This window comes from Rhinatrema bivittatum, chromosome 1 (genome assembly GCF_901001135.1).
Source record: "Rhinatrema bivittatum chromosome 1, aRhiBiv1.1, whole genome shotgun sequence".
In the NCBI taxonomy this organism is placed as follows: domain Eukaryota; kingdom Metazoa; phylum Chordata; class Amphibia; order Gymnophiona; family Rhinatrematidae; genus Rhinatrema; species Rhinatrema bivittatum.
Genome location: NC_042615.1, coordinates 664,060,694 through 664,132,782, shown reverse-complemented (window position 1 = coordinate 664,132,782; position 72,089 = coordinate 664,060,694).

Below are 72,089 nucleotides of genomic sequence, written 5' to 3'. Positions count from 1 at the left end.
TTATTTTTCCCTATATGCATCACCTTGCACTTATCCACATTAAATGTCATCTGCCATTTTGATGCCCAATTTTCCAGTCTCACAAGGTCTTCCTGCAATTTATCACAATCTGCTTGTGATTTAACTACTCTGAACAATTTTGTATCATCTGCAAATTTGATTATCTCACTCGTCGTATTTCTTTCCAGATCATTTATAAATATATTGAAAAGTAAGGGTCCCAATACATATCCCTGAGGCATTCCACTGCCCACTCCCTTCCACTGAGAAAATTGTCCATTTAATCCTACTCTCTGTTTCCTGTCTTTTAGCCAGTTTGTAATCCACGAAAGGACATTGCCACCTATCCCATGACTTTTTACTTTTCCTAGAAGCCTCTCATGAGGAACTTTGTCAAACACCTTCTGAAAATCCAAATACACTACATCTACTGGTTCACCTTTATCCACATGTTTATTAACTCCTTCAAAAAAGTGAAGCAGATTTGTGAGGCAAGACTTGCCCTGGGTAAAGCCATGCTGACTTTGTTCCATTAAAAGATGTCTTTCTATATGTTCTGTGATTTTGATATTTAGAACACTTTCCACTATTTTTCCTGGCACTGAAGTCAGGCTAACCAGTCTGTAGTTTCCCGGATCGCCTCTGGAGCCCTTTTTAAATATTGGGGTTACATTTGTTATCTTCCAGTCTTCAGGTACAATGGATACTCAGTCTTCCCACTAATGCAATCAAACCCTTACAGATGGTTCAGAACGCCGCCGCAAGAATCCTTACAAACTCCAACAAAAAGAACATATCACCCCCGTACTCCGCAACTTACACTGGCTACCTATCAAATACAGGATCCTTTTCAAAGTTCTCACTATCATTCACAAAGTGATTCACAACATCTCTCCCATCATGTTAAACACAGAACTTCGACCACATACCTCTTCTAGACCCATCAGAAGCGCATACAAAGGCACACTGTATGCCCCACCTGCAAAAATATCACTAAGGAAGCGAGCACTATCTACTGCAGGACCCCACCAATGGAACGCACTTCCACTAGACCTACGACTTGAACTAAGCCTTCCGGAATTTAAAAAAAAACTAAAAACCTGGCTCTTCTGCCAAGATTTCCCAGACATGTAATTCTCCCACGTCAGAAGACAACGCTGATTTCTTTTCTCCTATGTTATTTCTCTTCCACGTCCAATCGGACCTCTCTCCCCCTTCTTGCTCCACTTTTAGCATCCCACCCGTTTAAATTTTGAATTGCCATCCAGTCACTAGAACTTTAATGCATCCTTCCAGCATATATTGCATATTTATTATCCTGTTATATGCTTTCCCTCTACTATTTTGTTCAATTGTTATTTATGTAAAAGCCGTTTCATGTAAAACCATTAACGACTTACTGTTTAAATGTTCTATGTAAAGCCTTGGGCGATTATATATAGCCGTGGGCGTTTTTCTGTTTCATGTAAACCAGAGTGATCTGTATTTCATATAGGAACCTCAGTATATAAAAATTAAAAATAAATAAATAAATGATTTTAATGACAGGTTACAAATTTTTACTAATAGGTCTGAAATTTCATTTTTTAGTTCCTTCAGAACTCTGGGGTGTATACCATCCGGTCCAGGTGATTTACTACACTTCAGTTTGTCAATCAGGTCTACCACATCTTCTAGGTTCACCGTGATTTGATTCAGTCCATCTGAATCATTACCCATGAAAACCTTCTCCGGTACGGGTACCTCCCCAACATCCTCTTCAGTAAACACCGAAGCAAAGAAATCATTTAATCTTTCCGTGATGGCTTTATCTTCTCTAAGTGCCCCTTTAACCCCTCGATCATCTAACGGTCCAACTGACTCCCTCACAGGCTTTCTGCTTCGGATATTTTTTTAAAAGTTTTTACTGTGAGTTTTTGCCTCTACGGATGTTTACATTATGATACCTTGTCTACTGAGGTGTGCAAGACACATATTTAAATTGAGAACTGAAATATTAGAGTCATGGCTATTTTAAATTTGAAGTTGTTGGGAACCCCGGTCATGGCTGCCTGTGGCCGGGTTCTCCCTCACCTCCTGGCACTCTCCAGTCCTTGCTGCAATCTTCCTCACTATGCTCCAGCCCACAACGGGGCCTTTCCACACATCCTCCTCCCCATGAGGGAGACGGTGCCGACTTCCTCATCCAGCTCTGGCCCTTTAGGCGCGTGCATGTGCACACCAGCCTGGAATTTAAGGAGCCACAGGCGGGAAGCCTTGGCCCAGCCCCCCGAAGATGACGTCAGACTCCCGGGCTATTTAAGCCCAGCTCAGACCAACATTCACTGCCTTGACAACAGGTCGACTCTTTGAGTGCTAGTTACTGACCCTGCGTGTTCCAGTTCCCATTCCCGTTCCAGTTTTCAGCTCCGGTTCCTGCCTCATGTTCCTGCTTCCATGATCCTGTTCCAGCTCCGTTCCTGCTCCCGTGATCCCACTCCAGCTTCTGCTCCTGCTTCAGCTTGACTCCCTGGTTTCTGACCGGCTTGGCTCTTGTATTCCCTGTATGTTGCCCTTCCTGACCCTTGACTCATTCTACAACTTCATCAGTCTTCTGCCTGCCCTGACTCAGGCCTAGCTCCTCATCTTGCACTGCTGCCGCCTTCCACGACTTCTGGATCATCTCCGTCTTCCCAACTCTTCTACTTGCCTCAACTCGACTGTTCATCAGACTCTTCTTCACCAGGAGACCTTTGCCTAAGTCCTGCCGGCCCCGGTACCCAAGGGCTCAATCTGTGGGGAATGAGGATTGGTATAGGTGAAGGTCCTGTCCGGTCTCCTGGTCCAGTTCTGCCTCTCGGCTATGAGTTCCACTGTAGGCCTTCCTCCAGCGGCTCCTCAACCACTCTAGCCTGCCCAAGGGTCCACATTCTCAACAGCTTGCCTAGGCCATGGACCCGGCAGACATTTCTGGCCCCCAGACCTATCCCAGGCATGGCTCAACACCTGCAGGCAGCAGCACTGCCTAGACCTCTTAGCGGCTACCGTTGAGAGGTAGGCCAACCGCTTGGACTCAGCACCCATTGCTGCAGCTCCACCTCTGCCTCCCACCCCTGACTCCAGGTCCTGCTGCAGCTTTATACTTGCCTGCACCACCCTCATTATGCAGGGGACCCTAAGCAGCGCCATGGTTTCCTTAACCACTGTTTATGCAGTTCGCCCTACAGCCTGCACAATTCCCGTCGGACCAGATTAAGACAACCTTGGACGGTCGAGCCCTGGCCTGGGCTTCATCACTATGGGAGCGAGGTGACCCTTGCTTGGGGAAAGGCAGCAGTTTGTTCACACCTTCAAGCAGTTTTCCATGAGCCAGCCCGGCAATTCACTGCAGCTATGGAACTCCTTCACCCTTCATCAGGGTGCTCGACCTCTGGTCGGGTTCCGCACCCTGGCGTCAGAGCTGGGTTAGCGAGAGGACAGCTTAAGAAGCATCTACCTGAAGTGTTGGTCCCCTTGAATAAAGGATGAACTCACTGCCCGGGACCTCCGGTATGATCTTGAAGCATTAATTGATCTCACTGGATGGATTGACCGCCGGCTTCAGCAACAGGCCCGAGAAGTCAGGGCCTGCTTGGATACTGGTCCCATTGGCTCCGTCTTTCTCTCATCCATTTGCTCCTCCTCCTGAACATCAGGGCAACCGAGGGGAGAAACCCATGCAACTCGGTCGCAGCCCACTCACTCCAGAGGAGAGAAAGTGCTGCCATTCGCTAGGTCTTTGCCTTTATTGCAGAGGCAAGGGTCACTTGCTGGCCCAATGCAGGGAGCGGCCAGAAAACTCCCAAGCCTAGACGTCACTGAGGAGCTGACCCTAGGCTGTGTGAACCCTGCTCCTCAATGCACCATCCCCGTCTCTCTGGAATATCCTGGTGGGATATTTTCAACTTTGGCCTTCATAGACTCTGGGGTGGGAGGAAATTTCATCCTTGCTGACCTAGTACAAAAGTTGCAGCTTCCAGTACTGCCATGCACACCACCCTTGCAGATATCTTCCATCCATGGTACCCCCGCTCCCAGGCTGTGTTTCTGCCACAACTGTCCCGGTGATCCTCTGCATCAGGGTTCTTCACGAAGAGGAGATCTCCTTTTTTGTCCTGGGAAAGGCTATCCATCCTATTGTTTTGGGACTACCATGGCTCCAGAAACACTCGCCACTCATTAACTGAGACACCCTTCAAATCGCTGCTTGAAGACCAACTTGTTTCTCCACGTGTCTGCCGGCATTGCCTCGACCCTGCATTCCTTTGCCCGCCACGCCACTGTCACTGCCACCTCAGTATGAGGATGACCTGCTACCGGGCACCATGCCCCCCCGAGGCCGGGTTTACCCTCTGTCTCTACCAGAGACACAAGCAATGTCCAGCTATATCCAGGAGAACTTTGACTCGGGGTTTATCCGACCCTCAACCTCACCAGTGGTGGCAGGCTTATTTTTTGTCGCTAAGGATGACTCCTTTAGACCTTGTATAGATTACTGAGGGCTCAGTGCCATCACCCACCGGGATAGATATCCTCTTCCACTCATCCCGGAACTCCTAAATCGTCTTCAAAAAGCTAAGGTCTTTACTAAGCTCGACCTTCAAGGGGCCTACAATTTAGTGCGAATCAGACCAGGTGATGAGTGTAAAACTGCATTCAATACTTGTGATGGGCATTACAGGTATCTAGTCATGCCCTTCGGATTGTGTAATGCTCCAGCGGTTTTTCAAAACCTTATGAATGAGATCCTCCGAGACATGCTCCACTCATCGGTAATTGTCTACCTGGACGATGTGTTCATGTACTCCAAAGATCTCATTACCCATCGACGGCAAGTAAAACAATCTCTCTGGGACAACTGCTTGCTCGCTAAGCTAGAAAAATGCCTATTCGAACAAAAGTCTCTGCCATTTCTGGGATACATATTATCCTCTACTGGATTTCACATGGACCCTGAGAAAGTGTCAGCCATCAAAGACTGGCCCCACCCAGTGGAACCAAAGCCCTTCAGCGCTTCCTCAGAGTTTGCAAACTTCTACTGGCACTTCATACCCCACTACTCGCAGAAGGTAGCTCCACTCACGACCCTCACTAAGAAGGGAGCTAATGCCAAGGATTGGCCATCAGTGGTGCTCTGGGCCTTTGAAGAATTAAAACAAGCTTTCCTCTTGGATTTGTGCTTGCACAACCCAGATCACCCAACGTCCTTTCGTCGAGGAAGTGGACGCTTTCTCACCTGGCTGTGGGGGCTGTCCTCAGCCAATGTTTCTAGCAAAGGCACATTACTCCCCTGTTCCTAGTTCTCTCAGATGTTCTCTGCCGCCGAGAGAAATTATGGCATAAGTGGCAAGGAACTCCTAGCCATAAAATTGGCTTTTGAAGAGTGGTGTCAGTGGCTAGAGGGAGCCCAGCATCCTATTGTGGTATATACAGACCACAAAAATCTGGAATATACGTGTCAGCCCAACGCTTGAATCCCAGACAAGCTCACTGGTCCTTGTTTTTTTAGTCGCTTCCATTTCTCCTTGCGTACCGACCAGCATCAAAAAATCTTCATGCTGACACACTCTCCCATACCTCTGGGACTGAGGACTCACCCACTCCACGACAGTACATCTTAGATCCAGTCAAGGTTCTAGTTGTCGCCTCTGAGGTCGTCCCTGCAGACAAGACGGTTATGCCCATACGCTTGCAGAAGAAAGTTCTCTCTTGGGCACACGACTCCCTAATGGCAGAGCATCTGGGTAGGGCCAGAACCTTAGAACTACTAACTCGTTACCACTGGTGGCCGCATGTCAATCAAAACGTCCGAGCATATGTAAGCTCCTGCTCCACTTGTGCTAGGCAAAATCCCTTACCAGGTCTCCCCTGGGGACTTTTGCAACCTCTTCCCATACAGCAGAGCCTGGACCCATATCTCTACAGATTTATAGTAGATCTACCTCTATCTGAGGTAAAGCAAGTCATCTGGGTCACTGTAGATAGATTTTCTAAGATGGCTCACTTTGTGCCTCTCTCAAAGCTTCCTACTGCATGGAGCTTGCCCCAACTCTTTACACAGCATATCTTCCGCCTGCATGGAATACCACAGCACATCGCTCGGATCATGGCTTCACAATTTACAGCTAAATACTGGAGGAGCGCTTTGCGAAAGGTTTGGGATCACTTTGGACTTTACATCAGCTTTCCATCCTCAAGACAACGGGCAAGCAGAACGAACCAACCGTTCTTTGAAAGCCTTTCTTCGCTCCTTTGTAGGAGACAACAGACAATTGGGTGGCCCTACTACCCTGGGCAGAGTTCTCTGTACAATCACCACATTCACTCTGCAACTGGAGCCTTGCCCTTCCAGCTTGTCTTTGGCAAACAGCTTAAGCCACCCTTACCACTTCCACTAACAGTTCCTGACCTGCAGCTCAGCTCACAGCCCAACAGCTTCATTCTCTCTGGGAATCCACTCAAGCTAATTTGCGCTGTGCGGCTGCCATCACAAACAAAGACACAGATAAACACCATCATAGAGCTCTTGTCTTCAACCCTGGAGATCAAGTCTGGGTAAGCACCCGGCATATTCGTCAATGGATTCCCTCCATGCGATTAGGACCCAAATATATTGGCCCCTTTCTAGTCACAGAACGAGTGGGTACAGTCCTCCTACCGCCCTTCGTCTGCCTCCTAGCCTATGGATACACAATGTATTCCATGTTTTCTCTACTAAAACCATTAGTACTTTCAGCCTTTCATCACCGCATACCACCTGAACCTTCGAATACCGTAGCAGAGGAAGAGACCATACTACCAAGTACAAGATATTCTGGATGTATGCTTCTATCATCGCCGATGGGAGTACTTAATATCGTGGGAAGGATGTGGTCCAGAGGAGAACACGTGGGAACCCCACACTCCAACATCCTGGATAAGTCTCTCCTCCTCATTCCATCAAGATCATCCCAGTAAGCCAAGACCCCCGGGGAGGGGGCATGAGAGGAGGGGTACTGTTGGGAATGGTATATACAAAAATTAAAATAAAATAAACCCTGGCCGTGGCGCTGCTGCCGGATCCTCCCTCACCTCCTGGCACTCTCCAGTCCTTACCGCAGCCTTCCTCACTCTGCTCCGGCCCACGATGGGGCCTACCCATGGCGTCCTCCCCATGAGGGAGACGCTGCAATTTCCTTGCCAGCTGCACCCCTTAGCACGTGAATGCGCACCAGTCCGGAATCTATAGGGGCCGTGGCGGGAAACCTTGGTCTGGACCCCGAAGATGACGTCAGACTCCCAGGCTATTTAAGCCCAGCTCAGACCAACATTCATTGCCTTGGCAACAGGTCGACTCTTTGAGTGCTAGTTTGCTGTCCCTGCGTGTGTCCAGTTCCTGTTCCAGTTCCTGCCTCTGTGTTCCTGCTCCCGTGATTCCACTCCAGCTCCTGATCTGCTTCGGCTTGACTCCTTGGTTTCTGACTTCGGCTTGGCCTCTTGGTATTCCTGTCTGCTGCCCGTCCTGACCCTTGGCTCGTTCTACAAGCTTCACCAGTCTTCTGCCTGCCTGACCTCAGGCTTGCTCCTCGTCTTGCACCGCTGCTGCCTGCCACGAGTCTGGATCGTCTCGTCTTCCCAGCTCTTCTACTTGCCCTCAACTCGGACTGTTCATCGGATTCTTCTTCACCAGGAAAACCTTTGCCTACGTCCCTCCGGCTTCCGGACCACCAAGTGCTTAACCTGTGGGGGAACGAGGGTTGGTATAGGTGAAGGTCCTGTCCAGTCTCCTGGTCCGTTCCGCCTCTTGGCTACGAGTTCCACTGTAGGCCTTCCTCCAGCGTCTCTCCAACCACTCTAGCCAGCCCAAGGGTCCACATCACAACAGAAATACAAATAATTTCATTTGAAACATGTTAGGAATTAATTGTTCATTTGAAACATGCTAGGATTGTATTAAGAATATTCAGTATGAATTTTTAATAGATTTGTGTAATCACATAATTATGTATATTATGTAATATTGTTAAATTTTGTTTTTTCTATATAAAATATATATTGTATACAAAATTAAAAAGAGGTTTTTTATAAAGTTTTCCATTAGTGTTTTTGTTAATATGTATATGATATAATTTATGGAACACTTTAGTGTGCTTTTGCCTTAATTTTTGTTTTTTTCACACTCTCTTTCTCTCTCTATATATATAAATATATATGTATCTCTGGGGGTTAGAATATAGAGTTGTCCTCTTCGCTGCAGTACAGTATAATAGCACACCACTGTACTTGTATCTCTTTTCACACTCACAGTTCTGAGTTTTAAAAGTTTGAGCATTAATCCTTTCCAGCATTTAATTTGTTCCCTTCAGGATAAGGTAATAACCTCACATTGAATGTGAAGGGTTGCACTCTATTTTCCTTATTAGCACAACTTTGTGCAGTGGGATTGTGTTACTGCTTAAACCTTATAAGTAACATAGAAAAGCAGTTAAGCAATTGGACATTAAGTCCCATATTAGCTAGCCAGAGATACACCTTATCAAAAAAATCACTGAAGCTGTCTGTTCCCTCTTTGATAGAGGATCTAGTCATCCTATAGCAGGTGTCATTAATGAATCTTTTCCCTCTCAGGAAATGAACTTCCTCTCCCGTACTTTCATTTCTCCTGTTTCTCCTTATTATGGAGAGACAGAGGTATAGCACAGCTTTATAACTGGATGTGTGACCTTAAACTCCCTTCACAATCTCGCTTCTCAGGTTCAAGCAGTACATACATTTTCTATCAATGGCTGATAAAAACACACGTGATTCAGCCCCAGATATTAATCTTGCAGGATTAACTTACTCTAGTCTGGTTCTTACCTGGAATATACTGAATTGCCATGACTAAAACACTTTGTATACACTCACACACACAATATTCATACAATCTCTGGTGTGTGCCTTCCTCTCTGTGTTTTCTACTACTTTTTAAAGTTGTTAAGCAGGCTCTGGTAGAGCTGGGACATACAAACCCTTCTGCTCTATCTTTCTCAAACTGCCACTCTGAAGATTCTTACTATTATAACTGTCCCTGTCAGCTTAGCATGAAGCACTTGGGTAACCATGGATACAGTACATAACAGTTTCCAGCAGCTCTTAGGTTCCAGCATGGGATATGACAGCCCAAATCAACTGCCACTCCACAAGCAGCAGTCCCCCTCTTCAGGAGCCCAGGTTTATATATATTAAAAATATATATTTACCTCTCCCTTCTTTAATTTTAACCACTGAATTACACACATATGGGTTGTTTACAGTCCCTTATTCTTCTTTTGTCTCCTGACTCCCTCTCCATACATCTCTTGACTACCTATTCCCAATTCTGAATGAAAGCATCCTCATTTTTCTCACACCAGGAAAACCCACTCAAACTCTGGATTATAAAAAATCAATTAGATCACAATTTCATTACACTCTAATTTCATAACCTTCCCTCATTTTTCTCAAATCTCAGAACTCTTACCCCTATCATACAAAGAAAATGACTGTTGAAGTCTACAAATGCTCTCTTCACTGCACATGCCTGCTCTAATGGCAACTGATTCTTTTTTAATGCTGCTACATAATACATTTATTACATTTCAAACTCTTTACTCCTATTGTAACTCGAGTGGTAGTGGCTTGGGGACAGCCAGAGGAAAGCAGACAGACTCTGGCTGTCCTTAAGTAAAGCTTATTTTCAGTAAAAAGCAAGGACAGTGAAGTGCACAGCAAACAAAATAACTTAGACAGCTCACCTTGGCTTTAGGTATCTCACAAATAACATAGGATAGTACAAAGTAAAACAATCACTGGTAGGCAGCTCATCTGACTTCATCCAGAGCATTCATCCAGCCACTCCAACATCCAGCTTTCATCCAAGCCACTCCAGCAATCGTCCAGTCACTCCAGCATCCAGCATTCATCCAGCCACTCCAGCAATCGTCCAGCCACTCCAGCATCCAGCTTTCATCTAGCCACTCCAGCATCCAGCATTCATCCAGCCACTCCAGCAATTGTCCAGCCACTCCAGCATCCAGCATTCATCCAGCCACTCCTGCAATCGTCCAGCCACACCAGCATCCAGCTCTCATCTAGACACTCCAGCATCCAGCTTTCATCCAGCCACTCCAGCATCCAGCATTCATCCAGCCACTCCAGCAATCGTCCAGCCACACCAGCTTCCAGCTCTCATCTAGACACTCCAGCATCCAGCTTTCATCCAGCCACTCCAGCATCCAGCATTCATCCAGCTACTCCAGCAATCGTCCAGCCACGCCAGCTTCCAGCTCTCATCTAGACACTCCAGCATCCAGCTTTCATCCAGCCACTCCATCATCCAGCATTCATCCAGCCACTCCAGCCATCGTCCTGCCACTCCAGCATCCAGCATTCATCCAGCCCACCTCAACATCCAGCAGTCATCCAACGATCAATCTCTGCCAGCAATCACTCCAGCACCCAACATCTCCTGCACCCTGCATTCTCACATCTCCCATTTCTTCTAGCAGCTATATTTCCCTCCACAATCCTAACCGTCATCAACTTTCTTCCAAAAAGACAACATGCTACAAACCATCCCCATACCGATTATCCCTCGCTCTACCCCCAACAGAGCTAATCCACCCTTGCTCAATTCTACGCTCAAAGAGATCCCTGATTCCCAATCATGATCTCCCCACTAACACCAATTCCTAGGTTTATCTTTAATCACCTTAACCCTCTCTCAACTTGCAGTCACTTCTCAAAAAAATCCCACATGGCTCAACGACCACCTCCTGGACACCCAAACCAGTCATCTGTGCCATTACCGAAACATGGCTGAAGAACACAGATACTGCCATAATTAACCAACTACCAATACAACAATATGACATCTTCTCTATCCCCAGACCTAAAAAAAGAGGAGGTGGATTAATGTTAATCGCAAAAAAGAACTGAGGACTATCCCAGCAAGCCTTCAAATCGATGACCAAACTAGAAATCGAAACTATTCAAATCCTCCCAGCTTCAAATCTGCCTAATTTACACCACGCCCCCCCCCCCCGGGGCTCCTAGAAACAGACCCATCTCCCCTCATTGAAATCATAGCCAAACTCATCAACACTAACTCACCTGCTATCATTTAGGAGACTTTAACATCCATATTGACTCCCCATCTCCATCATCCAATTGCGAAGCCCCTTCTCTCCTCCCTCCAGGCTATGGGATTCAAACAAATTATAAACAATCCCGCACACACGGCCTGCCACACGCTTGACCTGATATTCACGAATGAAACCAATCTCGCCCATCTCCCCACCTTCTTGCACCCCCCATCCCCTGGTCAGATCACTCGCTGATTGTGACAGAATTATATATAAATCAAAAACAGACTCCGATTGTTACTAAATCTTCTATCCAGTTCCAGAAATCTTGTTCCATGGACACTCTCAACAACAGCCTTGCCAAAGACCTAACTAAACTGGACCTCTCTGATGCTGATACCGTTATATTACTCCTGGCAAACTATCACACATCCAGTAGCAAACTTAATCTGCCCCCTTATCTTCAAAGGTTATCAACCCTGCCCGCACGAACAAAAACCCTGGTTCTCAACTGAATTAAGAAAACTCAAACACAGACCTACAACACAAAGAACAACGCTGGCGGAAAGATCCCTCCACTACCTCAATGGCTTCTTACAAAACAGCAATGAACTTTTATAGGACATCCATTACCCGCACCAAACGAGATTTCTACACAAAAAAATTACACGGCTTCCTATACAAACCCAAAAACTCTGTCTCATATGTTGCAGCCCTTACCACCCCTGTTACCCCTACCCTTCCCAGAAGAGAAGCCCCAAAACAAATCTACAGAGTTGGCAATTTCTTTGACAACAAAATAAAAAATCTACTTGCCCCTGCTGGCAACATCCAACACTTCATCAACTCCCTTGCATCCACCAATCCAAAATCCTTCACCAACTATCCGCAAACAGACGCTAGAATCTTCTTGAACCTACATCATCCTGGAAATTGAATCGATAATCAAGAAAATGAAACCTTCTCACACCCATTGGACCAAATACCGACCAACTCCTTCTCACCAATCCGAACACCATTGCTAAACCTCTGGCGGACATCATAAAGGCTCCTTCAATCAAGATCTGTCCCTGACTCTTTAAAATTGCTTCCTGAAACCTTTACTAAAAAACCAACTTGGACCCCAGCTAACCCTGTAAATTTCTCCCCATTGCAAACCTACCTTTTATAGCCAAACTAACTTGGAAAAGCTGGTCAATATCTGACTCACAGACTACCTTGACTCCCACAATATTCTCTCTACCCTTCTCAATTCGGATTCAGGAACGCCTAAAACACAGAATCCTCCTTCTTTCTTTAACGGACAACATCCTGATGGGCCTTGACAAGGGACAATCCTACCTTCTAGCTCTACTCGATATTTCCATGGCGTTCGACACGGTAAACCATTCTATCCTCATCAACCATCTAATGGAAATAGGCATCTCTGGCTCAGCACTGCTCTGGTTCAAATCCTTTCTGAACAACAGGCACTACAAAGTTAAAATAAATGACAAAGAATCCCACCCCATACCTTCAAAACAAGGAGTACCACAGGGTTCTTCACTTTTCCCCACCCTGTTCAATATTATCTACTCCCTTTATACCAGCTACTCAATAGCCTCAACCTCACCCATTTTATATATGCGGACGATGTGCAAATCATAATCCCCATCTCGGACCCCATCTCCTCTACTCTAGATTTTTGGAAACAGCTGCTTACACGCCATCAACCTTCTTCTCTCGAGTCTCAACTGGTCCTTAATACATCGAAAACAGAACCTCATGGTTATCTCCCCTAGCGATAACAACCCTTCACCAACAATACAATATTCCACTAGCAAGCCAGGTTAGAGACCTTGGGGCCACCCTTGACTCTAGAATGAATTTCAAAAAGTTCATTAACACTACAACTAAAGAATGCTTCTACAATCTACAGGTCCTGAAGCAGCTAAGACCGCTCTTACACTTCCAGGATTTCCGTTCAGTGCTTCAGGCCATACTGTTTTCAAAGATCGACTATGCTCTACTACTCGGTCTCCCCGCCCTCTTCTACTAAACCTTTACAGATGCTGCAAAATGCAGCGGCCAGGATCCTTACAAACACACGTCATAAGGACCAAAACACACCCAATCTTAAAAATCATTCACTGGCTACCCATCCAATTTAGACTACTCTTCAAGGCTCTCACCATCATCCACAAATCCATCTACCAGCAATTCACACTCCAATTCGCCATCCCTCTTGAACTACATACTTCGCAAGGCCGATTAAATCCGCCTACAAAGGTTCTCTCAAGGCCCCCCCTAACAAATCCTCAGTCCACAACTCCATTCATAAACGAGCACTTTTGACAGCTGGAATTCGCTTCCCCCAGACATACGCCAGGAACAATGCCATCTCTCCTTCAGAAAGAAACTGAAAACCTGGATGTTCACACAAGCTTACCGTTGAAGGAACCTTTATCAACCAACATTGACTCTCACCCTCCGACCTCTTCCCTAACTCATCCCCCCCCTCCCCGTCCCAGTCCCCGCCCCTGCCACCACCCCCACCCTGCTTACCTCTCCATGTTCTCTCCCATGTTCTCCATATATCCCCCCTTCCACAGGATATATTATGTTAATAATCGCCTCGGATAAATCTTACAGCCGAGATCAACAGTCTGTTTATGTCTCACTACTCCATTGTTTTTCGTTGACTATTTTATCACTCTCAAGTTGTTATCATTTTAAAATCTTTCCTGTCTTCCAGCTCCCAAGTTTTTTGCTCCCTGTTGTAATGTAACTTTACCTTCTATATATTTGTTAATTGGTTTCCCCCTGTTCTATTGTAAACCGGTATGATAAGACCTCGTCTGGAGTATCGGTATAGTAAAAGAATTTAAATAAAATAAATAAATTGACTTCAGGCAAGTCCCAACTTAAAGCTAGCAGGTCTTAACAATTGTCACTATCAAACCTTAAACATAACTGGTGTTCTCTTATGGTGGGACTCTCTTTCTTCCCTGGGACCCACTTAACTCTTCTAGGCCCTGAGGTCTTATACTCTGGAGAAGGGCTTCTCCCTTTACCCAGGATTCCCTGTGGATCTCAATTGAAAGGAGGACTGGGTGAGACTGGTGTATCCGGCCCCTAAAGCTGGGCTGAGGGAGTTTTCTGTATCCTCTCTCACAACTCCATATACCCTTTAATAAAAAAAAAATCACATTAGTCCCAACAGTGTTATCTAATGATACCTAACTGCAAACATTAGTCCAAAATTAAACAGCTTACCACTTCAAATTGACAAACATCTCTAAGCGTATTTATGACACCACCACAAACTACCATCTTTGTGCAATTCCACAGATATCATCATTTAAATCTCTCTACATTTATTGACAAGTGATCAACCTTCACCAATCATCTTGAAAGTTTTACTAGATTGACATCACAACAATATAATCACCTACTTATCTGTTAATCACTCTCACATATCACGATACTCCACTCTCAAGTTCTCTTAATAATACACATAGGAAAAATATACTTTCTTTCTATAAATTTAAAATTACAAGAAAGCTGTCCAATCTAACCCTGGTACCTTAGGTTCTATAGTGTCCCACTGAAAGATGAAACTCTGTTCATGTTAAAGCAATCTACGGGAGAAACTGCCACCTCACAATGATGACACCTGCAATAGCACCAAAAATTTTAAATCTTCCACATCATGTTGTGCATTCTGCCAATGTACAACTAAAGGAGCCATCTCTTTTCTCTGCCATATGTAGCTCCTATGTTCTAGCATAAGGTAATGAATCCCACGTTTAGTTTGCCCAATATAAATCCATTGACATAGACACACACAATTGCATATATTACACCCTTAAAAGTGAATTTTAAAAACCTAGTGCATGGCAAAACTGGGAGATATGTGTACAAGTTGGGTCGGTGCACGCTGATTAGATTTTAAAAGCCGCTGGTATACATGCATACTTGCCGCCATGCACAGAAATTAAAAGTTCAAAGAAGTAGTGGTGCATAGGCATTCCTGGATTTTAACTTGAAATTAGCATGTAAATACTTATGCACATAGGGGCATTTTCTCCCTTCAGTCACATCTGCAATTTCATGAAAAGGTAAAAGAGATTAGGATGGCCATACATTATCAGGACACAGTTTACAATTATCTCGTACATGGTAATAACATATTGTATATTAAAAATGACAGTTAATGTATGTGAAAGTATTTGAGTTAGCATAAGTGTTTCTTAGGGGAGAAGTTCCTCTAGAGAGAAATGCTTTAGAGAGAAGGTGCCATCTTGGCACCATTTTGAAATAATAAATTACAAATTATATTCAAACATATTTCTCTAATTTAAACCTTACAGAAATTCCTACATTTATTAATAGACTATATTGTGCTGTTTAATTAGTCTGTACTCCTGTTCCTCCTCCTTAATGTCAGTATGCTGTGGGCCCTTATTGTCATGGGTCTTGAAGCAAGCAGCAGAGTTAAAAAAATATGGGTTTGTATAGCAGAACACTCCCCTGATTTACCTAAAGTGGCTTTTGAGTAGGCTTAAAATCCTCTCTGTGACAGCCCTTATCTGCAACACTCTTGGGGCATGCTACAGGTATCATCAGCTAGGTTTTAAGGGGATAGTCCCTATCACCTATGGGGGAGAAGGCAGAGAAGAAGAGTGTTAGAGTGGCAAAGGTGGAGTGCAGCATTGCTGGGACTTGGTGAGGCTGGGGTATACCTCCTTCTGCAGAGCTGCAAGGTCTGTTAGAAGCAGAATGAAAAAAACAAACCAATGGTTAGCAAATGACTAGTAGTTATGTGATTTGCATACATACCTTGAAGTGATCCCCCAATGATATGGCCAGACTTGAAGTGGTCATGAATGCCTGATTGTAACACTAGGTTCCTGACCCCCATGAGCCTATCATGTGTTGGAGCCTTAAAATGTGGACTGAGCTGCGGCTGGATCTAAATGATGTGTTTTAGAACTGACAAAAAAGGGTTTTCAACCCTGCAGAGACTACAAGTCACTACAGCCAAGGTGAAGGGAAATAAAGATATGTCAAAAACCCCTGTGTGCTCTCCTGTGAATGACAAATGTTCTATATCCAGCATTCACAGTGCTAACAAGTTGGGAAAAAGCATTAGTGTTTAGCCTGCCCAGAGAACAACATTGCATAGCCAGCAGAAGAGGAAGTCAAGGTAATGCTGGGAGAATATTTAAAGTAGAAAAGGCACAATTTGGCTGGCTCTATCTGTGTGTACAGGGCAGAGACAGCCAGGAATTGGAGCCAGGAACCAGGAAAAGAGGAGTGCATCTGGCAGCCCTGCAATCATTTCTTCTCTTGAAGAACTAATTATTGAGAGGGAGAGACTGAAGTCTGTGCTTTGAGGAAACAGAGAGACAGGCATCTGTTCTTGTTTCATAGCCAAGCTATATGTAAAATCTCATCAAGGGACAGAGGAGCCAAGAGCTGAGAGACTGAAAAACTTCCCTTCTAGAGATATCCAGGCCCATTAGCACATACCAGAATGACTCTCCTGAGTAAAGTAATCTAAACATTGTGCAGGAGAGTATCATAGCACTGGAGGAGGAAGGTTTATTTCCCTGCCTTTTGTCACAAATTCAGTATCTCATCTTAACTGCTTCAGCCTTTCAGCTGAAGTCAAGCATAAACCCTTGCTGACAGTGTTGCGCCCATTGGTCGCAGACGGCTGTGCCCTCTATTGCTCACCTTTTTCCTGCCTGATGGTTCCTTTTGGGAAGATGGCTGCCTTCGCTTCCCCACGACAACCCCTCCGGCGTCCCCAGTCTAGCATGGGCGATTGCATTCGCCATCTTTCTCCCGGAGTCACCTAGAGCATGTGCGCATGTGCAGCTCCATCCTTTACGTGCGTCATGGCGAGAACCTTGGGGGCGACCCCATTGTATGACGTCATAAGCTCTGATATTGAAACTCTGTTCACGATTCCTAATACGAGTTAGCAAGGAATCCTCCATGCTGATCTCTCTACGTTACCAGACACTTCCACTCTGTGTACTCTCGCTCCAGGACGACTTAGGTACCTGCTCCTCAGGGGCCTTGCCTCGCTCCTCTATACCCTCTGGGGTTATCTGCTACCAACAAGGACGCCTAAGGTACCCACTCCTCAGGGGCCTTGCCTCGTTCCTGTCTACCCCCCTGGGGTTGACTACCACCTACAAGGACGTCTAAGGTACCCGCTCCTCGGGGGCCTTATTTTGTCCCGGACCTCTGCTCCTCGGGGGTCCTCTCCTACTACAACTGCCAGCAGAGTGAGTACTGCCACTCCAGTTCTGTCTCTGCATTGTCTCCTCTCTTTACATAGATCCATGGCCTACCCTGCATCGCGGACCACTACCAGATGTACTTTTACTGGCCTTTCCATCTAGGCCTGGGTTCTCGGCTTACCCCGCTTTGCAGGGTAAGCGGACCCCTACCAGTCCCGGGACCTGGTGAGACTTTGTAACTGCCTTTTCCACTATGCAGCCTTCAGATGGAACATTGCCATCAGACACCTACTCTTCTGGCTGGGATCATTGCCCGTTCTTCAGGTTACCATCTACGTTGCAGTATAATAAAGACTAACTTTCTCTGTGTCCATCTCTGCTCAGAGCTAGCCTATCGCTGCAAGTCCCCGCAGGGCTCCGCCCTGTGGGAGGTGCCATCTCTTGCAACGATCAAGAGCCCACGCCTCAATGTCCAAAACACAACAGACAGGTACTGGAAAAAAGAAACTGGTGGACCATGGTCTTTCTGTAAGAAACTGAAATCAGACTCACTTTCTGTTTAGTACTAAGTAAACAATTTTGACAATCTCCCAAAGAAAGAGAGACCTTTCACACACTGCAGTGCACATCTATTTGGTTTGCATCTAACCAGCTCCACCATCAAGAGGCACTTCTTCATTTTCTTGATTGCTTTACTTCCATACATTTTTGTATTTGGGACAGAATAAACCCTTTACAAATTGGTGACACTGGGGTGTAAAGACAATTTTTGAAAGCTATGTACTTCTCTGCTTTTCCCCCTAACCTTTCTTTATTGGCTTTCCTTATTATTTTTTTTTTACTATCCATATAAGTATGATGGTTTCCCTAACTAACAGGCCATAAACAGTGTTATTTTTGCCTTGCTTGATATAAAATAAGAAAACTGCATGTTTATATTATACTTCACTACTGTATTTTTCTCATTTAGTGTTCTGGTTGGATTTACTATCTACTTACATAATACTATTAAAAGGGTTAATTGCTGTTTTAATCTTGGTGATGATTTTATCTGGTTGGTGTTGCCACAAGTAAGACGTTATTTAGGAAGGGCACAGAATTGTGGAATAGAGGTGACTGGGATCCTGTCTCATCCCCCATTCAGGCTACAAAGTCAACTCCAAAGATAAATCATATTAGTGAATATATTTTCTCATATGTTACTCTAGCATAGGGGTAATTCATAGTCAGACCAAAGGGGAGGGGGCACACCCACTTAACCTTTAAAGTTTACAGGATACCTCAGTAAAATAATTTGATGTATTTCAACATTATGAAGGAAAACAAAATCAGGCATGTTATTGATGACATTTTAATTGATTTTTTTTATGTACTTACATTCTGCAAAATCCCATAAAACATTCATTATGGATTACAAAAGACATCCATAAAGATAAGCCAAACACATTTAAAGCATCTCTGATGAAAATATTACTAGGCCGGCTGCAGGGAAGCTAGAGAGAAAACAATCATGCCACAGGAGGAAAAGAGAAACTCCCAGAGCAAAGCAAATTGAGTATGAAAAGACTTCAACTTCTATCATGCCTAGCGATTGGGAAGCTGAAGGGAGTTCTGTGGGTGAGACCTCAGGAAGATGAGTGGGCCTAAGCACAGATGAGGAAATAAAAGGGAGGGAGGAAGTATGGTTTTCTCATAGAGAGGCCGATATTCAATATTCAGTAGGTTGTTTAGAATACATATTACCCAGTTACATTAGCCAGACAACTTGTCCAGTATAAAGTTATTCAACTACCTATAACATAATTTAGGCTATTACCTACATAATGCTAATAATACTGGAAGTGTACTGTTTAGTGCGTTACATAGGTAATAGCTTAAATTACAACAGAAGCAGCCAGGATCACTGAAAACAGCAATCCTGGCACAGATGTGCCATTTTTGGAGGTATTGGATGGGTGGGAGGGTATCATCCAGGGGTGGGGGAGGGAGATGACTGAGGGGAGCAGAAGAGGGACATTTAAATTATTTTATCAGGGGGGGGGGGGAGAGGGAGGCTCGGGTTGGCAGCAATCATCTTAGTAAAGCTGTAAAGTTTCCAGAATGTTAAAGCTTTCACTAAGTTGTGGGACAGCCAAGTGGGTAGGGGGTTAGACAAATGTTGTGGTGGGGGACTGGGCAACAGGCTGGGAGACCCGTGACTTGCTTTTTTTTTTTTTTTTTTCAGATGTGCTACTTACCCAGATATCTCTGAAGATATCTGAATAAGTAACGAGCTATCTGGCCACACAGGGCCAGATAACCTTAGGCCTGCTCTGAAGTAGGTCTAAAGTTATCCAGCTAACCTAGATGGATAAGCCTGATATTCAGCTAAGTTAGCTAGATGACGCAACCCCTCCCTGGAACACCCCCGAAATGCCCCTTTTTTATACGGATAAATTATAATTGAACAACTACTTATCCAGCTATAATTTAGCCAGATAAGTGGCTGAATGTGCCATATTTGTCATTTAGATGTAAAAACGTATGAATTATTCATCTAAATAGCTTTAGAATATGGACCTCAGAGTGACCACAGAGGAAGAGCTGAAGTGCGTCACACAACCTGCTGCATCTTGAGAGTTTTCCAGAATCAAAGAATATGCAGAGGGAAGCCTGTGAAGGAGAGGATAGAGATTGGTCTATTGAGGTTAAATAGTTGAGTCATGATCTTCACATGACAAGCGAGTAGTCAGAAGACCACTGAATTACAAACTGGCTGTAGTCACTGAGTGAACCCATAGTGTGGGGAAGGCACAATGCCAATTCCTAAAGTTTGCTGTGCGAAAGTGATTGGCAAAAACATGAAAGTAATTAATGTTGCCACATGGAAGATATGGAAGCTTTGCCCAGGTTGAGCAGGGATAACTGATGCATTATTTCTTAGAATTGAATTGCTATATGAATTATATAGGGAGCTAAGAGCTAAGCCCAGGATTATGTAGAAGTACTCTTGAAGATCAAGGGCTCATATTGGAATAGTGAGGCAAAGCCATTGAGCTGCAAGGACTTTAATCTGGGAATTTCATTGTGGATGAAATGGAGTAAACCCAAAGGTACTGAAACTGTTTTTTTCTTAAGCGATATAACATTTTTTATATTAGGACTAGCCGTTAAGCCCGTAACAAAGGTAGGCATTAATTTCTGCCGGCACTGGGAAAGTGTACAGAAAAGCAGTAAAAACTGCTTTTCTGTACATCCTCTGACTTAATATCATGGCGATATTAAGTCAGAGGTCCCAAAAGTAAAAAATAATTAAAAATAAAAATTTTTTTTAAAAATCAGCCCATGGCTCGCGGGTTGAAAACGGGATGCTCAATTTTGCCGGCGTCAGGTTTCCGAACCCGTGGCAGTCAGCGGGCTCAAGAACCGATGCCGGCAAAATTGAGCGTCGGTTGTCAAACTCGCTGACAGCCGCCACTCCTGTCAAAAAGGAGGCACTATGTCCCTAGCGCCTCTTTTTACCGTGGTCCCTAATTTGCATAGGCCACCCTCCTGAATCGCACACCCAGGAGAGTGGCCTGTGCGCGCGTCGGGAGAGTGGGTGCTCGCCGGCTCTCCTGCGCGTTTTTCTGTATCGGCCTGTGTGTTTGTAAGTGCATATATATGTTCACATTTTGTATTACTATTACCTAGAAAAAAGTTCTGTTAGGAACAGAAACATGTATAAATATATATCTTTATTAAAAGTTTTCTTTTTCTATAAAAGAGAACTGCCTGGTGTTATTTCTCTGGTATTTACAAACCTGTTTTATCATTACATCTCTACAATAATCATTTTTCTTGAATTGTAGTGTTCTTTCTATTTGTTTCTTTATCTACAGCATTTTTATTGTTGAGAAATATGGACATCACAATATAATCATATAACAATTTTTCAGCATGTCAATATGTTTACGTAAACTTTTCCGAAGTCCACATTAATATACATAATAAATCACAACTTAAATGATAGAAAGTTAGACATCAATCAAACACATTATAACCCATGACCTCAACCTTCACAATGAACTAACTTCTGTAGGTCTTTTGGTAATGTTTTAATAAAAGGTTTCCAAATTTTCCAGAAATTAGTATAAGTTTTGGACAGCCATCATGGCCCCAGTGATTCAGTTCTATATTTTATAACTTGGGTTTTCCACATTTAAAAATCTGGCAGTTCAATATTGAACAATTTTCCCAAAATGTACTTTTTGGCTATCAAAAAAGAAATAATAATGAAAATGTTGTGAAATTTATAGACAAATATACAGGGTCATTTTTCAAATTGCGATAGGGCCTTATCGCGAGTGTTAGGGCCCTAACGTCCAGGATAACGCCATAACGCTCATGATAAATAATGCATTGCAAGATGCATATGCAAATTTTAACACTTTTCCTGAATGGAAGCTGTTTGGCTGGAGTTAGGGCAGAGTAAATTAAAATGATGGGTGCTTAGCGTTGCATGCAATAGCATAATGTACGTTATCGTGGGTTTTAACACCAGAAATAACTGCACCTTTTTTCATGGCGTTATGATGTGTGATATGCCCAAAACGGAATTTGTGCTAAAAATCACAAATTCTGTTTCGAGCAGGAGAGGCAGGAAAGGGGAGATGGAAAGGGGCAGAGAAAGAGAGAACCTCTGGGGAGGCAGCTGATTAGTCAACTCAGTCAACTTTCAATATCACTGTAGACGGGACAACCAGTAACTTGGGGTGAGATTTTGGTGGTGGTCTAGGTTTTGGTGGGCAGTTTTACATGCACAATCAGAGGTACGAACAACACAGTACACATCAGTGAACATTTGGAGTGATGAAAAGTATACAAAGATGAGATTTGTACACAGCTAGGTAGAGAGTGCATCAAACTAGGTTGAGAGTACATCCTGATGAGTGGCAGCCTTGTTTCAGTGCAATAAATAGGACCAGAAATAGGAATCACAGCTCAGTCAAGGTTGGCTCAGATTTTGGAGATTTAGATTTGTATTTTAGAATTAATTAATCACATTTCCATATATGAGCTCAAGATGAATTACATTCAGGCATAGTAGGCATTTTCCTTACAGGGCTTGTAATATAAGTTTAGTATGTGAAATCTAAGTCAAACAAGTTTAAATTCAATTTGTGTCATGGATAGCTGTTACTTGCATGATTCAAATGGAACCTAAAACTTCATTTCAGAGGAATGTCATAGTTAACTGAGTCAACTCACTAATGCCTGATAATTTTGTATCCAAACATTAGAAGATAATATTCATTTATGAATGATGATTGAACATATGAATGCATATCAAAAGGGAGTAAATTACAGTACCACAATGTGTAGAATCGGTGAAGCAGGAGGCCCCCCCAAGCTGGCCAAAAGTTCCGTTTGTGTCCAACGAGGGGTCCGGGAGCGGAACCGCGGTGGACCACGTGACGGCCGCGTCACTCCGACGTGACGCGGACGTCACGTGCTCCTCGCAAAGGAATAGAATAATGGCTTCCTGACTCCCCGCTGGACCACCAGGGAATTTTGGTAAGTCTTGGGGGGGGATTAAGGAGGGTGAGGGGTTTAAATTTTTATTTAGGGAACCGGTGCACGTATGGACATAGACTCAACTTATGGAATTCTCATTATGTCCATATTGACCGAAATTGACCCCCCTTTTCGACTTATGGACTTATGAACATAAACTTTTTGTCTGCACATCCCTAATAGAAACCATGACCTTGATTACAATGGGACAAAATCTGAGCCCTATAGTCATTAGAACACCTCCCATATGCTGTGGTTTGTTTGTTTCTGACACTGAATTCTGTACAAAGTTGCAGATAGGTAGCTATATTAATCTGCAGTGGTAAAAAAATACACACTGGTGCATCTGATGAAGTGGACTCTAATCCTTGAAAGCTTATAAGATATCATCAGTTTCTTCTGTTGTTCAGTTAGAAATGTTTTCCAAAGAGTCATATGATGAGAGGCAGCTGAGCAGTCTATAGTCAGCTAAACCTGAGTGCCACAACTCTCTTTCTAGTAAAATTAGTGTGTAAACTTGCTCAATAAAATAATAATAATAAGTTGGAGATAGAGGGTTGAATTAATAGCAAATTTGTTTTGAAGGCCAGCAAGCTGATGGCATCCAAGACTGTGAAAAATGACAAAGAAAAATCAAGTTGATTGAAACTATGATGGCAGAGAGAGAAACACAGACTAAACAATGGGGAGGGGGAAGGAGGGGCAGATGATATTATTTGTGAAGACTCAGCTGCAATGACTATGACTGCAGAATTGTCATTAGATAAATTATATACAGTCAGCTATAAATTCAGGAAGTAGGAAGCTTACTGAGTTTGCCCAACATCTTAAGGAGATAGAAGGAAAGGATTTCATTAAGGAGAAGAAATTGACTTCATTAGAGACAAGAATTCAGCAACTTGAAAAAACTCATAAAATCTTTAGAAAACTAATTGGCGGGTCAGGTGATCATAAGTCAAATAAATATTAATAAGATTCACAGAATCAATGCTTTAATGTAAACTACTGGGTAGGGATGTGCAGAGCAAAATTTTATGTTCATATTTTTTATGTCCGAAAGGGGGTCCCACTTGCGGCCAATATGGACATAAAAAAAATCCAATGAGTTGGGTATATGTACATATGTGCAAAAAAAAAATTTAAACCCCCTCACCCTCCTTAATCCCCCCCCCCAGACTTACCACAACTCCCTGGTGATCGAGCGAGGAGTGAGGACGTCATTTCTGCAATCCTTGGCGAGAAGCATGTGACGTCGGTGGCACGTCGAGTGACGCGGCGTCACGTGATTCCCGGCTCGTTCGCGCCGGACGGCTCGTTCGGCCCAAAAAGAACTTTTGGCCAGCTTGGGGGGGCCTCCTGATCCCCCCAAGCTGGCCAAAAGTTCTTTTTGGGCCGAACGAGCCGTCCGGCGCGAACGAGCCGGGAATCACGTGACGCCGACGTCACGTGATTCCCGGCAAGTTCGCGCCGGACGGCTCGTTCGGCCCAAAAAGAACTTTTGGCCAGCTTGGGGGGCCTCCTGACCCCCTCAAGCTGGCCAAAAGTTCTTTTTGGGCCGAACGAGCCGTCCGGCGCGAACTTGCCGGGAATCACGTGACGTCGCGTCTGAGTGACGCGACGCCACGTGATTCCCGGCGAGTTCGCGCCGGACGGCTCGTTCGGCCCAAAAAGAACTTTTGGCCAGCTTGGGGGGGTCAGGAGGCCCCCCCAAGCTGGCCAAAAGTTCTTTTTGGGCCGAACGAGCCGTCCGGCGCGAACGAGCCGGGAATCACGTGACGCCGACGTCACGTGATTCCCGGCAAGTTCGCGCCGGACGGCTCGTTCGGCCCAAAAAGAACTTTTGGCCAGCTTGGGGGGGCCTCCTGACCCCCTCAAGCTGGCCAAAAGTTCTTTTTGGGCCGAACGAGCCGTCCGGCGCGAACTCGCCGGGAATCACGTGACGTCGCGTCTGAGTGACGCGGCGCCACGTGATTCCCGGCGAGTTCGCGCCGGACGGCTCGTTCGGCCCAAAAAGAACTTTTGGCCAGCTTGGGGGGGTCAGGAGGCCCCCCCAAGCTGGCCAAAAGTTCTTTTTGGGCCGAACGAGCCGTCCGGCGCGAACGAGCCGGGAATCACGTGACGCCGGCGTCACTCGACGTGCCGCCGACGTCACATGCTTCTCGCCAAGGATTGCAGAAATGGCGTCCTCACTCCTCGCTCCATCACCAGGGAGTTGTGGTAAGTCGGGGGGGGGATTAAGGAGGGTGAGGGGGTTTATATTTTTATTTTGGCTCAACAATCGCGATTTCCCACATATCGAACATATCTATGTTCGATATGTGGGAAATCCGATCGTTTATGTCGAATCAATTTTTTAAGTAAAAAAAAAATATGAGTTGCGTTTTACTAATGCGGTCAATCCGAATGCACACCCCTACTACTGGGATTTCCAGGATTTCTCTGTGAAGGTGGCACAGAAGAACAAAGAAAGGAGCCATTCTACATAAAAAGCTTACTATAATTTGCCCTACTATATCCTGTAAGGATGTAGCTATTTGGCCAAGGCGATGCAAAAATCCTTTGAAATTAGAATCAGAAGCTGCAAAGTTTGAGAAATAATGAACTATAGCATAACGCATAGAAAAGAACTATTAGTCTTTTTCTTTTTTTAAGTTGAGATGATAAGATATGTGAACAGCTGCCCATCTTCTCTCCTTCAAATTCACTACTTGTTCCTCTGACCCCCATTCCCACCCAGTTCCTAAGATCTATCTCTCCTGCAATTGTCCCCTCCATGTGATGGAGCAAATGTCTGTCAGAGGCCATCTGGCTCCATTTTGAAAATGGCACTGCTGGACCTAGAGCCCTAGGAAATGTTTTGTGAGCCACTAGGCCACCTGATAATTTCTATAAGTATGCAAAGGGGTAAGAGGACAAGGGAGGAATGAAGGGACAGGGCATGGAGGGAAGCTTTGGAGAGTTAAAGGGGGTGGGGTTTGGCCTGGGTGCAAGATGTACTTGCACTTTTATGCTTTTTTTAAACAAATTTTTACAATTTGGCCTCTGCCAAGAGCGATGCGAGTAAGATATTGGGACTGCATAGATCCTAAGGGGTAGATTTTAAAAGGGTTAAGCGTGTATATTATGCTCCTGTGTGCGCCGAGCCTATTTTGCATAGGCCCGGCAACGCGTGCAAGCCCCAGGATGCATGTAAGTCCCGGGGCTCGAAAAAATGGGTGGGGAGGGGGCGGGGTGGGGTGGTCTGTGGGCAGGGCGTGGGTGTGCCCAGAAGCCTCTCCACTCCCGCTGGGCCTGGGGATTGCGCGCTGGCACTTGGCCGGTGCACACAACCTATGCCTGCCCAGGGGCAGGCATAAATAAAAAAATAAAGGTGGGGGGATTTAGGTAGGGCTGGAGGGCGGGTTAGGTAGGGGAAGGGAGGGGAAGGTAGGGGGTGAAAGGAAAGTTCCCTCCGAGGCCAATCCGATTTGGGAGCGGCCTCTGAGGGAACAGGGAAAGCCGTCGGGGCTCCCTTAGAGCTCGGCGCGTGCAAGGTGCACCCCCTTGCGCGCTGACCCTGGATTTTATAACATGCGCGCGGCTGCGCATGCATGTTATAAAATTGGGTGTAGATACTAAAATCTGGCCCTAAGTTTTTTTTTGTTTTTTTGCATTGAATGAGGGGATTCTGCAGGCTACATGGCCTTTAAAATATGGCAATCCCAGGATGTTGGGCTGCCATTATGCTATGCATTCATGGTGTGTGTTTTTTCCCAGCAGTATTTTACTGTTGATAAAATAATAAGACATTCAGAAATCTATGTTGCCAAGTACCACAGGTTAGTGAATCCTGAATTATATTTCTCCTCTAGTGAAAATACCAAGGCTTAGTAAATAGATCCCTCTATTTGTTGACGCTATCATGATGGTCCTTTTGAACCCTAAATTTCATTCCTAGTAGTTTAAGAAATATTGAATTATTTTATTAGCTTTTTGGATTTTAAATCAAACTCTTTAAAGACAAAGACATTAAAAATGTCGTGAGACTTGTAAGAAAATTTGGGAGGTGGTTTTCCATTTGAAATGGTACAGCGGATCACTGACATATTTGGGACAACTAATTACCAGAAATCTTACACAGCTATATAATGCAAATTTTTCTTCCAAGATTAGGGATCTTGAAACCTTTAGTGGGCTGTACTGAGAGAATACATTTACTTAAAATGATAATTTTGCATACATTTTCATATTTTATTCAAATGCTGCCATTAGTAATTAGAAAAATAGATGAGAAATGAAATGATAGGCAATTGAGTTTTTTATCTGGGGAAATAAAAGGCCAAGAATGTTCACGCAAATGTGAAAAAGTTTCTTAGGGATGGTGGGTTAACTATAATAGAAACTGAGGTCTGTCAATTTTTGACATGTGAGGGATTAGTTCCCAAAATGACATATACTAAGGATATATTTACAAAGCAGTAGTAAAATCAGCATGTTAATACACAATTAAATGTATGTGATAATGGTGATTAAGAACCTAGGAACATAAGATATGTCATGCTTGTCAGACCAAGGACCATCAAGCTCAGCCTTCTGTCTCTAGCCAAATTAACAATGTATTTGTAAAGTATTGATATACAGTTTTTTATGTTAACATACTCATGTTTACATTTCATGAGTTAATGTGTGTCTGGTTTCCCTGCAGTAATAAATAATGAGGTAATTTGCATAATTTTGCATTTTGTTACTTCCTTATTTTACATTGTAATGCTAAAATTAAGGCATGTATATTAGCATTAAAGCAAGCTTGCTAATACTGAAGTAATCCATAATATTTCGGGCTGGGTAGGTTGTCCGTCAGTGCTCGTGCATGTTCCCCAGCCCGCCGATAGATGGCGCTATAATATTTCGGGCTTGGTATTGTGTCCATCAGTGCTCGCGCATTTTCCCCAGCCCACCTATAGATGGTGCAGGCGGCTCACTGGCTGCCTTGGAGGCTCAAACACGCCATACAGCGGCCATGTCACAACACCAGCTACAAAAGGTACTCCTGGGGGAATTCAGCGCTACTGCGGAATGCAGATTTTGCGCAGAATTCCTCCTTCCCGCAGATTTCCACCCTCACCTTGCCGATTTCCTCACTTGCCGGAAGACTATTCAAAATCGGAAGGACAGCAGCCATTGCGGGATAGGCAGAAAATAGCAGAGGAGACCCTGGCATGCTGCGAACGGAGTGTGTCCCACAGCACACGCTCCGTTCACGGCAAAGATTAAGGCCCGGCGCGCCATTCGCAGTGAAAAGGGAAGGCCCTCGTGTGCCGTGATCGGCGCACCTGGACCTTCATCTTTGCCAGGGTCTCCGCTGCTATTTTCTGCTCAAGGCGAAAATGGAAGGCCTCCGTGTGCTGCGAACGGCACGCCAGGCCTTCATCTTCGCCGTGAACAGCGCGGGTCCCGCAGATGCCGGTGAGAGAGAATGTGTGTGTGAGAGAGGGGCGTGACAGAGAGCATGGTTGGTAAGAGGGGGGTGGGGAGGGTTTGAGAGAGAGCATGGGAGGTAAGAGAGGGTGGGTGGGGGGATGCTTGAGTGTGGGTTTCAGAGAGAGAGAGCCTATATGAGGGGAGGGGGATGCCAGTGAGAGAGAATGTGTGTGTGAGAGAGGGGGGTGACAGAGAGCATGATTGGTAAGAGGGGGTGGGGACGATGTGAGAGAGAGCATGGGAGGTAAGAGAGGGTGGGTGGGGGGATGCTTGAGTGTGGGTTTCAGAGAGAGGGAGCCTATATGAGGAGAGGGGGATGCCGGTGAGAGAGAATGTGTGTGTGAGAGAGGAGAGGGGGTGTGGGGGAGTGAGAGAGACAGCTTGGTAAATAAACTTTGCCAGCCCTGGCTTTAGCAAATGTGCCTCCACATCCCTTGCCCTGGGTGAAAACAATTTAGTTTTTCCTTTTCATCTAACGCTTCCATACAAGAGCATATGTGCCAATAAAAAGGCTCCCGGGCGTAGAACTGGTTCAGTTGCTAGTATGCTTTAAACCCTTTTGTTAATGAACTCAGATACTTAACATGCTAAACTGGTGTTTATGCACTTGCTTTAACATTAACACTTGCATTCATTTTCGTGCTAGAATTTATCATAATAACTTCTTAGTGTATGGCATATAGAATAACAACTGGTTCCACCTTTAAATTTGAAATATATTCACGATATGAGATCTTCTTCTCTGGAAAACCATGTTAGAGACCTTTTAATTAAGCCTGCTATTAAGGAGAAGTCCATTACCTGCTATTAAGTTCACCTAGAGAATAGCTACTGCCATTAGCAATGGTAACATGGAATAGACTTAGTTTTTGGGTACTTGCCAGGTTCTTGTGGCCTGGCCTTGCTCGGGCGCAGCCGATAAACAAAACCGCGATCGGGCCGGACGAAAAAAAAAACACGATGTGAATTGGAACCGGAATCGGAACCGATACCGGTTCCGATTCACATCTCTACTGATGAATAAATTTTGAATTGATTGAAACAAAATATAAAGATGCAGAAATAAAATTTGTATCAACATAAATAAATGATTTCTAAGAGGTTCTGGTTTCTTTTTATCCAAGTTATAGTTTGCTTTGGAACTGGCAGATATAAAAATATATTTGTTTATCTATATAAATAAAAATGTAAATGTTCGTTTGTTCAAAATCTTAAATCTCCGAAAGTTCTTCACCGATTGCTTTTAAATTTTGACACAACGTTGCATTCGAATACGCGCGTGTTTTTATATACCTATATTATACAGATGTCACACCTGTGACAGGTAAAAACATGCTTTTTTTGAAAAGCAGTGCCATCTGTTGGACGTAAAAGCAACACACGCTATCTACAATATAAATGGGCTCTGACCAACAGCCCACAAATGCACAGTAGAGAGCAGCTCAACTGCGCATGTGTGGACCATAGAGCTCTGCGCTACGTGCTGGGTGTCACAGAGGGGAGGAGGTAAGGGCAGACGAGTCGCCCTTTCCGAGAAATGACTCAGCCCGTTCCTCCACCACTGGGGAAGGGGGGAGGGAGTAGGGACTGCCGGACAGTTATACACAGGAGGAGGAAAAGGTAGAAGAGTCGCCAAGCCAGCCCATCCACCGCCAGGGAAGGGGGGGAGGGAGTTGGGATGGCCAGAGCAGAGCGAATGCAGTAGAAAGCGGCTGTGAAGAGATCACCAGCAGCTGCAGCCAAAGCAGCCAAAGCACAAAGAGCTGAACAGACAACAGCTTGCTCTCCTCCCCCGCCCCTTGAGTCTCGCAGATAAGGAGAAGCCAAGTAAATATCCTGCAACTGTGGGGGGGAGGGGGAAGGCAGTGCTGTCAACCCGCCCATGGGTCTCAGCCACCACGGGAAGAGTTTACATGGGCATCGCTCCACCCCCACTCCCAGCAAAGCACCGTGACGAAAGTGAAAGCCAGAGCCCTGCTCCCTCCTCCCTCTCAAGCCCCCAATCGGATTTCTTAAAGGCACAGGTCTCCCAGAAAGAGCAAAGTAAGCTAGGCAATTTGTCCCAAATCTGTTGCAGTGCCTGCCACCTGCCCTTTGTGAGGGGGGGGGGGGGATGGAGGGTTTTCCTCACTCTCCCAGACACAACATGCGTGGGAACTTTGCAAGCTCTTGCGAGTGCAGAGCAAAGACTTAGGTGGACAGGGGACAAAAATCTCGCCCGTTTTAACTGTGTGAGAGAGAAGTGTGGTAATGTGCGCTGAAGGTGACTGTGAGTGCCAGAGAGAGAGGGAGACTACGTGAAGGATTGTGTATGTGTGTGAGAGGGATTGGGCATGCGTGTGTGAGGGACAGAGGGAGAGTGTATGTGCAAGAGAGAGAGAGAGAGGAAGCCTATGTAGGGGGCTGTATGAGAGAGAGATTCTCTACCCCCCCCAGCTCTCCACTTATAGGTTAGAGTGGAAGGTGTTAAGTATAGAGGGGAATGGGAAAGCAAAGGAGTTGGAGCCTGTAAGGATAGAGTGAAAGGGGTCTGAGCCTGTCCCTCTGCCACTGGGGAAGGGGGGAGGGAGGTGGGATGGCAGAACCATCACGCCTCGCGAGATCCCCCTCAGCCACCACTGTAGCTCCTACCAACGCCGCCGCATCTGGCCCTTCGTGGTGCTGGGGGGGAGGAGTGGAGCAGAGCAAAGACGTAGGAGGAGAGGGGACAAAAATCTCGCCTGTTTTAACGGGCTTATACTAAATATTTTACGATTCCATTTCAATGTTTCCGATTGCATTGTTAAATTGAATTTTCATACATTTCGATTTATTTTCATTTTGATTTAATTATTTCGTGTGACATTGCGTTGGAATTGAGCTGTGTTGTTTACCATACCATTCATTTAGTGAGCATAGTTTATGTTTTTTCTTTTTTCATTCTTTTTCATTTCTAAAATTATGCGGTTTACATCTAGACACGGATTGCTTCTCACATGGACAATTATATGTTACGTGTTCTAGAGTCGGCAAACCAGACAATCTCTATATCTGCACAGACAATGGAACAACAAAAAATATTGTATACACACAAGCATTGTGAAATTAAACATATTAGAAATGTGTGCTTTCTCTTTTCTTTCTTTTCCATTTAACCAGACTGAGCCACAGCAACACATGGCCGGGTACAGCTAGTTGATTAATAACAATATGGTCTCTGACTGCATTTACTGTTTATAGGATCATTTATCAATATGCATTATAGCATAATCACATGCAAAATGTATAGTAGAGCATGGTGTGAATGCAAATTTTTGAGGGGGTGGGATTGGGGGAGGAGTTTGGGTGGGTTTTATTTAAATTAGGGACAATATCATGTGATAGTATAACTCATGCAATCACACAGTTTTAATTCCAGAAATAACTAAACCTTTTTCCTTGGTGTTAAGCTGTGTGATATACCGGAAATGGCCATAATATTTTGGAATTGCATTTTGGCCATTTCTGGGCTGGGGGAGAGGGGGAGAGAGTGAGAAGAGAGAGAGAGAGAGAGAATACCTCTAGGCAGGGCCTCACTGTGTGCACCTATTTATATCTCTATATGAGGGTCAACTGATAGGTCGAGGTGAGGTGTTAGTGGTAGTTTAGGGTTTAGGGGCCACCTTCACATGTAGAATGAGATATAAGAACAGCACAGTACACCTTGGAGAAGATTTGACATCATTTAGAGAAAGGAAAGTCTCCAAAAGATGAAATTCTGTACTGTGTTCTCTTACCCTAGCTTGATGGTACTTTGATATCAAATCTTCACCAAGGTGTACTAGGTGCATTCGTTTGCAACATATTGGCAATCCGCAACGTATATGCCATATTTGTTGTATTCATGAGGGTCACGAAATATATGGTGAACCCCCACAAATACAACGTATCACTAACAAATACCCCCCACCCTCCTGACCCCTCCAAGACTTGCCAAATGTCCCTGGTGGTCTAGCGGGGGTCCTGGTGCGATCTCCTGCACTCGGGCCATCGGCTGCCAGTATTCAAAATGGCGCCGATAGCCTTTGCCCTTACTATGTCACAGTGGCCGACCAATGGCACCAGTAGCCCCTGTGACATAGTAAGGGCAAAGACTATCGGGGTCAGGAGTCCCTCCCAAGACTTGCCAAAAGTCCCTGGTGGTCCAGTGGGGGTCCTGGAGCGATCTCCTGCACTCAGGCTATCAGCTGCCGGTATTCAAAATGGCACAGATAGCCTTTGCCCTCACTATGTCACAGGGGCTACTGGTGCCATTGGTCGGCCCCTGTCACATGGTAGGAGCACAAGATGGTGCCGGCCAACCATTGCTCCTACCATGTGATGGGCCGACCAATGGCACCAGTTGCCCCTGTGACATAGTGAGGGCAAAGGCTATCGGTGCCATTTTGAATACCGGAAGCTGACAGCCCGAGTGCAGGAGATCGCTCCAGGACCCCCGCTGGACCACCAGGGACTTTTGGCAAGTCTTAGGGGGGTCAGGAGGGTGGGGGGTTGTAGTTAATTAAATTTAAAGGGTTGGGATGGGTTTTTTTTTGGGGGGGAAATGAATACATATGTAACTAATGAACAAATCGGAGTCCCCTGAGAATGGATGCAATGGATTTGGGTCCCGATGAATATGAATACCGAATGGGACAAATCCGTCCCTGCTGCACATCCCTAAGGTGTACTGTGCTGTTTGTGCTCTCTCTCGCTCTCTCTCTCTCTCTCTCTCAAAAATAGGGATTTTTGCAGTGCATAGTAAGTTTACTGTGCCATGCAATAATACCTATGTAAAACAGTAAGTTACCACATGGTGTGATAACTTACAAATTTCCATAAACATGCCACTTTCATAACACATGTATTATTAACTTTTTTTAATGAATGATGGGGCTAATATGTTATACTCTAGCTTGAGTGAATTTCTTATTCAAAAATTTAGGGAATGAATCCAAATAAGTAAATAAAATAGTGTAATGACAATGCTTATGTTGTAGTCTTTCTCATTTAGATTACTGAAGTTCTGTTTTCTTCTCTTTACCAGATATTTCTTCCCATGTGCTCCAAATGTGCAAACTTTTGCTGGGAATCCAGTTCTTGAACATATCACTTCTGTTTTCACCACTGGTTAACGATCCAGTGGAGAATAAAATATAAAGTGGAAATATTAATACATAAACTCTTATATTTAAACACCTCCACCTGAATTAATGCTTTACTCCATATATGTAAACCTATATGAGCCTTGAGCTCAGCATAAGCGTAGCTTATTGGAAATACCCTCCAATCAGTCAGCCCGGTTAGTCAAGACCCAGGACAAGGCCTCCTCTGTGGCTGGCCCTATGTTCTGAAATAGCCTCCCAGATATGGTATGGATGCTCAAAGACACTCTATCTTTTAAGAAGGCACTAAAGACATTTTTATTTCAGCAGTCCTTTTTAATTAGTCTACTTACTTCCACCAGTTTGTGAATAGCCTATAGAAGTATAGGATAGTACTCCAGCTTGGAACATCTTGATCCTATTGTTTGGCAAGCATGAGGGGAGCTCCCTTTGTTTTTATATAGAATGCAGTTATGGTTAAGAATACTATATTGGGGGGCGCTGTTGAGCTGCGCTACGAGATGGTCGCGTGCTAGCCGTGCTCCTTCCCAAAGCCCTCAATAAGCTTTATTTTGAAAGGTACCTGGGTCTGTTTTTTGAACGAAACGGCAGATAACTGGCAGGGATTGAGGTGCAAATGGCTGCGAAGAAAAAAACCGCCGACCTTAAGCGGTTTTCTTTTAGCAAACTTACGGACGATTCCCTCCTGGAAGATGGCGACGAGCAGGCCCTGCAGCAGCGGGACGAGTTGGTGGAGCCACCCGCAAAAGACTCCGGAGCTGATATTGCGGCGGTCCGGGAGACTGGAGGCCTGCACCCGGATATTCCCACGAGGTCGGAGATCCGGTCCTGGTTCTGTGAGATTCGCATGGATCTTAGGAATCATAAAGCGGATCTCTTAGCCAGCATAGCAGAATTAAGGGAAGATTTCAGTTCGCTGGGTCACCGCGTGGACGACATGGATGTCAGACTCGATAACCAGAGTGCTCACCTGGACTCCCTTACTACCCACCAGACGCAAATCTCATCTACTATGGATATGATGCAGGAAAAAATCGAGGAACTCGAGAACAGGGCTCGGAGGTCCAACCTCCGCATTCGCGGGGTGCCTGAGACTGATTTATTTCAAGACTGCCTGCAAACGGCGGCGGCCATTTGCAAAGCTATTATCGTAGAGCATAGACTGCCTGGGAGCGAGTTACAGCCTGAACCGGTGATTGTGCTGGAGCGCGCACACCGTGCTCTGGGGCAGAGGAGAGACAACCAACCGAGGGACATCGTGCTTAAATTCCTCAATTTTCAGCAAAAGGAGGAGGTGTTTGCTATGGCTAGGTCCCATCCCGGGTGGACCTGGCAAGACTGCCATCTTGCTTTCTACAATGATTTGGCGCCCTCCACATTACAAAAATGCTACCAGCTCCGGGAGGCCACAGCTGCCCTACGCCAGGTGGAGGTTAAGTACCGTTGGTCCTTTCCTTTCGCTCTGCTGTTTCAGCACAAGGGGATCTCCTATAAGATCAAAACCATGGCGGATGCGGCCTCTATTTTTCAAGAAGCAGGCCTAGCACATTCTTTCTCGACCGAGGCGCACGCTCCTAAGCAGACACGCACGGACGCCACCCCACGTTGGCAGAGGCCGGGAACTGGCAAGGGTCGCCTGCGGCGGCAGACCACCCCAGTCGTGCGATCCCTGGCAGATGAAGGATGACCGGTTTGCTGTGAACTGTAGCACACTTGTTGAGAGCTAGTGCGGCACACCGGCTGCTGTACTTGCCACTTGTTGGGACTGCCTTGCTATTTTCGGTTGCGAGGTTTGGCTGGTTGCCAATTTTTTTCTTTTCACTCACTGCAATTTTCGTTCCTTACTGCATTTTTATGTCAACACACCCAGGTGTTATGTGTTGTCTGTTATATGCTGTTTTTCAATATTAGGTATTGCTCAGTTATGAGGTGCTTGGGGGAGGGGGAGGGGCTGGCGGTCGGCCGCTGGTGCTGTTCATTTGTACCCCCCGGGGTTGAGGTCCGCGGGAATAGGCAGCGGACACTCTTCATGTCAAACCCATCAGAGACAGAGTCATATTTCATGTCAAATTGGGCCTCCTTGTTTTCCATGCTCTTAGGCAGGGGACCGGGACCCACCATCAGCAGTTTTTTTCCGTCATGTTTCTCTATTTTCATGTGTGGTATTTCAGAGTATTATTGTTAGCCTAAAGGGTCTTCTATGTGTTTCGTATGGTTAGAATAGTTTCCCTAAATGTTAAAGGGTTAAACACATATAGGAAGCGTTTCCTTCTTAAACAGGAACTGCAGCGACAAAAGGCTGACATAGTATATGTGCAAGAGACGCATCTTAAACCCAAGCATGGGCATCTTTTGGGGACTAAACCTTTTCCTCATGTTTATCATGCGGGCTGTGGTGAGGGTGCCAAGTACACTGGGACGGGGATTTTACTTTCAGCCTCCCTGGTCTATGAATATATCTCCCATATAGTGGACCCCAAAGGTCGGTATCTGTTATTGAAACTTAAGCTGGGCACACAGGTATATACTTTGGTCACGGTATACGCACCTAACCAGGCTCGAGGTCCATTTTTGACAGATATACAGAATCTACTATTGAATCATGCGGAGGGCTTTATCATCCTGGGTGGCGATTTTAATATCACTTTGCAGCAGGGCTTAGATTCTTCAACGGTACATTCCCATACTCCTCAGTCATTACGCAAACAATTGAAGAATTTAATAGCAGATTGGACCCTTATGGACATATGGCGAGCTCGTCATCCTCAATCCAGGTCATATTCCTTTTATTCACACCCCCATGATAGCTATTCCCGAATAGACTATTTCCTGGTGGATAAGCAATTGGGCAACAGGGTGCGCACCGCTGACCTGGACGTCATATCCTGGTCAGACCACGCACCCATCATTTTGGATCTGGATGTGAGTGATGGTGATAGCGGGGAATGCTTTTGGAGATTAAATGAATCACTCCTCCAAGATGCTCCCTTTGTGCAGAAACTCGAGTCACAGCTTTCTGAATACTTCACTATTAATAGTTCCCCCGATATCAATTCAGGTACTGTGTGGGACTGCTCTAAAGCGTTTGCCCGGGGCCTATTAATTTCTAGAGCGGCAGCGTGCAAACGTAGTAAGCAGAAAGCCAGGAGGGCTTTAATACATGACATCAAACTTCTCTCCCAGGAACATATGAAAACCCTTTCTCCTCGATGCTATCAAAAATTATTAGCGGCAAAATCCGAACTCTACAAACTGGATAATGCTCAGTTGCTTTATGCTCTACAGATCACTAAACAAGCCTATTATGAAGGTGGGGACAAGGCGGGGAGATTATTGGCACGCAGTTTGAAAGCCAAGATGGCCCGTAATAATATTTCTAAAATTAAGAGCACCCAGGGCACAATGCTGACAGCCTCCAAGGAGATAAGGGAAGCGTTTTCTAGATTTTATGGCCACTTGTATCTAGCGGACAACCAGATTTGTCAAGATCACATCCTACAGTACTTAAGCGGGGTGACCTTGCCGAGTCTCACCTCGGCCCAGCTCCAGGATTTAGACGCTCCCATTCTGGCAGCGGAAATCTTAGCGGTTATAAAGACCCTTAAACCGGGTAAGGCCCCGGGACTGGACGGCCTATCGGGTATCTACTACAAGAAATGCGCCCACACATTAGCTGGCCCGTTGGCGCAATTTTTCAATAGCTTACGAGTAGAGGGTTCTATCCATAATGATCAAGTGGGGTTTGTTCCACATCGTATGGCCGCTGATAATATTCGTAAGGTACTGGATCTATTATGGTGGGTCCATAAGACTAAGGAACCTGCAGTACTGCTTTCCTTAGACGCTGAAAAAGCGTTCAATCGGGTACACTGGCCCTTTTTATTCGCTACCTTACAAAATATGGCGTTTGGACCACACTTCTTACAGTGGATTCAAAAGTTATATGATCATCCGAAAGCGAGGGTCAAAGTAAATTCGGGGTATGGTCCCACTTTTAGTATTGGTAGGGGTACTAGGCAGGGTTGCCCCCTGTCACCATTATTATTTGCTTTGTATCTGGAGCCCCTTACTATTAGAATTCACAACTCTCTGGCAATTAGGGGAGTTGGAGTGGGGGGCTCTAGGTATAAATTGTCTTTATTTGCAGACGATGTTCTGTTATTTTTGACCGATCCCCTGTCATCCCTTCATGGGGTCAAGCAGGAGCTGGATGCCTATAGCGCTGTGTCTGGCCTTAAGGTCAACCTTGACAAATCTGAGTTACTCAATATTAACCTGCCCGCGGAGACTGTGCAGCAGATCAAGGGCCGTTTCCCTTTTAAATGGGCCAAATCCCATATCAAATATTTAGGGGTGCGAATATCATCTCATATACCTGACCTTTTCCAATTGAACTATTCACCTTTGGTTGATAAAATCACTATTGAGATGAGTCGATGGAATCGAGGCTCTTATTCATGGCTAGGTAGAATTGCTATTGTTAAATGAGTGTACTGCCGAAATTTCTCTACCTGTTCTCTTCCCTACCGGTATACATCCCTGCGCCCACCCTTCGTCACTGGCAACGTAAGATTTTTTATTTTATATGGCGGAGACGCCCCCCCCCAGACTTCCCCGTACTCTTCTTTATATTCCAAAATGGCAGGGAGCTATGGGGATCCCCAATCTACTACGATATTACCATGCAGCACAACTGCGGGCTCTTTTAGATGTCAATCGCACTACTTCTCCAAAGCAGTGGGCACAACTCGAGCAGGCTTTGGTGGGCCCGATGGCGATTACAGCCATGCCGTGGCAACCGCGAGCTGTTTGGCGCCCTGTCCATTGCATTCCTTGGGCCTTGGAGACCACGTTGCGAGTCTGGGGGCAGACCCGTACGCACCTGTCTTATGTTTGTAGTCTGCATACCGGTATACTCAATGACCTGTGTTTGGTGAACTGACGGACTCTAAGTTGAATTTTGCTACTCTGTCAGGGGGGAAGGGGTGGGGAGGGGGGGGGGACGGGGGATATCGCTCAGGGGATTCCGTAGGGGTCAGCGTACTCCTAACCTTCTGAGTTGTTCTAATGTTTGCTTCTTTGTGGCTGTGTATTATTTGTTATAAATCGAATAAAAATTGTCAAATTCAAAAAAAAAAGAATACTATATTAATTTTGTCCTGTGTTTCTGTTTGCGGATACTGTTTATGTTTTTATGTTATTAAACTGATTTTATATGTGTTTTATTGTTCCCTACTAGGAACATAGGAAATATATGATATTTAAATATTTTTAAATACATATTAAATATATATGTATGAAGTTGTAGCAGGAAGCAGCTTATTTTTCAAATCAGGAAACATTCTCTCCCTAAACTGTTCAATGAATTTGATGAACTTTTATATATTTGTTAGAATAATATGTTTTTTTCACCTCACAGTAACATCATTTTATTTAAAAAATGCCTCTTCCCATTAAATCATATGCAGTTATGCAACAGAGACTGTTTTTAACAAGTGGGCAAAGTATGCAGAAGCATGAGTTAAGTAATGCTTTACAACATAGATTTGTTGAAGGGGTGGTGAGTTTTTACCTTACTTAGTGTTCTACCCATCAACGTTTTTGACAGTTCACTTGAGAAATTATATATATATCAATTAAGTTTCCAAGTGGATTCTCATACTGGATTGCTTAAGAGCTAGGCTTTATGACTAGAACATTAGATCTTTATCAGAATAGAGTTTACTTATTCATGCTGTCTCCAATATGAAGTGTGGTTTTGAGATAATAGTGTTCTTGTAATTTATTTATATCATACATTTGTTAATTTATCTGAACCACTCAAAGCGATGTACAACAGATATAAACATCATAAAAAAGTACAGTCAAGTACAATATTAAATTAAAATGAAATAATCTCCTTATACAATAAAACATAGCTAAATCTAAATAATAACACAATACATATATTCTCACCCATATCATCCATCCCTATCCAATAAACATCAAAAGCCCTTGTAAAACATTAGTACAATGTAAGAAATAAAATTGTATCTGGAGAGAGTAAACATCCCAGATATGCAGTATAAAATCAGATGAAGGCTTGAGTAAATAAAAAAGTCTCCTTTTCTCACAAAACTCACTACCACACCGAGGCAGGGGTTAGCTTAGGAATCTTTCAAAGAAAGAAACCATCAAAGCTACCAGTAGATTGCATTGGGAAGGGGAAAGCTTAAATGTTAATTACATCATATAATTTCTGGAGTTAATTGTTCATTATTGTCAACTAACTAAAATGTCCATGAAAACCGATGGGACTAGAAAGTTCAACTTGACCCCTTCCTAACTTACTTCCCTCCTACACCTTCCAAATGGCCTCTTCTCAACTCCTTTCCTGGCTAATGCTCACTGCCAAGGCCCTCTCCCAGGTTCTCCACTGCTTTATCCCCATTTCCCCTTCCCCTGCTCATTTTCCAACACCCACTGTGGTGCCATCCTGGCTTTTATATAGAAAGATGACAACATTAGGAATGTTCCTCCAATTCATTTTAAACAAATATGAATCAAGCTATATATATATATATATATATATATATATATATATATGGCAAAATTATTTGCAAAACATGTTATCTATGTGTGTGTGTGTCGGGAGGAGGGTTGGAAGGAAGTACAACCTAATACAGCAAGTTATGAAGTAGCTAGATAAGTACCAGCAAGCTATAACTCTAAAAATTAGCTAGGTCAGTACTGGGATATTATGGTAATGGGTAACTTCAAAATAACACAAACCCAAAAGACAGGAAACAGAGAGCAGGATTAAATGGGCAATTTTCTCAGTGGAAGGGAGTGGACAGTGGAGTGCCTCAGGGATCTGTATTGGGACCCTTACTGTTCAATATATTTATAAATGATCTGGAAAGAAATACGACGAGTGAGATAATCAAATTTGCAGATGACACAAAATTGTTCAGAGTAGTTAAATCACAAGCAGATTGTGATAAATTGCAGGAAGACCTTGTGAGACTGGAAAATTGGGCATCCAAATGGCAGATGAAATTTAATGTGGATAAGTGCAAGGTGATGCATATAGGGAAAAATAATCCATGCTATAATTACACAATGTTGGGTTCCATATTAGGTGCTACAACCCAAGTGTTACGACTGGGCTCCGGTAAGGAGTCGTGAACACCACCCAGAAGGGTGGCTCCAGGTTGAGAGAGACAAGAATGGCTAATACAGGGTCTGGGTCCAGGCTGGGTCAGGGCAGGCGGCAGATAGCAGTGTCTGGGTCCAGGCTGGGTCAGGGCAGGCGGCAGAAAGCAGTGTCTAGGTTCAGGCTGGGTCAGGGCACAGTAAGCAGGGCAAGGCAGGTCAGAAGGCCCGTAGGCCACACACACACACACAGAAGGCCCGTAGGCCACACATCGTAAGCGGGGCAAGGCAGGTCAGAAGGCCCGTAGGCCACACACACACACAGAAGGCCCGTAGGCCACACACCGTAAGCGGGGCAAGGCAGGTCAGAAGGCCCGTAGGCCACACACACACAGAAGGCCCGTAGGCCACACACACACACACAGAAGGCCTGTAGGCCACACACACACAGAAGGCCCGTAGGCCACACACAGTAAGCAGGGCAAGGCAGGTCAGAAGGCCCGTAGGCCACACACACACACAGAAGGCCTGTAGGCCACACACACACAGAAGGCCCATAGGCCACACACAGTAAGCAGGGCAAGGCAGGTCAGAAGGCCCGTAGGCCACACACACACACAGAAGGCCCGTAGGCCACACACCGTAAGCGGGGCAAGGCAGGTCAGAAGGCCCGTAGGCCACACACACACAGAAGGCCCGTAGGCCACACACACACACAGAAGGCCTGTAGGCCACACACACACAGAAGGCCCGTAGGCCACACACAGTAAGCAGGGCAAGGCAGGTCAGAAGGCCCGTAGGCCACACACACACACAGAAGGCCTGTAGGCCACACACACACAGAAGGCCCGTAGGCCACACACAGTAAGCAGGGCAAGGCAGGTCAGAAGGCCCGTAGGCAAGGCAAGGAATAAGGCCCGAAGGCCGCGCAAGGCAAGGCAAGGAATAAGGCCCGAAGGCCACGCAAGGCAAGGCAAGGAATAGGCCCGAAGGCCGCGCGGGACAAGGCAAGGAAAGGCCCGAAGGCCGCGCAAGGCTAGAGCAGAGAGCCCCGGAGAGCTCGATGCCGAAGCACCGAGACAACTGTCAGGCAGGGTTATAAGGGCACACCCAGAGCATAGAGTGAACAGAGGAGATGGACTGGGCCTGTCAGGAAAGCCAGCACTAGAGGGACCCCTGGTGGTGAGGCGGTTGCACTGCAGCCAAAACTGTAACACCAAGAAAGAGATCTAGGTGTCATAGTGGATAACACATTGAAATCGTTGGTGCAGTGTGCTGCGGCAGTCAAAAAAGCAAACAGAATGTTGGGAATTATTAGAAAAGGAATGATGAATAAAACGGAAAATGTCATAATGCCTCTGTATCGCTCCATGGTGAGACCGCACCTTGAATACTGTGTACAATTCTGGTCGCCGCATCTCAAAAAAGATATAATTGCGATGGAGAAGGTACAGAGAAGGGCTACCAAAATGATAAGGGGAGTGGAACAACTCCCCTATGAGGAAAGACTAAAGAGGTTAGGACTTTTCAGCTTGGAGAAGAGACGACTGAGGGGGGATATGATAGAGGTGTTTAAAATCATGAGAGGTCTAGAACGGGTAGATGTGAATCGGTTATTTACTCTTTCGGATAGTAGAAAGACTAGGGGGCACTCCATGAAGTTAGCATGGGGCACATTTAAAACTAATCAGAGAAAGTTCGTTTTTACTCAACGCACAATTAAACTCTGGAATTTGTTGCCAGAGAATGTGGTTTGTGCAGTTAGTATAGCTGTGTTTAAAAAAGGATTGGATTAGTTCTTGGAGGAGAAGTCCATTACCTGCTATTAAGTTCACTTAGAGAATAGCCACTGCCATTAGCAACTGCCACTGCCATTAGCAATGGTTACATGGAATAGACTTAGTTTTTGGGTACTTGCCAGGTTCTTATGGCCTGGATTGGCCACTGTTGGAAACAGGATGCTGGGCTTGATGGACCCTTGGTCTGACCCAGTATGGCATTTTCTTATGTTTCTTATGTTTCTTATGTAAAATAAACAAATATTATAAATTTTTCAAAATTGCATTTAAAAACTGTACTTAACTTCAGTGAGAAATTCAACACCCAACACTGGCCAGTGTTTTGTGATCTGCCTCAAGGGTGTAACAAAATGGCAATTTCCATCCATTAGTGGATGGGCAGTACAGTTATAAAAAGACATATTCACAGAGTAGTGCTGTGGAATAGTATTTTTCTTTGCACAGTAAAGCATTTAAAAGCATTTAAAAAAACATTTTATATAATATAAATCATGGCATTTCATCTAAAGCTTTTTCTTTATTACTTCCATAAAGTTCTTGAGCAATTATATCAAGAATGAAATTAAAGCAGAAAATGTATCACTTCTTTTCAGTTCTACCCCTTATATATGTACAATAAAAAGGTTATTTCAATTTGCAAACTTCACTTTTTTGCTTCCTAAAGTAAAAATCCTGGATCAGTGAAATTAAAATGTGAGAAATTCTTTATGAAACTCTTTTAACTTTGTAAAAGTGCAATCATAGAGGTGGATTTTAAATGCCCTGTGCACGCCGGTGCACCTATTTTGCATAGGCCGCCGGCGCGTGCAGAGCCCCGGGACACGCGTAAGTCCCGGGGCTTTGTAAAAGGGGCGTGCCGGGGCGTGCCCGGAGCGACGCGGCATTTTGGGGGCGTTTCGCGCATGACGAGTTACTAGGTAGGCCTACCATAGTGATATAAATACCTAATCTATGGAGACAACATCATGGCCAGTCTCTCTCTCTCTCTGTCTCTCCTTCTCCTTCCATTCACCTAAAATAGGCCTTGCAGGAGACATCACAATAAAACCTTACTGCCTGGTCACAGCAGCTATTGCACAGCTTAACACCATCTAAAAAGGTGTAGTTAAGTCTGTGCAATAGCTCTGCACAGACAGGCTAACCCAGCCCACCACTAACTCCTCCAAATTTGCATCACATCATACAATGTGCTTTTGCATGCGGAAAAGCCTTAGCGCATTTTGATAAATGATCCCCTTTGTTTGCTATTAAAAATACTGGGTTATTTTATTATTAATTTTAATTTACTATATTTTATTGTAGAGCCCCTGATGCAGCCATAGGGCAAAACTTTGGCCAGAGTCGGGCACTTTCAATATTGTCTAATAAATTTCTTTCCAAGGCATCGGCCTAGCTTTTTGTTTTCTTCAGTTATACTTTAGGCCATACCAGAGCCCAGTCATCTTCCAATGGAGCACTGCAATTATCTGACTGTTCCCACCTCACACTGCCTGGGCAATCAACCTACCATATCACAACAAGATGGGTCACCTTCAGGTCACTTTAACCTACTGGAAAAATGGCTCCATTCCATCAGAACCAGACCTCTTCCACATCAAAATAGGGCTTCCATCATCCAATTGCTCACCAGGTCTCCCATGGTTTCTGCTGTCAGGGTAAATCCATACTGCCCTAAATGAGTAATGCTCAGGTATTCTACCACAAACACAGGATGGTTGTAGACTTTTACATGTCCCCCAATAAAGTGTGAATCTTCATCCAGAAATATCCAATATTAATTCCTAGGCCTTCTGGAAGGAGCTGTTAAATAAACATAATCCAACTTTTCACAAAAAGATGCTGACAGCAATAACAAACCTTCAGATGCATCCTATACCCAATCCTGATGATAGCTGAACCCTCTAGTATTGCAACTAAGAACCAAATTGGCAGCATGTCTTTTAAAAATTCCGATTCTACAAGTGATAAATCCTCCAGCTTGGCCCGGAAATGAAACCTGACCAGCAAATAGTAGGACTAAATAACTATAATTAAATCATCGAAAAGTATGAATTAACTGCAGACAAAACCATTCAACTGCAGATGTAACCATTATAATGCATAACAAAGCCATGAGGTAAACCACCAATGAACCATCTCCTGGACCAAGGTTGAAAATATACTTAATGTCTTTCCATTTTGTCTGAATGACCACACATAAGCTTCCCACTGAACCGCTAATTCCTAATGACCTCCAAGTGGTTGCTGACGGACTCACCTGCATGCACTCAAAACAGAAATGTATGTTGACTAATCCAAGCAAATACTATGCATCCCATTCAATAGTTAGGCCAAAGTCCACCTTCAGGTCCAGGATCTGTCATCCTCCGACAAACTTAACCAATGGCAAAGTAGACCAGCCAAAGACCTCCTCTTTCAGGTCAACCACCATGTTCCCACAGGGCTGCTCTTTTCAGTTGCGAATGCTATCAATCACCCCAAAGGCTCCCTCTCCAGATGTGACTGCACTCATTCACACCCATTGTGTCTAGAGCTCTCTCAACAGATTCACTTTCACACTTCCTTCTCTGGGTATGACTATACCCAGTCACCCCAGTACTGTTTAATGTTTCTGTCCTCTGAAGATATGACTGCACCTAACTCTAGCAATGGTTCTATCTCCTGTAAGTGCAACTACAACCATTCACTAACCTCTATCCTCTAATGTACTAACAGATGGCACACAAATCCTTGTCCCATTTGCATTGCCAACCCCTTCTTCTGCAGAAGTGACTAACCAACATCACAATGCTGGCAACATCCTCTGCATATGTGACTGCTCCATTCTAGGTGGGTATTATTGCATTCAATTACATTTAGAGGTAGATTTTAAAAGCCCAGAGCATGCCAAAATCAGGAGATACACGCACAAAGCTCGCATGTGCCCACCAAATGTTATAAGCCATCCAGATACCTGTGTATCTCCCGCTGCGCACATATCTCAAATGTTTTCAAAAAGGGACAGGGCATAGTCATGGTCTGGGTGGCACATGGGCATTTTAGGCCTCGCCAAGAAATGTGCATGTAAATATGTATGCGCCTGGGCGTGCGCACCCAGATCCCCCTGCTATGTAATTTTACTTCTGCTAGGGATGAGGTGCAAGTTTAAAACAAATAAAAAACTAGTCATACCTGAGGGTTTCAATGGTCTGGAGTAACTAGAGGGAGTGTAAGCTATTCAACCAAGGGGGTTTGGAGGACCTAGATGTTAATTTGGTAAACTGGTGGATGAACTGGTGTGGATGCACGCCCTTTTTAAAATTTGAGTTAAGTGGTCGAAGTGGTATTTGCGAGCCTACATACTCACCTGTTTAAAATTAGGCACACAGGTTCGCATGTTCAGATTATTTTATAACATGCACACATATATGCCAATGTGCGTCCACGTGCTAGTATGAATGTTACTATTACTGAGTCCACTGTTCTGCCTATGGAAGTATCTTCTTTTTTTTTTTTTTTTTTTTTATTAAATGAATTCCATTTAATGGACTTCCTCTGCTCTTCACTTTAAATCAGTGATACATAGCACTGGTCCTTAAGGGTTGCAAAAAGATGTGATTTTCCAGGTAATCTAGCTATTTAAGTTAACATGGTTCTGAGAATAATAATCATGTAACTATGCCTGCTGAATATTGTCGATAATTTGAAAACAGGGCTCACTTGTGGCCCTCAAGGACCAGGGTTGTAGAACTCTAGTTTAGATTATATAGGATCAGACTTGTTTGGCAATTTTCTGTAGGAATGAAATGGAAGGAACTCCTGTGTTGCATTCGTGAACCCTTAGGCCGAGGCAGGTTTGACATAACCTCCAGGGTAGAGCCTTGCAGGTCTCCATCGTTGGCAGGTAGACCCAGATGAAGCAGAGGCACAGCTGGAGCTTTGCCTTTACCAGTCCATGTTCCCCTCAGGTTAAACCTTTGGGTGCCAGGCTGGAAGGTCATAGGTGGGGGCTTTTGCAGTTGGCAGAGAGATCCATCGAAATGGCTGGGTCGGAATATACAAAGGTCAAAAGTATCCGGTGGCAGGCAGAGGTCAGAGACAAGTAGCAGTCTAGCATATCCAGGGTCGGGCAATGGTCGGTTTCAGGTGGAGGTCAAGCGTATCTAGGAAAAGGTAGTGGTCCTTGGCAGGCAAGTGGATAATGGGGTGGATGGCTCTGGAGATCACATGCAGGCTGAGTTTTTCCAGATGCCCAATGGTGGTATGTAGGGTTACCAGTATAGTTAAATAAGCTGGCCAGGAAGAGGGTCTTCGAAACAGAAGAGATTACCAGGGGAGATGCCCTATAGACCATGGGAATGAGGAGTTGGTCAATGAAATGCTTCAGGATAAAAATCCCTTCTGAGTCTAAATGCACAAATGCTTGTGTGGCGAAGCAGGTGGAACCTAGCTTCAGAATCACAGGAAGTAGTAGTTGGGGAGCTGGAATAGTAAGGTCTAGGGTCATCTCCCTATTGGTCCCTAAGTGTTAGTATTTCCCAACCTCAACGGGCGTTGGGTATCTTTCAAATTCTGCCAGGGGTATGCAAACTTTTGAGGACAACTACACTTGAAGAAACATTCGTGGGGGGAAGAGTTGGGTCAAGTAATATATCTATGCACATATTTTTTATTTTCAAAAGTATGTGCATTAAGGGTGTTCAAGGACAAAACATTTGTAATTTGTTTTCATTTTTCAGTTCATTTTTGATTTCACTCAAATTTCAGTTTTTGGAATGTTTGATTTATTTCATTCATGTCAAAAAATGAATCAAATATTAAAAACAATCCCCCCCCCCCCAAAAAAAAAAAAAATGAAAATGGGGACTCCTCGCCACACCCAACTTGAAAAATTCCAGAGCCAGGATCCCACCAATTCCCACTTATCTGGTCAGCTGGTGATCTCTAATGAGGCCTAGGCTGATGCCTCAACCTTGTTACGTCCATCGCTACTCGACGCCCTCACTCCTCCCTCTTTACCTCTGTGGCGACTCCCTCCGGGTCTGATGAACGGCTGGCTACCACGGCGTCTCCATGCCGTCTCCTTCCAGCGTCCCCAGACCGGCTCGACGCTGCTACTCCGCCATCTTGTCCTGATGCCTAGGGCGCGCGCACGCACGCTTCCAGACTCTTGTACCAGCAAGGGCGCAAATCTCAGGGTCATTCCCCTGAGATGATGTCATCTACTTCCAATATTTAAAGGTCTTTGAACATGCTAACAGATTGAGTTAGCAAGGATCGAATAAGTATACGAACACTACAAGATTGCTGATTCCTCCCTCTCCAGGAGCCCGCTACACAGAGCCTTCTCTACAGATTGCTCCTCCTATCTGCTTGCTCCTTCCATCAAGCATCTTCTCGATACAGATTGCTACTCAAGCAACAGATATACATCAGATCTACAACAGATTGTTAACTCCCTAGCAAATCTGTAACAGATCCACAACAAACCTTGTGTAGACTGAGGTTGACTGCAACCTTGGCCTTGGCCTATGCAAGGCTGAGGTATTGGCCTAGGCCAGGGCCAAGAACCAAAATTGAAGCCTAGGCCCAGTCTGAAGCCTCAGTGTTGCATAGGCCAAGGCCATTATAGTTTGACATGAACTCGGCTTACGCAAGGCTGAGAGCCTGCACTAGGACGGAGCCCAAGCCAGATCCAACACCGGAGTCTGAGCCCAGGCTTGACACCGCAGCCTGTCCCAGAGCCCGGGTTCTAATGCTGGGGCTTCAGTCTGGTCTCAGGCCTGACACTGGGACACAACCCTGAGGCTGGGTCCCGATGCCTGGGGCTTGCCCTAGGATGGAACCTGAGCCCAGGTCCAACACCAGAGCCTGAGCCCTGGCTCGACGCCATAGCCCAGCCTGAAGACTGTGTCCCGATGCCGGGACCTCAGCCTGGACCCAGGCCCGATGCTGGGTCCTGACCCGGAGGCAGGGTACCGATTCCTGGGTCACAGTCCAAGGTCAGTCCCAGGCTCAGAGGCTGGGTCTTAGAGATCCTCTTCTGTTTCTTCTTTTATTGGCTGTTCCATGCCAAGTGATGCTGTCCGCTGGGGTCATGCTGGAGTTAATTAACTCCAGCGCATTCATCCCAGCGGATGGCGCCATTTTGATGTACAGCATTATGCAGCATCATGCTTGGACATAGGCCATGGCCCCTGCTTTGGGCCTTAGCCTGAGCCCTAGGTGAGGCTCCAGCCTCTGTCCTAGGTGTAACCTCAATGCATTCATTTAAAATGAATGCAATGAATATGGTTTGTTTCATTTGGGAGGCCCTGAATTGTTTTGGGGACCCCAGAATGATATTAATTGGCCTTATTTATCTCATTTTACATATTAGTTTTAAATGAATGCACATCCCTGATATGTATACACATCGACTTCAGCTCTATATGGGCTGTGTTTTCCCGGTGGGAATTCGGGAAAGTAACTTCAGACAGCTTTATGATCTAAAAGGCAAATTTATTGATAGCAATACAAAGACAATATAAAAAGAGGAACAAGGAAAGAGGAAGTCGTTGTTTCTCTGGAGACGCAGGTCAGTAGTAAAGGACATTCAGCTTGCTTCTCAGATGCGGAGCTCTTCGGCTGGAGTTTTTAAACTTTTTTCATTGTCCAATAGAAATACATTGATGCGCATCCTGGGTGTATTATCTTCTTCTAATATCCAATTATGAACGTAACTTTATAGTCCAATCAGGTACCGTCTCTGGGGTGTTGGCTTCTTCCGGTACTGAGCTTGCCAAAGCACATGGTTGCGAAATATGTTGCCAGCAGAATCAGGAAATACATAGCTCAGGCCTAAGGCCTATATACATCCCCCCCTTGAATCGTTTCCCAACGATTCACCAATGAAAGGCTGAGATTGTATTTCCTGTATTGAAATGGTCATAGCATCAATTTAGTATGACCCACCTTTTAGACTGTTAAAAATGGCTTCCATATTCTTTATGGTGTTGAATCATTCTTTTTACATAACTCACATTCACAATCACAATCACAATCGTGCACGCATTCTCATTATGTACTTTGCTTTATTGACATTCAGTTTCACATTCATTCTTCATTCAGGTATTGTTCTGGCCTTCTTCCAGTTGATCCAAGATTCTGTAGTGTGCTCCTATTGGCAGCATACCAGTGACCTATATTTCCAATTATTCCTCTCAATGATTGATTATTGATTGTCAATGAATGGTTAGAATGGTTAAAGCAATAATCCATCATTCTACTCAGGGTTAATGCCACTGTCTTAGGTTGCCCACGGTACGCAATCCTAATGATTGGCTACCTGGTGCTTACCCGTCATCGTTAAGCATAACAGCCTGAGGAGATAACATTGCTGCTGGTAAATGAAAGGCTTTCTGTTGTCTTCGCAGATGATATCTTCAGGCCATTAAAATAACAAACTTCATTCATTCTCACAATTAACCATTGCAAACACACTTAGAAATGTAAGCCACTTTAAACTGTGTTTCCCGTCAATCAAACCAAATTCTGTGAAAATACAACCTTATCCTTTAGAAAATCTCACTCATTAGTTTCAGAAGAGGATTCAATCATGTTTATCATTAGGTGTTGTCTAACTGCGGAGACTTGAGAGTAACTTGAGAGTATTTGAGACATAGTAGAAGCAATAGTTAGAATTGATTAATAGAAGCAAAACTACGCTTGGGAGTACTATTGCTTATGTCTTAGCCTACCATACATTTGAGCATTATGGGAATATAAACAAATGCTTCAAATCTAAATTAAGAGTAGGATGTCGAAGGAGACATCCATATGGATGAGGGATAAGAAATCTCTGTAACCAATGGGATGGTATCTACAAACTCTAACTGTGTGGTGTTTAAGAATTGGGGAATCAAATGAAAGTCTTAATTCTGTCTTCAATTACCAAGAATAACTATATAAACATTTGGGACTACATTAAACCTTTAAACTTACTAAATGTACTCGAATTGAAGAGGACATACTTATTTGCGCAGCCAATTCACATGAGCTGCCTAAGAACGGTGTGAAGGCTGAACTGACAAACCACGCTGCGGCACATTGCGCCGGTCTGCCATTGGCTCGCAGACATCTGAACAAGTCTGGACTAGGAAGGGCAGAGTGTAGCAACTGGAGATGAATACAACGTGGAAAGCAATAATGAAATCATATAATAGGTGGTGATTCAAACCAGTTATCTATGGGACCTAGGGATGAATGATCATCTTAATTAATCATATAATGGATATGAGAGAACTGGGAATAGCAGCAAAACTTTAGTATTTTAAGTTAATGTGGTTTGTAACATGTAGGTGTATGTAGATGTATGTAGATATCCAAATCATGGCATTTGCAGAATGGCATATGGGCTTGGAGTATATGGCAATCAATTATCGATGACATTTGACAAAGCATAGTGTGGTGTAATGCATAACAGTTAGTCCTTGTGTAAAGAGATGACAATGATTGGGAATGGATCTAATCTGATCAGGGCAATAAGATTCACACAATCATGAGAACTGCATTAATGTAGAGTACAACAACATAAAGGCAAAATATAATCAAGCAAGAGTAGTAAAGTTCAATGATGAGTGACAGATGAATTCTGTGTTATGGCCGAGACTTCCGTAGAAGGGATGGGAAGAATGGAGTGAGTCCCATAAATGTCGTTTTTTCAAGCTTTCAGTAAGGTGTAACAGCTTTTCATTCATCATGGCCTAGTGGGGATATGTGCTTCTTTAATGGTTTCAGATACCTAATATGGTAAAGTAGCATAAAAGCAAATTAAGCATTTAAAGAAAAGTCATCTGCGGTAAGCTAAACCACAAATAACGAACATAAGTCACACTAGACTGACACACACTCATCCATCCATCAAATATACTTTTGTTATCTTCTTAACATTAGACAACAGATAACATATAATATGAGCTCAAAATTCGTATCAAAAATGTATCAAAAAGAGTAGATCAAAAATCAAAAATGTGTATGAAAAATAAAAGTTCAGAATTCTGTCCAAAAAGTAGAAGTCCTTGAAGACCTGAAAAGTAAATACTAGCATACAATTGAAATATCAAATTAGCAAATATTGTACATATAGATTTCCAACCAATAATATTAAATAAATTTAATCAATAATGTTCTGAGCTTATAGTCAATGTGTCATACCAAATAATTAGAATAATTAGAACTCAAATATCAAATAATTAATACTTAAATATGCTACATTTTAAACTAGAAACTATTTCTCCTTTTTTTTTTTTTTTTTTCCGTTCACCGCACAGCCAGTGCTGGCAGAACAGATAAGCTGTACTCTGCAGGTTTGCAACACAGACAACTTCCCCTTTTTTTGTAAAGATACAATTTAACTCTTTAGCTAAAATGTCCTTTCAAATTCATAATTCTCTTCTCAGAATCATAATTCAGCAGCTCAGATTCTAAATTTTAACACTAGTATATGTTCTTGTCAGTACTCCAGTTCAGTATTAGAGGAATGTGAAGTCAGTAACGTAATAAAGGATCAGTATGTAAAGTTGAGAGCAAAGGGGATTTAAATTGGTGGGAGATGTGTCTCGCTCCCCCCCTTGATCCCTCTTTTACCACAAACGTACAGTGTAGAGCAGAAAGGAAATAACATGTTGTAAAAGGAAGATATCGCATGCGCTTGGTGATCACCTTAATAAAAATGCATTCACATTGAAAAGAGGAACTTACATTTAAAACTGAAAAACTTAAACTTAAAACCTAAGGCTATACGGTACCGTTTGAGAATTAACTTACTTATACTAAAAATCCTTATCATAAAAATATACCTGCAAATGATAATAGAACTAAATCTTAATAGCTTGAACAATAAGACCAGTAAATACATTAAAATGCGAAGTCTAGCAACCCGTTATATCTGTCCACAAACCCATTAATTCTAGGGCGTTAAACGTCTGTGATGGCATTACAAAAGTTCTTCAATCTGATAAAAACTGACCACATGCAACTGATCCCAGTGCATGGCTGCTGTCCCTATTACAGAAGACAGGGAAGCACGTAATTAGTCAGGCAAAGTCTGTAGAGACATATCTATTTATTTTTGGATTTTATATACCGGAGGTTCCTGTATGCTACGTGTATCACTCCGGCTTACATGACAGACATCGGGAAGGCTGGCAAGGATTTACTAGTCTTATGTACACAAATATCCTAGGTAAGCAAATTCTTATCTTAGCTTCTTTGTCCTGAAATGAATATTGCAGTAATGCAAGCAATAGCTATAAAAATAAGGCTCAGAATAAGGAGATCATCCTAAAGGATGGTCGTACTAAATGTGGTTCTATTCAAAACTGTATTTCATATTAAGTTCACACTGTGTCCTGTCCAAGCTTCACTAAGGTGGCAATGTAAGGTCCTACATACGCTGATACCTTCTCTGATATGTGTGAACTCACTTTATCTGGGGACATGCTCTCTAAAAACTCAGGTTTCCTGTAACGGAATACAAGGGCCCATGAAAGGCACTTCTTCCAGATGTTTTCTGCTTGTCCCATTACTTGGTGTAGTCTGGTTCGAAACAGGCCATTATATTGTCTTACCAAATCATTTATTTCACGCCGACACTGTTTCTGTTTATTATGCCACTGTGATGTCAGTAGTGAAGCTACCTGGCCTAAGGTCATGCATCTGGTCATGCATTTGGAGGCATGGTTACGGCTTCCAGCACTCCGAACAGTGTTCAGTGCAATTGCAATCAGGGATCCTTCTAGAGGACAGACTCTCTTCTGTGGGCTTAAGGCAAGTGTCCATCCATGAAATGAATCAACCCAAATAGTGACATAAAAAAATGAACGATCTAATTTAGCAATTTTGGCTGCTGGAGGACCAGCGGCAGCTGAAGTTACAGTGACTAGTTCAGTTTCCTCACTACTTTCCGTATTCTCATCGCTATCTGTAATCAAAATAGGCATAGGTCGGAGGCTGGGAATGGGTGACAGGTCAAAAGGTTCAGGAATTTCAGAAGATGGTGACAATACTGGAGGAGGCGGTGTAGGAGGAGGTGAAGGAAGAGGTGTGGGAGGAGGTGGAGGACGAGGGGGTGATGAATCATCTGGCACAAGAATAGTACTCGGTGCAGAATCTACTGGCATTCCAGTGTCTGCTGAATTGTGCACATCTACAATTACTGGGCTTTCTACTGGGTCTACTAACCACATGCCGTATTCCTCAAATGCAGGAACAGCATCTTGAAAAAGGTCATCTCCAATCTCAACTGTACTGAGTTGGGGTGTGCTTGTGTGAACTGTGGGGCTTACTCGGGGTTCTCCTTCCCTTTCTGAAAGTACAGCAGGATCTGAATGTAAATTACCCACTGCAGTCACTGTTTCTTCAGGCACTAAACAATCACGAACATATAGTGAATCATATGGGGGTGGTGACACTTCTCTATCACCAGTAATAGCTACTAAATATGTTCCTGTCATAGCGAACCATCTGGACACTTGTATATGGTCCGCTAGCCTCCTATTGTCTTTTGCCCTTGGCTTGCTATACCTGTTCTTAAAATAGGCTATTAGCTGTATGAGCGTGGACGGGTCAAAGGAGCCCCCTACTGGCCATTCTAGGGAACTATCCCTTGCTGCCCACGCAACCCACTTAGAGTGGCATTTGCGAATTAATTTCTCATTGGGCTTATGCAGAGCAATGACTCTGCTCAGGGGACATGACGGACAGACCTCCCCTGCTATCTTGGGACCTCTTAATATTGCAGACCAAAACTGTGACATAATTATTAATAATAAATTTCGTGTAGCCACTCTCTTATGAGAAAGAGTGGTTCAACCTTACCTTAATTGTAGTTTTCACCGTACCGTGAATTCACGCTTCCGGTGTGCTGTACTTCTTCAAACGCGAAGGTATTCACAGCGGGGCAGGGAGAGACAGCCTGCAGACAACTATCTAACTATCTGACTATCTAACTATCTAACTAAAGACCTATCTACTCCTTTTCGTTCCGTTCGACTGGTTACCGGTTCCTACTAAATTACTTGGGCTCCAGTGCGTTACCGCCGAAACAACCGGGATAGGGCCAGAAGGCAGCGTCAAGTCTGCCAACTGTTTTCGAACTTATTAGTACACTAACGGAAAAACCTATGACTCACTCGTATAAGACAAGTTTTTACTTACCTTTCCAGACAGCTCCACGTATGTATTCCGTGGAATACTTGATCTGAAGGCTTCTTTTTTCTGCGGCACGTAATCCCGCTTCGGGATCCACCTGACTAGTTTCTACTCCGTCCCGGCACGTATCCCGGCAAAAGCCCGGAGCCCCAGGTGGTATGTCGCAGTATTCAGCTTGGGTTTACTGATTGGTACTGTACAAGATCTGCCAGATAGCAGTGCGCGCCAAGGTCTAAGAGATAATAAAAGTTACTGGACAGTTTTTTTTTCTTTTCTTTGAGAGTAAGACTTACTTCCCCAAACGTGGTTTCTGAAGTGCTTCAGGTCTCAAAAATCTCAAAGTAGATTCTGGATGCTTCAGGGTGGGTCCCACTCCCGAACGACGGCACCCTCACTTTCTTCGATGCTGGCGATGAGATATTCCTGAAGGAATGCTTGTCCGCGATGCCCGCATTCTCCACCAATATGTTTTCCCGGCGGGAATTCGGGAAAGTAACTTCAGACAGCTTTATGATCTAAAAGGCAAATTTATTGATAGCAATACAAAGACAATATAAAAAGAGGAACAAGGAAAGAGGAAGTCGTTGTTTCTCTGGAGACGCAGGTCAGTAGTAAAGGACATTCAGCTTGCTTCTCAGATGCGGAGCTCTTCGGCTGGAGTTTTTAAACTTTTTTCATTGTCCAATAGAAATACATTGATGCGCATCCTGGGTGTATTATCTTCTTCTAATATCCAATTATGAACGTAACTTTATAGTCCAATCAGGTACCGTCTCTGGGGTGTTGGCTTCTTCCGGTACTGAGCTTGCCAAAGCACATGGTTGCGAAATATGTTGCCAGCAGAATCAGGAAATACATAGCTCAGGCCTAAGGCCTATATACAGCTGTTATAAAATAACCCTGTATGGGGGTAATATTCAGTCACTGTCAGGCTTACAAAGTTAGCCAGATAAATGTATCTAGTTAACTTTATCATGATATTTATTCGTATGGTAGTGCCACTGAATATACTGGACAATCTTAAAGACATCAATCACAAACAACACCCACAATCACACAAACGTGTATTCCAGTGAACCTCTATTTGTAAACACAAAAAATCTAATAAATGGTTAAACTGGTATATTTTTTATCATATCAAATAGCCATTAAATATTGTAGGACCCTTACTCCTAGAGTCAGTATCGAAATCAAACTCTCATATGTATAGGGTCACTTTACTTTATTTCAATTCACTATATTTTGTTCTTTTTTTATATATCCATTTTTGTTGTTAAAGTAAAACAAGTCTCTGAAGCAAACTGATGAACTGTAAGTTGTCAAAAACCCATAAGAACTAACGTAATACGTTGTGAAGCAATAATGTAAATGTCAAGTCACAAACAAAAATATGATACTCATCGCAAACTAGATCAAAGTCCCGAGTCCCGAGTCCCGACACGATCGTGTTTCGAACCGCGAGGTCCTGCTTCAGGGGAAATGACTCCTTCCAAGCTTCCTAACTTTGACATCCACTGAGATCTATTTTCGTTCCATCAGCATAGTTCCAAATGGCTATTACTTCATCCACTTCTTCTTACGCGGTCTGCGTTCAGACCGCGTAAGAAGAAGTGGATGAAATAATAATGAATTGAAATAAAGTAAAATGACCCTATACCTTATGAGAGTTTGATTTCAATACTGACTCTAGGAGTAAGGGTTCTACAAGATTTATGGCTATTTGATATTTATTTATTTATTATTTGTTTGGTTTTATGTACCGTCATTCGGTGTAGCCATCACAACGGTTTATAAGATTCAAACAGTATACTGATAATTAAACATTGTTGATCATTGTAAAAATAACAGTGGGAGGGATGAAGGGAAGGGGGTGAGGGGGGTGGGGAAAAGGAAGAGATGGAAATAAAGGGAAAGGAGGATGGTAATGGTATTGAGATTTATTCATATTAGATGCGGATTCTTAGTGTTGTTTTTTATAAGTTCATATTGGTATGATTATGGTTGAAGCAGGTTGTTGTTTCTGTTTCTTTCTTGCGAGGGCTTGATTGGTGGTATTGATTGTAGTTGGATTGTTGATTTAGCTGATCGTTAATGTAGACTTTGTGGAAAAGCAAAGTTTTTAGATCTTTCTTGAATGTTTTGATGTTAGTTTGTGTTCTCAAATAAGGTGGTAGGGAGTTCCATCTTTTTGGGCAGGTGATAGAGAATGCTCTATTTCTTGTGGTTGATAGGTGGGCATCTTTGATGGGAGGAATCGTTAGACGATTTGATATGATAAAAAATATACCAGTTTAACCATTTATTAGATTTTTCAATCTTAAAGACAGCCAGATAATTTTATCCAGCTAACTTTATAACTACTCCATGGCATGACTAGTGGTAGGTGGATAAGTTATCTTACTAACTTAACTATGCTCTGGAATGCCTCCAGGAAGTTCCTATATTATCCAGCTAAATTTCAGTTGAATGATGAGTTATCTGGCTAAAATGTAGATGGATAAGTGCCCAAAATATTATAAAGTTGGAGCTTAGTTGGTTTATTCATAAGTTATTTGATTAACTGCCTTTGAATATGGACCCCTCTTTGTCCAGTACAGACTAGGGATGTGCAGAGCAAAATTTTATGTTCATATTTTTTATGTCCGAAAGGGGGTCCCACTTGCGGCCAATATGGACATAAAAAAAATCCAATGAGTTGGGTATATGTACATATGTGCAAAAAAAAAATTTAAACCCCCTCACCCTCCTTAATCCCCCCCCCAGACTTACCACAACTCCCTGGTGATCGAGCGAGGAGTGAGGACGTCATTTCTGCAATCCTTGGCGAGAAGCATGTGACGTCGGTGGCACGTCGAGTGACGCGGCGTCACGTGATTCCCGGCTCGTTCGCGCCGGACGGCTCGTTCGGCCCAAAAAGAACATTTGGCCAGCTTGGGGGGGCCTCCTGACCCCCCCAAGCTGGCCAAAAGTTCTTTTTGGGCCGAACGAGCCGTCCGGCGCGAACTCGCCGGGAATCACGTGGCGCCGCGTCACTCAGACGCGATGTCACGTGATTCCCGGCGAGTTCGCGCCGGACGGCTCGTTCGGCCCAAAAAGAACTTTTGGCCAGCTTGAGGGGGTCAGGAGGCCCCCCCAAGCTGGCCAAAAGTTCTTTTTGGGCCGAACGAGCCGTCCGGCGCGAACGAGCCGGGAATCACGTGACGCCGGCGTCACTCGACGTGCCGCCGACGTCACATGCTTCTCGCCAAGGATTGCAGAAATGGCGTCCTCACTCCTCGCTCCATCACCAGGGAGTTGTGGTAAGTCGGGGGGGGGGGGATTAAGGAGGGTGAGGGGGTTTATATTTTTATTTTGGCTCAACAATCGCGATTTCCCACATATCGAACATATCTATGTTCGATATGTGGGAAATCCGATCGTTTATGTCGAATCAATTTTTTAAGTAAAAAAAAAATATGAGTTGCGTTTTACTAATGCGGTCAATCCGAATGCACACCCCTAGTACAGACCTAGTAGATGCTTTACGGTGTGCTATAGACAGTGTCTGCATTCAGTATTACCTCAGTTTTTTCCAGGAATACAGATTCTGTGTGCACATTTTTAGGCATATGTATATAGTGTACATTTAAGGTGATTTGCTGACTCTAGTTGGGCAAAAAAAAGTATATCTACAATTGGTTTTATCCTATTGCTTGCTTAGACTTGTAATTCTTCTTTTGTAAAATATGATATCTATATCAAAAGAACCCCTAATAATCTTGAGTGAAAGTTTCCTAGCTGAGCATCTGTTTTACAATCTCTCCCTGGTTTTCAGCACACTCATGGCCTCTACAATTTATAATCAGCTTATATTGGCTTTGATCAGGAAGGATTTGGGTCTGCTATTCTAGAACAGACTCACATGGGAAATACTAAAGATGATAGCATTTCTCATAGGTCTGCCAAAACTTGATGTCGCATTTCTTTATTTTAAACAATTATATTCCACTAGAACCAGTTTTTGCTGTTCTGAGCAGATTAAGTAAAACAGCAACATTCAACATGTTTCCTGGTCCAGGGAATCAAGAATACTTTATCCCCCAACTAATGAACTGTCCTTGAGGGTATTCTGCAGACCAGACATTTCCACCCTCTTCTGAGCCCTCAAGCCTCCAGATCTGCCCATCATCTTTTCCAGGATCATGAACTTCTTCAGCTCCTCTCCCCAATAATCTCTCTGGCATATTCCATAAAGTCATTATGGTCCTGTCATTTCCAACTTTAGACTGTTGAGTTGATACTGTTTATTTAGTTAAAAAAAACCCTTTAGCTCCAATTCTGGGCTCTCCTCTCAACTTTTCTTAGTGATGCACCTTGTCCAGGAATCCAAATCACAGGGAAAGGTATCACTGGTCATCCTCCTGCTTTCACCAAAATGTCCAACCATAATCTCAGAAGACAGTTCATGGTTGGGGAGATAACCTTGGACTGTAGAATCCTGTTTTGAGTAATGGTGCTTTCCCACATCTGGGCCGATAATTGTTTTAAAGTGTCAGTTGACTTGGTGGATGATATCACCCACCCTGAGCAGGCAATTATAAATAAACTGCATTACTTCGAATGTAGGTGGCACTTGGGGCCCATGTATATTGAAATTAGCCTTTACCAGTCCATGTTCCCCTCAGGTTAAACCTTTGGGTGCCAGGCTGGAAGGTCATAGGTGGGGGCTTCTGCAGTTGGCAGAGAGATCCATCGAAATGGCTGGGTCGGAATATATAAAGGTCAAGAGTATCCGGTGGCAGGCAGAGGTCAGAGACAGGTAGCAATCTAGCATAACCAGGGTTGGGCAATGGTCGGTTTCAGATGGAGGTCAAGGGTATCTAGGAAAAGGTAGTGGTCCTTGGCAGGCAGAGTGGATAATGGGGTGGATGGCCCTGGAGATCACATGCAGGCTGAGTTTTTCCAGATGCCCAATGCTGGAATGTAGGGTTACCAGTATAGTAGTTAAATAAGCTGGCCAGGAAGAGGGTCTTCGAAACAGAAGAGATTATCAGGGGAGATGCCCTATAGACCATGGGAATGAGGAGTTGGTCAATGAATTGCTTCAGGATAAAAATCCCTTCTGAGTCTAAATCCACAAATGCTTGTGTGGCGAAGCAGGTGGAACCTAGCTTCAGAATCACAGGAAGTAGTAGTTGGGGAGCTGGAATAGTAAGGCCTAGGGTCATCTCCCTACTGGTCCCTAAGTGTTAGCATTTCCCAACCTCAACGGGCGTTGGGTATCTTTCAAATTCTGCCAGGGGTATGCAAAGCTCCAGCTGTGCCTCTGCTTCATCTGGGTCTATTTGTCAACGATGGAGACCTGCAAGGCTCTACCCTGGAAGTTATGTCAAACCTGCCTCAGCCTAAGGGTTCACGAATGCAACACAGGAGTTCCTTCCATTTCTTTCCTACAGAAAATTGCCAAACAAATCTGATCCTATATAATCTAAACTAGAGTTCTACAACCCTGGTCCTTGAGGGCCACAAGTGAGCCCTTTTTTCAAATTATTGACAATTAATATTCAGCAGGCATAGTTACATGATTAATATTCTCAGAACCATTTTAACTTAAATAGCTAGATTGCCTGGAAAATCACATCTTTTTGCAACCCTTAAGGACCAGTGCTATGTATCACTGATTTAAAGTGAAGAGCAGAGGAAGTCCATTAAATGGAATTCATTTAAAAAAAAAAAAAAGAAGATACTTCCATAGGCAGAACAGTGGACTCAGTAATAGTAACTTTCATACTAGCACGTGGACGCACATTGGCATATATGTGTGCATGTTATAAAATAATCTGAACATGCAAACCTGTGTGCCTAATTTTAAACAGGTGAGCATGTAGGCACGCAAATACCACTTCGACCACTTAAGTCATATAATTTTAAAAAGGGTGTGCATCCACACTATTGCCAGTTTTACCAGTTCGTCCACCAGTTTACCAAATTAACATCTAGGTCCTCCAAACCCCCTTGGTTGAATAGCTTACACTCCCTCTAGTTACTCCAGACCATTGAAACCCTCAGGTATGACTAGTTTTTTATTTGTTTTAAACTTGCACCTCATCCCTAGCAGAAGTAAAATTACATAGCAGGGCATATGAGGACAACTACACTTGAAGAAACATTCCTGGGGGGAAGAGTTGGGTCAAATAAAATATTTATGCACATATTTTTGATTTTCAAAAGTATGTGCATTAAGGGTGTTCAAGGACCAAACATTTGTAATTTGTTTTCATTTTTCAGTTCATTTTCATGGAGAGAGGGCTCGCTTTGAAGTTTTGCAAAATATTAATGCTAAAAGCAGCCCAATGTGTGTGTGTGGGGGGGGGGGGGGGGGGGGGAGAGAGAGAGAGAGAGAGAGAGAGAGAGAGAGAGAGAGAGAGAGAGAGAGAGAGAGAGAGAGAGAGAGAGAGAGAGACTTGCTATCATGCCTATGCCCTAGACAAGTATTTGTATCCCTATGGGAGGGCCACCTAGTAACTCGAGGTGGAGATTAGGTATGAGCGTAGGGGGTTGGGGGCCACTTTCACATTCAACATGAGACGTACGGAAAGAACAGTGGTCTCTAGTGAAGATTTGCTGGCTGTCGGAGTGAGGAAACTCACTCCAAGAAGAGATTTGGGCAATGTTCTCTCCACCTAGCTTGATGGACACTCTACCTGGGCAACAGCAAGCTAGGTGGAGAGAACATTGCCCAAATCTCTTCTTGGAGTGAGTTTCCTCACTCCGACAGCCAGCAAATCTTCACTAGAGACCACTGTTCTTTCCGTACGTCTCATGTTGAATGTGTTGAATCTGACAGTCATGTGCTGACACCTCTTTAGGGCAGTAGATCTTCAAAATGCCCAGTCCTAGCATTTTGGATCAATAAGGGCAATAATGGTTATATCCAGAAACTTCCCATCCCTTTGCCTGGGATTTTCACCGCTGCCTCAAAGCTGTTGGCCTCACCCTTTCAACTTTTGGCAAAGGAGCTGGAGCTTCCAAGCTTTCACTTCCATGCTGCTGTAATCCAGTTTACAGAATATCTATCACAAGCAGGATGGTATATTCAACGTGTTACATACACACAGCCACACTGCAGCTTCATCTGACATCACACCTTATTTGTCAACTACAGCTCTATCGAATGTCACTTCTTTTCCTGCTATCCTACATGTGCTCAGCAAGGTGAAGAATGGGGCTTGTAGGGTAGCAATTCAAGTTTTATAAGAATTGGCGGCACAAACAAGTTACATTTTGGAAGTAAAACATTCCATGTATCCAGCATTGTAATATTTTTCTGTTTTTGGATTTCAAAGTAATAACATTCCAGGTTTTTTTGTAACAGAAAAGAAAAAATAGTAGAAGTCCGTTAAGTCAACAATCTAGTTTTGGAAGATTTTCTACATTTCAAGGAAACCAAAAACCTCCAAAGTTGTGGTTGGTTAATGAGGTGACAGAATTTCTGGCACAAGTTCTGGTGATCAAATTCCTTTGTAACTACTATCTCCTCTCTGACTACGGTGAGTCACTTGCTACTTTTCAGCTCTTGTTTTGTTTTTCCCTGTGGATGGAAGGAAAGGATATACATGAAGCTATTTACAAAGTAGACTCCGGTGGTTGCTGTATAAATAGCAATCCAGGTCCACCACCTTTCTTTGCCCTATACTAGGAAAGTTGAAAAAACTGACACTTTTGTTTTTATTTTATAAAGAAATTATTGCTATTCATTCAACAGAGCTCAAAAAATGTGCATGTGAGATGGGCACACTTAGCCACTTTTTACCAACCAAATGATAACTGTGCTACAAACATTGAAATCTGGTTAGTTTATTTTATCCTGAAGTGAGGTGATCTTCAGCTGCTTTTGTCTACCTTGGAAAGATATGTCTAGCTCTTTGTTCTGAAAACCAGCTCACACAGGGAGTTTGGCAAGCAACTGAAATTAAAGACCTTGAAAGTAAAAATGTTGCATTCCTGGGAGGGACGATTTTTAAAATGATGGAGCTGAAGCCATCACTTAGCCTTTGCATTCAATAGAAACTCAGTCCTGTATTTCAAACTAAGAGGTAATTACAAATATGGAGAAACAAAGGAAGGCAGCAAAGAACCAATAAAAGATATTTTAAGCAAGAGTGAAGTATTAACAGCTGGCAATGAGTGCAGAGGAAGGATCTGATATGAAAAAGAGAGGATTTATAGCTGTAATATCTCAATAAATCATATTTTGTTCTGACTACTGTAGAGTCACATCGTGAAATTTAGAGACCATTACATTCTAGAAATAATCTCCACTGATTAATAAAGTTATTGTCATCCACTTTCAGCTCATGGGGTAGTTTGATAGTTTTTTCAGTATGCACTAATACAGATTTTGTATATACATTGCCAGCATTGCAAGACTGCCAGCAATCAGTGGCAACCTGAAGTTTCCTGCAGGTTGCCAGAACACCCATGATCAGTTTCATTGACTTCACTTGACTTCACTGTTGCCACAGGAAGTTGTCATGGCAACCTACAGTATATGCATAGGACAGCTGCAGATTGGTAGCTTTCTGGCACTTTTAAGATACCAGCATTATGTATCTGTGTGTGTTCACAGATATACAGTACATATATGTGTGAGGATAATTAGACAAAATTATTTTTCTCCTAGAAATTTTTATTTTTTATTTTTTCAATTCACTTCACATACACATTACTAAAATCACATCACAGAATGTCCCCACTAAATTATTTCCAAAACTCAACCTTCTTATATTTCAAACTATTACAAAATATGTTGGTATAGTCACCCCAATATTCTTATCACACCCCAATGTTCTCCAGACTATCTGTGTTTTTCAATTATATAATATATCTTCAAAGGCTGAAACCTTCCCCTTTTCACAAAAGTCCATAGTCTCGCATCCGTATATCAGATCTTCATAGGCAGGCACACCCCAACAGGGAGGCCTCAATGTTTCACCATCCAATTGGCTTCATCAGGGGGAATCTGAACTTATTTAATCTTAATAATAAAAACACATTGTATTAGGGATGTGAATCGTTTTCCATATCGTCTTAACGATAGAAATCGTGTGGCAGGGCAAGAAAATCGTCTTAGGCACGATTTTTTAGTTAAAAAATCGTTAAAAATCGTTTTTTCCGATTAGTGCGCACTAACTCGAGTTAGTGCGCACTAACGGGAGTTAGTGCGCACTAACTGGGAGTTAGTGCGCACTAACTGAAAATGATACAATTTGACACTTTTCAGGTCAGTTAAGGTCAGTTTAGGAATGAATATGTATTCCTATTGGCTGCCCTCTTATTTATTCATGTTACCAAGTTTCCTACTGACAGTATATGGGGGATGGGAAATGGAAACAGTTGGTAGCTTGACAAAACAAGTAATGTGATCAGTCAATGTGACTAGAACTTGTGCCCTAACCCTGATACCAGGGGTATTGTGATCTTCCTGCACACAGTGCCCTATCCCTATTAATACCAGGAGTGTTGTGATCTTCCTGCACACAGTGCCCTATCCCTAATACCAGGGGTGTTGTGATCTTCCTGCACATAGTGCCCTATTCCTGATACCGGGGGTGTTGTGATCTTCCTGCACACAGTGCCCTATTCCTGATACCGGGGGTGTTGTGATCTTCCTGCACACATCCCGATATCAGGGATAGGGCACTGCATGCAGGAAGATCACAACACTCCTGGTATTAATAGGGATAGGGCACTGCATGCAGGAAGATCACAACACTCCTGGTATTAATAGGGATAGGGCACTGCATGCAGGAAGATCACAACACCCCTGGTATCAGGGATAGGGCACTGTGTGCAGGAAGATCACAATACCCCGGAGGAGTGAGGGTCAGGCAGCTCCCCCCTGTCTGTGAAGCCAGCCTCTCACTAGTAATGCAGGGAGGGAGCTGTCTCAGACTTCACCATCCTCCCCCCCCCTTACCCACACACCATTCACTAGCTGGGACATGGGGGAAGTCAGGAGTGAGGGTCAGGCAGCTCCCCCCTGTCTGTGAAGCCAGCCTCTCACTAGTAATGCAGGGAGGGAGCTGTCTCAGACTTCACCATCCTCCCCCCCCCCCCTCACCCACACACCATTCACTAGCTGGGACATGGGGGAAGTCAGGAGTGAGGGTCAGGCAGCTCCCCCCTGTCTGCGAAGCCAGCCTCTCACTAGTAATGCAGGGAGGGAGCTGTCTCAGACTTCACCATCCTCCCCCCCCCCCTCACCCACACACCATTCACTAGCTGGGACATGGGGGAAGTCAGGAGTGAGGGTCAGGCAGCTCCCCCCTGTCTGTGAAGCCAGCCTCTCACTAGTAATGCAGGGAGGGAGCTGTCTCAGACTTCACCATCCTCCCCCCCCCCCCTCACCCACACACCATTCACTAGCTGGGACATGGGGGAAGTCAGGAGTGAGGGTCAGGCAGCTCCCCCCTGTCTGCGAAGCCAGCCTCTCACTAGTAATGCAGGGAGGGAGCTGTCTCAGACTTCACCATCCTCCCCCCCCCCCTCACCCACACACCATTCACTAGCTGGGACATGGGGGGAGTCAGGAGTGAGGGGCAGGCAGCTCCCCCTGTCTGTGAAGCCAGCCTCTCACTAGTAATGCAGGGAGGGAGCTGTCTCAGACTTCACCATCCTCCCCCCCCCTCACCCACACACCATTCACTAGCTGGGACATGGGGGAAGTCAGGAGTGAGGGTCAGGCAGCTCCCCCCTGTCTGTGAAGCCAGCCTCTCACTAGTAATGCAGGGAGGGAGCTGTCTCAGACTGGTATCAGGGTTAGGGCACTGTGTGCAGGAAGATCACAACACTCCTGGTATTAATAGGGATAGGGCACTGTAAGAGATGACTGTAGTAGATTGAATAAAGATCTGATGTTTCTGCTCTCCTCACACCAAACAAAAACAACACACAAGCAGAGAAGCCCTTCTTACAAAGCTGAGCTAGTGAGTTAAGTAGGAGGAAAAGTAAACATACTGGTGCCAGTGTGGCTACTTAAAAAATACACTTACCAACAATCAATTACATATATTTGAACTGTGTACAGTTCCAGCCAGGACCACCTTTCTAAAATGCACAGTGATTGGCAAATTCAACATGCACTAGCATTTCAGGTGCCTGCTAACAAAAATAATAAACAAACAAGTTCTAGTCACGTGAGTGCTGATCATTACATTACTTTTTTTGTCAAGCTTCCAACTGTTTCCATTTCACATCCCCCCAACCATATTGGTAACATCAATAGATAAGAGCACAGCCAGCCAATAGGAATACATACATACATATTCATTCTTAAGTGACCTTTACTGACCTGGGAAGTGTGAACACTTTGTTTCATTTTCTGTTGGTGTTCGTTAGTTTCCAGTTCCATTTCCCATCCCCACAACCATCACCTCAGTGGTAACCTTGGTAACATCAATAGATAAGAGGGCAGCCAGCCAATAGGAACACATATTCATTCCTAACTGACCTTCAGTGACCTGGAAAGTGTTTATTTGTATCATTTTCAGTTAGTGCGCACTAAAGGGGAGTTAGTGCGCACTAACTCGAGTTAGTGCGCACTAACACGATTTAACGATTTTTAACGATAAATCATTAGAATTTCTATTGTATCGTGTTCTATAACGATTTAAGACGATATAAACATTATCGGACGATAATTTTAATCGTTGAAAAACGATTCACATCCCTACATTGTATATCCTTAATTATCTTATACATACAATCCCATAACCCCTACATTATTCAAAATATTCAAACTTACATCGCACACAATTTTTCACTGGTAAAAGTTACTCACTATCACATTTCAAAGGTCCGTTTGCACTTCTCCTCGAATCCATACTTTAATCAGTAGTTCACTATCTCAACAAATTGAAAAACATATCAAGAAGATTTATAAGAACATTTTAATTCTTATACCTCCATTTAAAGAAAAAGAAGACCCATCACACAGAGCTTACCAAATATTACTTCTGTACACCATCACCTTCGACACAACCACGGCACCATTCCTGGCTGCTTCAAGCTTCAAAACCAGGCGCGAAAATGCCACAGCTGGGCCGTAGACTATAACCTCCCCTAATACCATCCGGGTCCTAAATATCCATCCATCACCGGCATAACCACACCTATCCCATCCAGGAACTTTAGAACAAAACCCAAAAAGACTGCCACCCTTCACAAAAACATCGATCTCAAAAACACATTATGCTTTATTTCATTATTTCTCACCCTCACCTCCCAGCCTATGAAGATCTGATGTACAGCTGCGAGAGTATGGACTTTTGAGAAAAGGGGAAGGTTTCAGCCTTTGAAGATATATTATATAATTGAAAAACACGGATAGTCTGGAGAACATTAGGGTGTGATAAGAATATTGGGGTGACTATACCAACATATTTTGTAGTGGTTTGAAATATAAAAGGTTGAGTTTTGGAAATAATTTAGCTGGGACATTCTATGATGTGATTTTAGTAATGTGTATGTGAAGTGAATTGAAAAAATAAAAAATATATATTTCTAGGAGAAAAATAATTTTGTCTACTTATCTTCACATATATATATTTTTATATTAATTTTTGGGGAGGATTATATGTAAGTATAATTGATCTGTCTTGTGTTCTTTAAACTGTATATATATATATATATATATATATATATATATATATATATATATATTAGGAATGTGCAGAGGGATGCCATATGTTGCATTCAGAATTTGTATTCGTCGGGGGGCAGATACGTTGCATTCGGCAAGGGGGGCCCCCGATACGTTAATGCGCTCATTCTTATTCGTTTCCGGGCTAAAATTGAATTAACTACAATCCCCCACCTTCCTGACCCCCCCCCCAAGACTTACCAAAACTCCCTGGTGGTCCAGCGGGGGGTCCAGGAGCCATCTCCTGCACTCATGCCCTCGGCTGCCAGTATTCAAAATGGCGCCGATGGCCTTTGACCTTACTATATCCATTGCTCCAACCATGTGACAGGGGCCTACCAATGGCACCGGTAGCCCCTGTGACATTGTAAGGTCAAAGGCTATCGGCGCCATTTTGAATACCGGCAGCCGAGGGCATGAGTGCATGAGATGGCTCCCGGACCCCCCGCTGGACAACCAGGGAGTTTTGGTAAGTCTTGGAGGGGTCAGGAGCAGGAGGGTGGGGAGTTTGTTAAAATTTGCTCCTTTAGATGGCTGAATAATTTGGCAAAGATACGTTGCAATCATAGGGAATCACGATACGTTTCGCTTCCCCATGAATACAATGAATATAGCCCTATATGTTGCGGATTACCAATACGTTAGAAACGAATGCACACCTCTAATATATATAGATATATATAGATATAGATATAGATAGATAGATGTAGATATAGATATATAGATATACGTAAACACACACAAATGCATATCTTTACTATTTTTGCAAAAGAACTCCAAATACTTTATACTTTGTCATTTCAGCCTAAAACTCATCTATTTATTTATTTATTTATTTATTTATTTAAATTTCTATACCGATATTAGTGGGGACATCATATCGGTTTACATCAAAAACAAAAAGGTTGGAAATTACATAAAACAGGGTGGTGGGGGGGAGAAATAGGAACTATAGAACGCAGAATATGAGGTACATAGGAACAGGCTACTCAGAGAGTGGCATAACAGTTCAACCTAAGCAAAAAAAAAAAACGTAAAAATTTGTGGAAAACAAAGAGAGCTTTATACAAAATTCATGTAGGGAAGCAGAGAATATATTCAATAATATATATATATATTTAATATATAATATATTACATTAGAAAATAATTTGAGGGAACAATGCTTGAGGAACAAACTGAACTTTCATTAACATTTTTCATACTTATGGACAGGAAACAAGGTCATAATTCAGAAAAAGGCCATGTTAGTAATGCAGTAGCATCTCACTTTGAATGGGGCAAGGATAGCATTACTTAGCGCAATACTATTACTAAATATACAGAGGACAATTTTCAGACTGCTCACATTGGATCAAAGACCGCACATAATTTTTACATATGAGCTTTGCACCAGTTCTCAAAGCATAAAACTATGCACATGCTTTCACTTTGAGACTTTCCATGGGTACAAAGTGATGATCCTCACCTGAACCTGCCTTCTTTCTGGGTAGATGTTTTCTGGAAGAGAAGATGTGAAGTTTTGAAATGCAATCTATGTACTTTATTCTCCTCCCGCATTTAAATGCCCCCAGGTTTGCCTCCTCTCAATGTGCCACATTGAGGAAGGTCCATTTTCAGGTAAAACTTTTAACTCACCAAAAATTGCTTGGAAAGATGACCTCTTTTTATATATTAAAGAGGATGTAAATTGGAGACGAATGAATCACTTCAAATTCTATTTCAATACTTAATTAAGTGGAGACCTAGTACTCAGAGTGAAAATGGAACAGGCCATGAATGAGTTCAGATAAATCTGAGTCATTGTAGGACTCACCAGGATAAGTCTACATCATTTATAGTTTGACCTGAATTTCCATATTTGCTAGGTTTTTCCTTTCTGATCTAGTTAAGGGCTGAGTAGTCACAGATTTTCCCTGCTATTCAAAATATTAAAAGATGCTTCAAATCTGAAAAATTATGCAAAATAAAAAAGCAATTTGACTAAAAAAAAACCCCACAGTTTTTGTATATTTAAAATGGGAGCTGATTCTGAGTAGCCAAATAAGTTAGAGCTAAACATTCACATATCCAAGCCTAGATTTAAACTCGGTGAGAGTAAATTTCATTCCTTGCAGCAGTGAATAATAATTGAATTAACTATTTAAAGAGCAGATCATTCAGTTCAAAACCTGTGTTTGTGTCCCACTGACATAATTCTTCATTTCTGAAGGAAAAAATGTCTTTCTGAATTCTGACCTGTTACAAATCCCGGCCACAGGACTCCACGGCCAGGCTCTCACCTTCTTTGCTGCCGGCTCCTGCCGAGTCACGGCGTTCTCCGGCCTTCCCCAAGCCATGGCTGGGCCTCTCCATGGTGGCTTCTCCACGAGGGAAACGCCGCCAAGCTCCTCCGACAAACCCCGCCCCTTAGGCACATGCGCGTGCAAGGGCTCGGGATTTAAAGGGGCTGCGGTGGGAAACCTTGGATGACGCCAGATGCCACTGGGTATTTAAACCCAGCAGCTGCTCCTATGCTTTGCCTTGCAACGAGGTTCACTCTGAGTTACTAGTTGCTGATCCTGCGTTCCTGTTCCTGATCCTGCGTTCCTGTTCCTGATCCAGTTCCTGCCTGTTCCAGCCTTCATGTTCCTGTTCCTGCTAGCCCAGTCTCCATGTTCCTGCTCCACTCCTGTTCTCCTGCTCCAGTTCCTGATTCCTCTTCAGCTTGTCTTCCTGGTTCCTGGCTTCAGCTTTGCTTCTGGTATTTCTGTCTGCTGCCTGCCCTGATCCTTGGTTTGTCTTTGGTCTCCGCTAGTCTACTGCCTGTCCTGACTCCTGGTCCGCTACCTCGACTTGCATCGCTGCTGCCTGCCTCAACCTCCGGATTTCCTTGACTTCGCTTCACCTCCGCCTGCCTCGACTTGGACTGTGTTCTGACTATTCTTCACCAGAATATTCTGTTGATCTCCTGTCCCTGATCCACCTCCCGGCTTCAGGTTCCGCTGCAGGCCTCCCTTCATCGGTTTCCATTCATTTCCAAGCCTGCTCAAGGGTCCACTTCACAACAGTTTCACAACATGACCCACTGGTGCCACTGATCCAAAGGCTTGTTAACAGACAGAATCAAACCATTTGACACTAGTACCATTTCTCCTTCTGAAAGCTTGCTTTCTCACCTCATTTCTTTTTCTTAGAAATTAAAAGTTATTCCCTCTGGCACCAAACCCATTCCTGCTTCTCTCTTTTAAATCTGCACTACCGATAACAAAATTCACAGGGAGAGGCATCAAAAAACTAGCACTCTTTCCAGAACCTGGGCCATCCAGCAGTTATGATGCGCCAAGTATAGGCAAGTTTAAACAATTTTTCATTACAATAGCCTTTACTTGATCCAGACATGCTTTTTTGTTATTTTTTCTGGATCCGGGACCATAGGGAAATTATCTTTCCTTTGAAGAAAAGGGAGCTATGCAGTGCTATGAGAATAAGGGCAGACAAAATGGAGGGCACAGCAGGATCTTAGATTTGAAATGACTTCCAGGCTTGTCTATCTATTATTCTATTCATCAGCTAGGGAGTGTTGTGTGCTAGTAAGCTGTGGTGGACTTTTCATGAAGAAATATGTGCCTAAATGGGTATAAATACTGATTTAAAATTTGCATGCATGTTAGAAATGCTGATCTAACATCAGAATTACTGGACGATATGCATATCCGTGCATTTTTATTTTTTTTACAGTTTTTATGTGGTGCCATAATACATGCAAAATGAGAGATAATATGGGCATAGTAAATTTAAAAAGATAGTTAACATGAAAATGCAATAGAGAGCTTCATGTATTTTCATATGCTGTTTATAGTTTTGACCAGAAGTTTGCCAAAGAAGCCTCTTGTTCACATAGAATGAGGGTTTTTTCCTAATTAAATGGTGCAGGCAAAGTGAAAACCCCAAAGTGAATGGTAACCTGTTTAGTATGTTGAATGTGGAGAACAGTGCATGACTCAGAGCAGAGACAGCAAGTTGGAGTATAATGACAGACAAGAGCAGAAAGATAGAGTGACGTGAGACCATGGATACATTTCAAAGTGGAAACAAGAAACTTGAGAATAGCTAGAGTCAATACTTAACAGGGTGGAGTGGTGTGTGAGTGAAGAAATAGAGTAACAATGTAGTTGCAAAAGAATTTGTGCAGCAAATTTCTTAAGAAGCTAGAAAAGCAAGGTGTCAGAAAGACTAGCCAGGAGACTTTTACATTAGTCTAGGCCAGTCTTTCCCAATCAGTGTGCCATCGCACACTCGTGTGATGTCAGACATATTAAGGATAATTCACTACTGCTTGATACTCAGGTGCAGACCAGCAGCTAAGATTTCCTCATCCCAACAGGAGAAACCAGCTGTGGCTCTTAAAAGTGCAGGATCTTCTTTTTGATCAAATGTATAGTCACCCATGCCTCCTCTTCTTATCTGCAACATTAACTCCAGACCGTAGGTATCAATGCACAACATACAGAGCATGGATAGCCTGGTCCCAGTTTGTATAGCATAAACAGTGTCCACAGTCTCCATGATATGCACATTTATTGTGGATATCCTGAAAACTCAACTGGCTGTGGGATCCCCAGGACAGGTTTGGGAAGCCCTGATCTTCTGAATCCTTCCAGCATATGTCTTATCCTCAGGCTGAGTGAGATGAGAAGAGCATCAATTATGACCCACTGTAAATGTTGGGAACAGCAGTAGAGCTCTGACAGTCACAGTAACTAACTAACAGGGTCATTCATGAGAGAGAGAGAGAGGGAGAGTGAGAGAGAGAGTGAGAGAGAGAGAGACCCTTTTAAGGCTTTCATAGTAGTCAACTATTAGGGA